The sequence below is a fragment of the Chenopodium album genome, chromosome 13, assembly GCF_948465745.1.
Source record: "Chenopodium album chromosome 13, dcCheAlbu1.1, whole genome shotgun sequence".
Classification (NCBI taxonomy): domain Eukaryota; kingdom Viridiplantae; phylum Streptophyta; class Magnoliopsida; order Caryophyllales; family Amaranthaceae; genus Chenopodium; species Chenopodium album.
This window is the reverse complement of record NC_137846.1, coordinates 41,121,281-41,189,870: the sequence shown is the minus strand read 5'-3', so window position 1 is coordinate 41,189,870 and position 68,590 is coordinate 41,121,281. Positions and strand designations below refer to the sequence as shown.

General features: G+C 36.3%; 2 protein-coding genes and 1 long non-coding RNA gene across 3 annotated transcripts; 2 read left to right on the top strand and 1 right to left on the bottom strand.

The window, feature by feature from the left end:
* Positions 1–9,812: 9,812 nt before the first annotated feature.
* Positions 9,813–26,320, top strand: LOC145574770 (alpha,alpha-trehalose-phosphate synthase [UDP-forming] 1-like). Its single transcript, XM_081632627.1, has 18 exons — positions 9,813–10,109; positions 10,846–11,161; positions 11,280–11,377; positions 11,485–11,873; positions 13,364–13,481; positions 13,610–13,711; positions 14,841–14,991; positions 16,948–17,036; positions 18,671–18,719; positions 19,778–19,878; positions 20,502–20,689; positions 21,509–21,626; positions 22,513–22,692; positions 22,881–23,006; positions 23,125–23,212; positions 23,303–23,433; positions 23,540–23,638; positions 25,701–26,320. Exons 2-18 carry the CDS (start codon positions 10,855–10,857, stop codon positions 26,082–26,084), a joined length of 2,718 nt encoding a protein of 905 aa, XP_081488753.1. The 5' UTR covers positions 9,813–10,109; positions 10,846–10,854; the 3' UTR covers positions 26,085–26,320.
* Positions 26,321–32,755: 6,435 nt separating this feature from the next.
* On the bottom strand, positions 32,756–36,599 carry LOC145576659 (uncharacterized). The gene is made up of 7 exons (XR_014098517.1): positions 35,936–36,599; positions 35,474–35,531; positions 35,187–35,276; positions 34,906–35,042; positions 34,128–34,244; positions 33,942–34,023; positions 32,756–32,962 (listed from the first exon to the last, which is right to left on the bottom strand). It is a non-coding gene; the product is annotated as an uncharacterized LOC145576659 (long non-coding RNA).
* Positions 36,600–41,862: 5,263 nt separating this feature from the next.
* Positions 41,863–43,743, top strand: LOC145575520 (uncharacterized). The gene has a single exon (XM_081633380.1). It carries the CDS (start codon positions 41,863–41,865, stop codon positions 43,741–43,743), a length of 1,881 nt encoding a protein of 626 aa, XP_081489506.1.
* The last annotated feature ends 24,847 nt before the right edge of the window (positions 43,744–68,590 follow it).

The window sequence follows — 68,590 nt, the reverse complement described above, 5'->3', positions numbered from 1 at the left end:
TTCAATCTTTTGATCTTGAGATCCGAGATAAAAAAGGTGCTGAAAATGTTGTTGCGGATCATTTGTCTAGACTTGAAGATTTTCAAGTTCAAGACGATGGGTCTCCTATAGAGGACCGGATGTTGGATGATTCTTTGTATGTTATCAATATGAAGGAGCTCCCTTGGTTTGCCGATTTGGTGAATTTTCTTGCTTGTGGGGAGTTCCCTCTTTCTTTTTCCAACAATCAAAAGAGAAAGCTTAAGAGAGAAGCAAGGCACTATGTATGGGATGAACCAATCTTGTACAAAAGAGGTGTGGATGGATTGTTGCGCCGATGTGTGCCAAATGAGGAAATACCAAATGTTTTGAAGATGTGCCACTCGGATCCTAGTGGTGGTCATATGGGTGTTTCAAGAACGGCCTCTAAGGTGCTTCAATGTGGATTATGGTGGCCTAACCTCTTTAAGAATGCTTGGGAATATGTCAAAAGTTGTGATCAATGCCAAAGGACCGGGAATATTTTGAGGAGGAATGAGATGCCCCAACAACCAATACTTGAATTGGAGATATTTGATGTTTGGGGTATAGATTTTATGGGTCCTTTTCCATCTTCTTATGGGAATCAATATATCCTTGTTGTCGTTGATTATGTGTCAAAGTGGGTGGAAGCCATTGCTTCTCCCACTAATGATCATAAAGTGGTGATGAAATTGTTCAAAAAGATAATATTCCCTAGGTTTGGCATCCCCAAAGCGGTTATAAGTGACAATGGCTCGCATTTTGTGCACTACGCTTTCCGGAAGATGTTGAAGAAGCATGGAGTGAACCAACGATTTGGTCTTCCTTATCATCCTCAAACTAATGGGCAAGTTGAGGTATCTAATCGTCAAATTAAGTTAATTCTTGAGAAGACGGTTGCAAGGAGTAGGAAAGATTGGGCAAATAAGCTTGATGATGCTCTATGGGCATATAGAACGGCTTTCAAAACTCCTATTGGTACCACTCCTTATCGCTTGGTTTATGGGAAATCTTGTCACCTTCCGGTTGAGCTTGAGCACCGCACTCATTGGGCTATTAAAAAGATCAATTTTGATTTGGCTAGTGCGGGTGAGCAACGTTGGTTAGATCTTCATGAGTTGGAAGAGCTTCGGTTGGATGCTTATGATTGTGCTAGCTTGTATAAAGCTAGAACTAAGGAGGTGCATGATAGGCTCATTGAGAAGAAAGAGTTTGTTCCGGGGGATAAGGTGCTTCTTTTCAATTCCAAAATGAGGCTTTTTCCCGGAAAATTGATGTCTCGTTGGACCGGCCCTTTTATTGTTCAAGGGGTGTTTTCAAATGGTTCCATCGAAATTTCTCCCTTGGATTTTTCAAGAACTTTTAAGGTTAACGGACATAGACTAAAGAGGTATTATGATGGAGTGTTCGTGGGGGTCATTCATGACATGACTCTCTATGATCCGCCTTGAAAGAGGTGGAGGATATCTAGCTTAAGACTCTAAATTAAGCGCTTCACGGGAGGCAACCCGTGCTTTCTAACTTTTTCTTTCTTTTTCTTTTGGTTTTTCTTTGGGTTTTGATGATGTTTTTGTGATCTAATTTTGTTGTGTTTGATGTTGTAGGATGGTTTGAGTCGAATTCCAACAATTTTGATGCCAACTTTGAGGTAAACTTGTCCCAATTCTTAAGTTGGAAATGTGGGTAAGAATGGAGAATGGTCAATACTTGTGTTTATTTTCATGATTTCAAGTTTTTCTTTCTCCAATATAAAGTGTAGCTACTGCCTATGTGGTTCCTCATGACCATCATGGGGTGTGCGCACATGATGAGGGAGGAAGAAAATCGGGAAAAAAGAGCCCAGTTTTTGTGCGCCCGCACACCAGCACTGTGCGGCCGCACACGAGCACTGTGCAGGCGCACATCTCTCTTGTGCGGCCGCACATTGCTGGGTGTACGTGGGGTGGTTTTCCCTCCTCTCTTAAGCACGATTTTTCCTTTTCTCTCTCTCCTATTTCATTCTACTTCCTCCTTAAGTCTATTGTGGTTGCTCATAGTTGCTCTCCATTCTCCTCATAATATTTTTCATTTTTCCTCATCAAAATTCTCCATAATTCTCATTACTTTGCTCCCCAAGTCTTCATTCTACATCCTTAAGGTAATTTTCTCACTCCTAGTTTGAAAATTTTGGGTACTTTTTAATTGAAACTTGTTGGTATGATTGTTGGAGATGTTTATGTGTAGTGGTGTTTTTCTTGCTTAATTGTTGTGATTTTCAATCAATTGAAAGTATAATTGCATGTTTTATGTGATAAAGTTTCAATTTTCATATCTCATGAGAATTTAAGCATGACTAGTACTACCCTCTTACTCTCCACCATTAATACCACTTGTTTTTATGATGATGATTATGGAATTGTTGATGATGGTTTTGTGAAATCTAATTATGATGATGATATTACTTGAGCATTTACGAATTTTGGCATGAACCTTGTTGGATTTTCATTTTGTTTAGTTTTAGGGTGTTTTGTTGATGTTGATGGTGATAATGGAGAAAGTGGTTGTTGGTAGTATGGTATATAGTTGCTTTTGTTAATTGTGAATTGGGGTAATACTTGTGTCAATTGTGATGCTTTGATTATGCATTATTCATCTCTATTGAACTTTTGCTTAACTCATGTCATATTGTCCTTTTATTTTTCCCCATGTACATGATTAATTTTTGGCACACCATTCCTACTATTGAAATCATTTTCTTTGTGCTTTATCTTATAGATGGGTGGTTCAAGACAAGCTAAGCGCGCAAAGGTTACAAATTCGAGGAAGACAATTGATCCACCTTCTTCCATCAAAGAAACTTATGGCATCAAGTTCACGGTTCAAGAGCATTGGGATAGATTTGAGAGTCTTTCTTCACGGAAATTGTATTCTACAAGATTCTATGATCGAGACACCACTACTCTTCTTGGGATAGACGCCGATGTGCGGATGTTAGCTCGAAATTTGGGTCTTGAGCTATTCATTGACCTTAATGCTCCCACCTATGCAAGGCTCACCTATGAATTCCTATCTTCGCTCGAAGTGCAAGAAGATGGTGACGATAATGAATGTCCAACACTTACCTTCCAAGTATTCAATGAAGACTATTCTATTCCCCTTTCATTCCTAAACAAGATGTTTAACTTTCCGGAACCTATTGATGGCAAGCCTTTGATCTATCCGGCCTATGAAGCTCTCCATCGCAACCATAGGTATGATGAGAATGATTGGTGGGATGATATTTCTATTGAGGATACTTATTGTGCCCAAACTTCCAAATCGGCCTCTATAGTCCATGGAGCGATGCGCTACTTTAGCCGCATACTTACTTATGCATTTTTCTCCAAGGAATCTCTTGGAGCTATTTCTCAAGAGCAATTAAGTTGGCTATGGTTGGCTCATCGATATAGGGATGATATGTTGGAGGACTTTGATGTAATTGATTTTGCTAGGCATTTGCTCGACCGCTTCATCGATATTCGTGACGGTTTCTTTCTCTCGGGAAGCATTCAAATTGGGGGTATGATCACCCTCATCGTGCTATCACTTAACAAAAAATATGCTTCCATGATTGGAGATCTTGTGGAGATTAAGGATGTGACTGGACTTATGATCCAGCAAACCCTGCTCCTTTCCCTTCCCCTGAGACTGAGGGGAGATGGGGTCGTTCAGGGCCCCCTGTCTTGGATGACTGGTCTGACTATTTTGCTGCTGATGCCCTTAGGAGGTTGGGTAAGGCTAAAGAGAAGGAAGTTGTTTCGTCAGGTGGGGGGAGTACTAATTCTACCCCCTACTTTAGCGCCGAGTGAGCCATTTTGGCTACCCCTCCGTATGCATGCTTTATGATTGTGCTTTGTGTTTGCCCTATGGTTGGGTTTAGCTTGGGGGAGGGGTGGCTCATTTCTAACTTAGGGGAGTTGGTTTAGGTTGGTTATGGTTTGCATGGTTCTCCTCCTTGTTAAGTGGTTTACTTCGCATTTTTCCTTCTTAGCCTCTATGTCCTCTGTCTGCTCTGATGTCTCTGTGATATTTTATCTGCTGTTTCTTTGATGATGACTCGCTCTATTCTTTATCTATCTGCTCTGCTATTACTCTGATGATTCTTGTTGCTGATGATGTTTCCTGATGTTTCACTGTCTCTGATATATATTTTTCATTTCCTGTCGTTATGCTGCCGAATTTTCGGCTGTTTTCATTTGGAAGTTACTAACAATTTTATTTGTATATAGATTCTTTTATTCACTTTTTCTCACTTGGTCTTTGGTCAAAGCTTTTGTTTATGGAATGCAACGAGGTGGCTTCTACTTACTTCGTTTATTTTTGCTAAGCTTGGAGCCGGTGAGATCTTTCTTATTTTTCTCTTTATTTTTCTTGGTTGCATAGAATAGGTTTAGTTTAGGGGATGTTGAATGGTTCGAGGATGAATGCTTGTTAACACGTACTGTGTTTGGGATCGATGACAATGATGTCATTCGATCACTTGTCTGTCGATTGGGATTCTAATGTGTTTAACTTGCATTCTAGTGCTTTCATGTTATCTCTCCTATTTTCCTTTTCTATGTTCCATTACTTCGCTTTTATTTTCTTTTATTTTCTCTTTCTTTTATTTCCTTTCTTTTTCTTTGTGATATAATTTTGAGGCTTTAATTTTCACTTTTCTTTTGAATTGGACCTTGTACATTGGACTTTGTCTTTTGCATGATTTTCTTCCTAGGTTGTAAAGGTATGCACGGTTTGAGACTATGTTTGGTTGACTCTAGGATAGTGTATGCTAAGATAGTTGGTTTGAACTAGAGGGATCATGAAGCCGGATTCTACTTGTTTGTGGCACGTTGGTAGTTGCTTCCCATAGTTGATTCGACACCATTAGTGAGTTTTTGCCACATCCTTGTGAGGTTACTTGTTTTTCTAGCCTTCAACATTCTTTGATTGAGCGGCGTGGATCCTTGACTATGCATACCTAATCTAATAAAGCTTGATGTATGATTCTCAAACACGAGACCGAACTATCTAGGAAGGACAGAGGCACATTTTTCGGGGTGGTATCTTCATTTTTGTTATACTTTGTTACTTTCTCTATTTTTGGGTTTACATTTGCCTTCTTGCAACCATTTGAGCCTTATACCTTCTTTTCAAGCCACATCTTTAGTTCCTTGGATGATTATTAATTCTTTGGCCTTTTGTTTCATTTTTCTTTCTTTTCTTGGTTTTTGGTGAAGCAATTGATCATACTTGATGGAGTTTGTGGTGGAGAAGTTGATATGTTTGGTTCTTATGAAAGCATGTTTGTGTTTTGAATTCTTTGTGAATAATGGCAAATGAGTATGAGTAAAAGCCGTCCTACATTATAAAGGGCATGGACATATAATAAGTGCAAAAGTTGAAAAAGCCGTCCAAGGTTACAAGAGGCGAGGACAATGCACTATCTTTATAAAAAAAAAAGAAAAAGAAAAGTGAAAAAAAATGAAAAATTCGAAAATATTTTGATGTGAGTTTTCTCCCTTTTTGAGCATTGAGGACAATGTTTCATTTAAGCTTGGGGGAAGCGTTCTCACGCTTTTTGTATATATTTTTGTGAGTATAGCTTCGAGTAAGCTTGGGGGTGTTGTTTTTGTTTGGTGACAACTTAGTCTTGGTGTAAAGATATGCGCAATCTTTGCTTCACTATTAGGAAAACCACCAAATTTTTAAATTTTAGTCTACCTTCACCCTTTATGCCTTACGTTACAACCTTGGGGAAAGACCTTTTGACCTAGATAGTTGAGTCACTATTCGAGGGAGGGCATCATGGGTCATTGCCTAAGGAAAGGGGATGCATAGTCAAGATGTCGAGCAGCCTTAAAATACTTCTTTTCCGGTTCCTTCGAGGAATCATTGGGACACTCACTAAAGGGAGATTTGAGACTAGTGGGAAGAACGCAGTAAGATTGTTTGGGATGAAAGTGAATTGTGATAACTAGTTCCTATGCCTAGCATACCCTATGTTTCAATCAACCTTGGATATCTTGAAACGTGCATACCTTAACTACTTGAGAGAGATTGTCATTCATTTGCTTTATAGTCTTTATTTTGATTCATTTCGTAAAGGTTTATTTTTCTTTCTTTTTCTTCTATGGTTTGCCTCATTGATGTTTGGTGAAGAGTTATGGGTCAAACTCTTAGGATACCCTTACGAGACCTCACTCGTCCTCATAGGCGACTTTGGGGTTTAAAGGGCTTGTTGTAGCTAAAAACAACCGTGATTCCTACGACAATGAGTCTTAGTGTACATTCTTTTCTTAAGACTTTCTTTTTCGTTTTCAATAAAATTTTCATCCTCTCTTTTTCTTGCTTTGTTTTGCTCGAGGACGAGCAAAAGTTTAGCTTGGGGGAATTTGAGGAGTGACATTTTTGGCACTCATTTGGTTCCTTTTTTGATGATTTTTATTTCTTTTTATCTTTCTTTTCTTTAGTTTCCCTTAGTTTTATTCTTGTTTTCTTCATTTCATGCTTTTTGTAGTTAGTTTCTCTATTTCGTGCTTTTTCTTGTTTACTTGCTATTTTTCATTTTTACTTGCTTTTTATCCTTTGATTGTAGGTTGTGATTGATTGTCCAAGGATTCCCGGGCTTCCTTTCCATAGTTTTCCATTGATTTTCATGCCTAAAGCTTGTGCAAGAAGTTTCAAGTCAATGAGAGGTTCAAGGAGCATGCTTCAAAGTCTTGTTTATGCCTTCCTCATGGCTCATTTTCTTCAAGAAATTCAAGGAAGTTGCTGCCTACCTTGTCCTCCATCATCATCATCTAGGATGCGTGCACCTCGTGAGCAAGGGCAAAGAAAAAAGGAGGAAGCTGCAGCTATGTGCGGGCGCACTTGAGGAGTGTGCGGCCGCACATCTGTCGTGTGCGGCTGCACATCAGGTGTGTGCGGGCGCACATTCCTGGGTACACTCCTTCGAGCGCCCGCACCAACGTGGGTCTATTTTTGGACGTCTTTCCCAACTTCCTTTTGGGATTGTTAGTTATTTCATTCCTTTTATAGAGAGAAGTTTGGATCTTCATAGGGAGAATTAGATTAGATTAGATTTTAGAGAGAGAAAACATTAGTTCTTAGCATTTTTAGAGAGAGAAAGTGTGGGTTTGATGATTGAAGATTGCTTCATTTGATTTGATTTCTATCAAGTTTGTAAGGATTCTTTACTCTTTAATGCAATTCAAAGTTTGATTTCATTAGTATTGTTGTTTGATTTGATTAATTGATAGTTGATTGATTTTGTTTGTTTCAATTTGATTTCAATTGATGAATTTGGGAATGATGATTAGTTTAGCTTTGATTTTGTTGTTCTTTATGGATTGTGAGTAGTTTATTTGCTAGGGTAGTGGTGAAACATGTATTGATGATGAATTGAGGTTAATTTGGGGGAACATTGATTGAGTTTATGATGTGATTAAATTGGTTGATTGATTACGTGCATGTGTGTGTTTGATTTAGGCTTGATCACCCTAGTTATTCACACTAGATTACATTGTAAGCTTGCTATGATACGGACCATTGATTAGTAAACTTGCAATTTCACGATTGAGGTGCTTTGTGACGTTCCCTAGGTAGTGTTTAGCGTAGTTGACGCTAGTTAGACCTTTAGGTGAACCATCTTAGTATGCTCTTTTGGATACATGATGATTTTCCTTCATATCGCTTGACTTAGTTGGTTTACCCTCCCAAATTACCATTTCCATTATGATTGCATGTGGATCCATTGCTCTAGTGTCTTAGATTGATTTTATACAAGTTTGCATTACCTAGTTTAGCCTTAGCTCTACCTCAAACCCCTTCTTGATTCCGAAATAGCTTGATTTAGACATCGTGCACTTGATATCCATTCTCTTGGGTTCGACCTTGACTTGCCACTACGCTAAATAGGGGTTAGTTAAGCTATAAAATTTTGTTTGATTGGGTGGGGTGGTAGCCCAACGACCTACCGTTCTCCTTCCCATCACTATTCTATAGCAGTCTATTCTCCTCATTATAACAATTTTATGGACTCCTTTTTTCATGTCCTTTGTGGTTGATAATTTATAATGTATTTTACCACTAAGTTAAAGAATCTATCTTTGGAGATGATGTGCCATTATAGACTTATAGGTTAGAGTAGAAGAGTAAAAGAGACCACGTTGTACTCTTATAACTTATAAGTATGGATGCTTTTGGTTGTTAACTATGGTCTTCGATTCCTATTTTATAGTAAAGTTTGAATTTTTACATTGTATAGTTACTCATATTTTTTCGGTCTTTTGTGATATACTTAAAGAAACATACATTCGCACAATATTTTGATTTATTCGGTTCGATATATAACTTTTAATATCCAAGTGTTACAAAAGTTTATTAAGAGAGATAATTAAAAATATCAATACTGCTATACTAAAGTAATTACTGGTATTATCCTCTAATATACGTGTCACTTTCTCAACAAAAATTTTCCAAACCAAAGTTTGTTATTTTTTTTTACATTTTTTTTATTATCTTCTAAAAAAGGTTTGTAACATATTCTTGAACGTAAATATGAAGATTAAATATTGCTTCAAATTGGTAAATATCTCTTAAATTATTAAAAAAAATAAAATACTTTTAATAATTTAAAAATAAAAGGTTTGTTACTATAAACTTTTGATAGGTATATGTGTCACATTAACAACAAAAAAATTTCCGCAAATTATTTTTCTTTTTTTTTTCGTTAAAAAATTACATGATAATAAAAAAGTTACAATAATTTATGAAAAAAAAAATATTAAATTTTTTTTTAAGATAGACATTAAATGAATTTAAATTTCAAAAAAAAAAATGTTATATAACTCATTCCATTTAAACTAACTTTATTTTAATTGACTTTAATTTTATGATTTACAAGTCTTATTACTATATAACCGTGCATGACACGGGGCAAAAACTAGTTAATAGTATATATTGTGTTTTGTGCAAATTTAAAACTTTAAATTGAATATTTTAATGTAAAACTCTAAATTGAAAGATAAGATAATATATCAATGTATTCACTGCTAGAACTCATCATGTGTTTGGTCTAAGGATCCACAAGAGAAATACTATCTCCGTTAAATGTTAAGTGCAATTTTGGGGTATTATTTGTGAGATATAAAATATTCTAAAGTTGCACATAACATTTAATGGGGGTAGTATAAGATACAAAGGAGGATGGAGAGATTTGGAATTATGGTCTATCACATACATAAATCCTCAATCTTAATCATTAGATATGTATATCGCGCATTCATGTTTAATTCAAACTTTGACTTGACATTATAAATAATTAAAATATCTAATAATAATACTTCTATAATAATAAATTAATAAAAAGTGTTGGGTGGAAAGACGTGTCAATTTACTTATTTATTTTGTCTACCGGGTCTTATGTGACATAATCTACCCAATTTAACAAGTATGAATTATATGATGAATTGTGTATTTGTGCATACCCACTGTTTTTTTTTTTTTTCGAGGGTGAGGTTTAAAAAAGGGGACAGAGCACATAAGAGTATAAGACCTTTCACTTAGCTATTTCCCATATTTATGGCAGTATAATTACCAACAATCAACATAGTAGTACAAATTAAGCAAAACAAATTATACTAAAAAAGAAGGTTTTTTTATTGACCTAAAATTAGGATTTTGTTAATCAAAGTTCCTAGAATGGAAAATGTATACGTCACATAACAATAACACACTTTCCAGAAACAATCAATTTTATATTTTTATTCAATTCATTCATATAAAATCTCCATAAATAAAAAAAATAAAAATAAAAATAAAAATAAAATAAAAATAAAAATGGTGGTATCTCATGCATGGCTTCTTTCCATTGGAACCGTATAAAGCTTACACGAGGATCCCATTTTCTCTCATATTATGTTTATGCTCTCTTCTTTTGCTTTTTCTCTGCCACCCCAGATTCTCTCTCTTTTTTTTGAGACCCACTAATTTATATTCGCTTTCCAATTCTTGTATGTTCTTCAATTTTTCTGGGGTTTGATCAATTTTCAACTTTTGTTGAATTGATCAAACTAATTTACAGCAATTTCTGGCGCTTTTACCATAGGGTGAGACCTAAATTAATTAATTTTGGTTGCTTAGTTTTTTTGGCATTGTTAATTTTATATTATATGCATTTTTTTTTTTGAGGTGGGTGTTTGTTGTTTTACTTGAATTTTAATTTTTTTTGGGTTAGAGGTTTATTTTGGATGTTTGTTTAATTGGGTATTGTTTTATAGGTGTTTTTATGTGGTGCGCATTTGTTGTTTTTATTGATCATTGGTTAATTACTTGATTACAGTTAAATTTTCAATTTTTTGTTTTTAAATTTCATGAGTGCTGTGAATTATGTTTTGTTTCAACTGTATGTTTGAGCTTTTTATTGAGAATATTTTGATAGTAATGATTTCTTATAGACTTGTCTAACGGGTGGAGTGGAGAGCATATCGAATTATTTCGGGTTTGGATCATTTTCGGGTTGTTTTAATTTAATAGGAACCCATTTAATTGGTTTTTTTATTTTCTTCTGTCTTTGTATTAAGGTCTTTTTGTACGTGAAAACTGATATTTGTTGAAAGTACAAGAGAGCAAACTTAATTGGGTTTTCAAGGATTTCTTGTGTGCTGTTTTTCATAATTCATTACAGTAGCTAATTCTTATGTAACAATATCTAGTATTATTTGATTGTGTGATGATTTTGGACTAAGATAATATCTGTGAAAGCTGAATGTTCATTGCTTTAGATTATAAATGTAGTAATTATCCTAGGGGTGAATTATATATTAGATTCTTTGTGGGTTACAGATTGAGCATATGCCTGGAAACAAGTATAATGGTAATTCGAATGTACCGTCGAGTAGAATATCCAGGCTACTGGAATTGAGGCAGTTAAAGAGAACAAGCAGGGCTAACAATGAATTTCCGGATAACAATAGCCCCGAGCCTGGTGGTGGGCATGATTTTTCGCATGTTGAAAAATACTTAGCAGATGCTGTGGCTGGAAGTCCTACACAAAGGCTGTTAGTGGTTGCTAACCGTTTACCGGTATCTGCTGTTAGGAGAGGTGAAGACTCTTGGTCATTGGAAATTAGTGCTGGAGGGCTGGTTAGTGCTCTTTTAGGTAATCTTACGCTTTCATTTTGATCAGTGTCAATTCTGGAATTATGTGCATGGAACTATATTGTAGCAAGCTTCCTAAAGTTCAATTATTAAGTAGAATTTTGAATTATATGCAAAAGGTGTAAAGGAATTTGAGGCAAGGTGGATTGGATGGGCTGGTGTTAATGTTCCTGATGAAGTCGGACAAAAAGCTCTCACAAAGGCTCTTGCAGAGAAGGTTTGTTATTTTGACTGATTACTGGATCATATGTACTTTCTTTGCGAGGATTCCTTCTGCATGACATTTAGTATTACTGTGCTATGAGCTTTCTCATGTGATTGCAGAGGTGTATACCTGTTTTTCTAGATGAAGAGATAGTGCATCAATATTATAATGGTTACTGCAACAACATATTGTGGCCTCTTTTTCATTATCTTGGTCTACCTCAAGAGGATAGGCTTGCTACCACAAGAAGTTTTCAATCTCAGTTTGCTGCTTACAAGAAGGCGAATCAGATGTTTGCTGATGTAGTAAATCAGCACTATGAAGAAGGTGATGTTGTTTGGTGTCATGATTATCATCTCATGTTCCTCCCAGAGTGCCTAAAAAAGCATAACAGCAATATGAAAGTTGGATGGTTTCTCCACACCCCATTTCCTTCCTCTGAAATCCATAGAACCTTGCCATCTCGTTCAGAATTGCTCCGTGCAGTTCTTGCTGCTGATTTGGTTGGGTAAGTCATCCTTTATTCACTATGTTTTGTTAATGTTTTACATGCACAAGCTATGGTTTTTATTGGTCCATGTCATATATATCACAACTTCACAAGTTTGAGTCTGATCCTAGTTTTATATCATCTACTTCATCCGTTCTTTTTAGTTGGCTTGTTTTGACTTTTGACACTATTCATAAAATTCTACTTCGACTACCTTTTTTGTGATTTATAGTTATAATTAAACATAGTCACGTGGGATCTTGTTAGAATTGTTTTAATAATATTTTCACTGGTACTCAATGCATGCAATGCGTGCCGATATTTCATATATTTATGTACATTAATCCTTGTAGAGAAGATATAAATAAATCCAAGGTTAACAATGTGTAATTAAAAAGATCAAAGAAAAGTTTTTCAACAAATGAATTATACTCCTTATTCATATGTGCATAAGTAAGTTGTCTAAATATATGTGTCTCGGAACCCCTGTCTTCTGATTGACAAAAGAACTGGGTTCTAATATGTGCTTATGTTATGTAACTGGAGTTTAATAGGATGTAGTGTAATAAATTATTTGATGGATGGCTGCTCTATAAATTATCAACTGCTCATAGTTTGGATTTTTGTGTCGTCAATTTGTCACAACTCATTTCTGTTATTGTGCTGTTACACAACAGTTTATTGGGTTCTTGTTGGTGCTTGCTTCTGTTTGTAAAGCTGTGTAGTTTTAGAATAAGCAAATAAGTAATCACATTGTTGAAATTGTGTTGTGATTATATTTAATTTTTAATTTTTTTTTATTTAATTTTTTTTTTTTTATAATTAAGTATTATCTATTACGCAGCATTGATTCATTATTACAGCACTTTAGTGTATCATAATTTGTGGAATCTAAGTATGGTACAAGTAACATTTGATGGAGGACATAAGCATTTAAGACATGATCTTATGGTTGCTTCATTCACTTGATAGGATTCTTTTGCTTGCTGCATAACTATAGTATAGTAAAAAATCTATCCTGGCTTAGTGCAAAATACTGTATCTTGGTAAAAAGTAAGTGTTTTTAGTAGCATTGCAACAGGTTGATATCTCTAGTTTTCATCATTTTACTAATTTGGGGAGTGTAAATGCTAATTCGAATTTTATTAAATATGTAGTCACAAATTGGTCATTTTGTCAAATAGTGGTTATACATCACTGGTTTTAAGGGAAGTATACGTCCACATATTCAGCAATAGGGGTTGTTACCATGCTAATATTATTAGCTCTGACCTCTGAGTGGGTACAGAAGTTCTACAAATATCTGGTTGTAGATTATATGTTCACAAACTCGTCTTCTGGAGTGGTGCATTATTAAATGTATTTTTTGACGGCAGAAAATTATATCTGGGCATCAACTGGATACTTATGTGTAAATATTGACTGTGATTAAACTGTAAAGATTCAGCATTCAAGTTGCATTACTGTTCAAATTTTGTTAACTCTACTATCAATGTTGTTCCTTGCAGTTTTCATACCTATGATTATGCTAGGCACTTTGTTAGTGCTTGCACTCGTATTCTTGGGCTTGAAGGCACACCTGAAGGTGTAGAGGATGATCAAGGAAGATTGACCCGTGTGGCTGCTGTATGTTCAAGCAATATGTTTTTTTTTTTGTTAGCTTGTTGATTTAGAGTTGGCTGATATCATGCTTTTTTTTATAATGTCTAATTTCATGTTATAATAATTTTCTTGTTTCTGTTGATAATTTCCAGTTTCCTATTGGGATCGATTCTGATCGTTTCATTCGAGCACTTGAAGTTCCTCAAGTTCAAGAGCATATCAAGGAATTAATGGAAAGATTTGCTGGTCGGAAGGTAAGTTGTTGTCTATTTTGAGCTCAGTTCAGTGTCTTCTTGTAAATTTATCATTTATAACATTTTAATTTTTTGGCGACTGCCAACTCCTGTATTTTCTAAATGACTTTGATGAAGTTAATGAATTTGTGTGGAATCACCTCTTTTGTGCAACAAAGAATATTAAGTGCAGCATAAAGATTCAATGAAGTATGTAATAAAGAGTTGTTGTATAACAAGGGTGTTTAACTGTTTACTCACAATATAACTTAAGCTGTTACAGAGTTATAGAAGAGAGCTATGGAGTACAATTTTTTTTAGACAGAGTAGAGTTCAGTAGACAGCCTCATTTCCTAGCATAAGCTGTTATGTAATTTTAGCAGAGAGTTACAATCTGATTGGTTTGATCAGTTGATATCAATGGCATCATATAGGTGTTTCATATCAATGAATAACCAGATTCCACGTTATATGTTGAGATTCAGATGTCTTTGATGTACAAAAAAAGAGGAATTACTTAAATAAATAAGATGATTGGTGAGATTTTGTAGACGGATTTGGGTAAATCCTCCATTTGCTAATTTTGAAGATCTGTTCTGCTTCCACCCGGCTTTTCTTGCTTGAATGCTACTTGCCAACAAAATTGATTGCTTTTTTTGGTGGTAGAGATAATAGTCATTGCCAGAAGTTGGAATTTGTATTGAGGATGCCATTGGATGATAAAACTCAGTATTAATTATACATTCCTATCACAAGGCCAGTGTTACCTGAAACTCTGGAATGCAGTACGTCTGCTGCATAGAATGGGTACAGGAACAACATTCACTGCCCAGTTTAGTTAACTTATTTAAACTTATACTAGTGTGCTGTATTTGGAGCTGAGTGGCAGGGGAATTTGTGAATCAGATAACATCATGCCAGACTGATAATGTCAATTGGTGCTGCAAAGGGCTAATCAATTTTTGGTGCAGTGTTCATCAGTCTGGTTTTTGGTGCATATGTGCTTATCTTGGGATTTGTAGTATATCTATGCCATCCTAGGCTGCTACTGCTTGTTATCTTCTTCCTAATCGTCTATTTGAATTGTGTCAATTTATCACTATGCTACACAAGTTTTCATTCTAGTGGTATATGAATTTCACTGTGGCAGGTAATGCTAGGTGTTGATCGGCTTGATATGATCAAAGGAATTCCACAAAAGATACTCGCCTTTGAAAAATTTCTTGAGGAAAATCCTTACTGGCGGGATAGAGTTGTTCTTCTCCAAATCGCTGTTCCAACAAGAACAGATGTTCCTGAATGTAAGCTCCGCTCTAATAAAACCTCCCCTCCCCTCCCATCCCCTACGTCCCACTTAAAAAAAAGTTTAAATAAGCATATATGTTTGCGGGCACTCACATATACATAACATTACGTGCGTGTATAGCTCTAATAGGAAAATTTGTCACAAACCACCTTATAAGAAACAAACATTGTTATAAATCACCTTGTAAATTTTTTATATTAAAACAAATATGATTTTAAATTTTTTGTCGCCTTTACTCAGATTATGGTCGTTGACCCACTATTCCGGTGTTGACCCCTACATCATAACCCCACCACTGCGACCTGCACCAGCGTTGCTGACCTATCAGCTGCCAACTCGAAACCATCCTTAGCGGCCCAAAACCCTACACTAACCACCCAAAACCACCCACCCAACCAGAAACCACCCCTCACCGGCCAGAAAACCACCCTAGCCACTCGGAAAACCGGCGCTCTCACTCCATGAAGACCACCATACAACCTCCTCTTCCCCTCCCCCACCTATGAAACCTTCTTCCCTATCTTTCTCCTTCTCGCATCTCTTTCAGTGGGGGATGGGGAAGGGGAAGTGGTGGCTGAGGGTTTCGGGGGTGAGGGGAGGGGTGGTGTGGCTGAGGATTTCGCGGGGAGGGGAAGGGGTTTCTAGGGTTTTGGGGGGAAGGGGGTAGGGGTTTTATGGAAGGGGAGGAGTTTTCTAGAGTTTAGTTGGGTAGGGGGGGGGGGGGGGGGTAAGGGGAAGGGCAACTGTGGGGGGGGGGGGGGGGGGTTGGGGCGGCTGGGTGTTTAGGGGGAGGAGAGGGGTGGCAAGTTGGTGCTAGGCTAGCGAGTGGTGGTTTCGGATTGAAAGGGTGGTTAGGGCATCAAAGCTGGTGTAGGTGGGGTGGTGATGTAGGGGTTAACGTTGGAATAATGGGTCAACAGCCATATTCTTGGCTCTTGACAAAAACTTTTTGAAATTAGGTCTGTTTTAACAAAAAAACTACTAGTATTATAAGTTGGATTTTCACAAAATTTGTGTTTTATAAGGTGTTTTTAACAAATTTTTGCATTTAGTAGATAATAGCAATATTGGTACATATATACACCATTGGTCCTCTTTACTATAAATATTTTCTAAGTTCTTATAGGTTCAATGTGGAAATGAAATGTAATTGTATGCATACATTGAATGTTACTGTTGTACATTATGCTGGTTGAGGTTTTGTTCAACATGATGACTGAATAGTTTGTTTGATTGATGTCTGCCATCAAGTTAATTGTACCGTGTGCTTTTATGTAATGTTCAGCTGTGTATCATGTGGCTGGCTTAAATTATCATTATGTATTAAGTTTAGAACCTTCAAGAAGCCATACAAGGGATGCTTTTTTTTTTTTTTTTTTTTTCTAATCTTTAGGAAGTACGGTACACTAATTGATATGATGATAAGCTGAATACTTTCAGCTCAATGGTTAAAAATTGCTGAGGTTGGGGGTGATATCTTCTGGGTAAGTAGTGAAAGGTATCAGTTGTCCTTTACTGTGATCCATCCCCTATTGTCCTATTATAGGTTGGCACATGTAGCTTAGGCTGATGGTGTTATGAAATATGGAGTTTCCGCATGTCAGCTACTTCTGAGTGTTCTGACTCCTGATAAATTTTGTGTTGTTGACATGAGATATACAAAAAGCTACCATGGAAGAGAATCAGTTGTACTTTTATTTATTTATTTATATATCTAATTTATCATTATTATTATTTTTATTGTGATATTTCAAAAGATGATGCAATTTTATAGAGGTAATGCAAGTATATTTGGAACATTTATCATTATCCGATTTGTCCTGTATTTTTACTGTTGTCTGATTGTTATTTGTGCTCCATAAGTTTCTGAAGTTTATGTCTTTTATTGCTCCATGACTACATTCTGGTGTGTATCTTTATCTTTTCTCTTTTTTTTTTAATCTTTTTGCAGATCAAAAACTTACGAGTCAAGTTCATGAAATAGTCGGACGCATTAATGGGAGATTTGGAACTTTATCCCGTGTTCCTATACATCATTTGGTCAGTTTTAAACTCTTAATATGTTTTTTTTTTTTTGGTATGTAGTATCAATAATCCTTGATAAGATGCTTGAGTTGCTATGGGATTTGGGATTTTACCTAATCTATTTCCTTATTTATTATTTTCCAATTTTAGTTCTGAAAAGGCTTTGTCTTTCTGTAAAAATGCAATGTTTGTGGCCTTATCTGGGGTAAAGAAATTATATACACCTGCAATATCTATGTAATATTTATTTTCATTATTTGATATTTCTGTATGATTTATATCATTTGGGGGTACCAGGAACAATGTAATCAATGTTGTACCAAGTATTGAAGCTTTTTGTTGGATTTCCAGTCCTTGATAACCATGTGTTGTTATTGTGTTACGGAGGATAGAAATTTCACATTGCTGGTTTCTCTGAATGAAATTGAATTTATTCCGACTAAATATATTAGAGTGGGACACAAAAATGAAGCTGCTTGTTTCTTAACTTGGTTTGATTCCTTTGATATGCTTTCCCATGATTCATTCTCTGTCTATGCTGTACACCATCAATGTTGAGTAGGTTGTAGTTTCCTTACATTGTCCTATGATTAAGGACCAAAATTGAGAAGTGCTTCTTTCTTAGATTCTGTTGCTGTTACCCAATTGAACAAAGTGACATAAATTGGTTTAATGGATGATACTTGTGAAGGCATCGATGACTAGGTATAACTTTGTAGGGATACTTTGGAACTGCAATGACTATCTTATTAAGTTTAGTAGGTCTAAATCAAAGTGATATGGGTATGACCATCGTAAAAATTATCAGCTACAAAATCAAAGTACTCAAACATACAAGTATATCTCAAATGGACACACCTTGCTTGGTAACACACATGAGCTACCCCTGGCAATCCTCTTGTTAAAATGTGTTTAAGAGGATTTCAGAGAGAAAGAAAAGAGAGTGTTGTGAAAGTGATGTACTGATAATTTCCTTAAATAAAATGTAAGAAAATTTTTGATGTGCCAAATTTTGGTCTATCTACAGGCAACCTTAGGTTTGATATCTCCTAAGTCTTCAAATATTGATTAGCCATTCATATGTTATCACCTGTCATGCTGAGGTTGGTCTTTGCATCTTGGCAAGTGAGGTTGATGCCTTCCCATTTGGTTAAGAAGGATACTACTGACATCTTCTTAAGCCTTAGTTCATCTTTAAATAGGATATGACTTTTTTAATAGAATGTCCATTGACCATTGACCACTGTCCATTGACCACAAACATGTACTAGCTGAAGCTAGAGTAGCAAGCATTGAGTTACTGTGCTCCTGTTTATACCTGGTCAATGTGGCATATAGTTGTGTGCTGGCTAGGGTTGGGTGTTGCAGTAACTCACAACTATGTCCAGATTAATGTTCTGTAATATGCATAAACTTCTCATTGGGGGCGGAAATAATACAATTTATTGGAATTTGGAAATATTTAAAACTTATGTATCCACTCAAGCATACATTTCTGTATTTGTCTCATTTTTTAAAGGGAATTGCTGGGCATGACCCTGTGAATCTCTTTAGCCTAATTTGCTGGATACATCTGTATTTTGTGGCATATAATTATTCCACCTGTAGTTTTTACCCAAAGCTGAAGTAGGTGTATGATCTATTTGCAGGATCGTTCTCTGGACTTCCATGCCCTTTGTGCTCTATATGCAGTGACTGGTACAAGTCTCTTACTGACATCTTAACTCTTAAGTATTTAAATTTTCTTGGGTTTTTAATTTTTTGCTCCAAGTGTTATCCATGTGTTTGTTGAGGTTTTTATATTTTATATTTGGTTGAGAAGCCAGATTTTGTTGCTAAAGTTAATACTTGCTGTACTATCCTGAAACATGGTTTACAGTAATTTGGTTGGCATGGTTGACAATCTTGATATTGGTAGAATCATCTCGCCTTCCTTTATGATGACTGTTCATCTAGGCGTACTTTCTGCCCATTGCATGCATAATGTAGAGCAAGACAAGGAATTCATGTGTATAATGCACCGTTACAAGTGAACAACTGGGACTAATGCAAACAGTCTAGGTTCTGTTTTGAATTCGTTTAACATATTACACTTTTAGGCAGAATTGTTTATTTTATATCAACTGAGGTTTAGCCTATCTTCTACAAAATTAATTATTTCCATAGAACTTTATAGAACACATGGTGCTACGAATGGGTTAATTGAAGATGAAGATCAAGAGAAAGGCATTGTTGATGCAGTTGTTCACATATACCTGATTTTTTATTTTTAGCATATGACTATATGAGAGGATTGAACTCTCTTAATACCAAATAAGATATACTATAAAAATGCAGCCTACCAAATTGCTGGTTACCCTTTCTCAATGTCCTCTATATATCTTCTTTCTTTCTCCCTTAGTGTATTCCTAGCTGTTTGACGGTTTTGTTTGGTCTGGTTAGGACCCTGAACTCACAATAATATACATGTCTACTATGTCTATCTTGCTACTTATATAGGTTAAAATTGAGATCTATATCTGATGCACAACCATGCTACGTACACTTGAACCTCCCACCCAACCCTGAATATCGATCAGAAGTATTTTTTATCTCGTAGGTCTAAGGGAATTACTGCTAAGCTCTTAGCTCACATGGAACTGGGTAGTAAGGAGGATTACTTTTCTGTACAAGCTATATCAAATTTCAGCTACCTTCTAACTGCATGTTTATGTCAAGTTTCAGATACCATCTAACTACAAACCATTTCTTCACAGATGTAGCACTGGTCACTTCATTGAGAGATGGCATGAATCTTGTCAGCTATGAGTTTGTGGCTTGCCAAGATGATAAAAAGGGCGTACTCATTCTTAGTGAGGTAAGTCCTAAGATTTTTATAGATACATAATATATATGCATGCCTCATGTACCAAAATGAACCCTGACATTTCATTTTAATGGAAACAAAGTGGATGGACACTTCTGAGGTTGATTTGACCAATTTAGCAGAAATTATTGTCATATGAAACACATGATAAACTTCCTATTTTCTGAACATTACAATTTGGGTTTTGTGGGACATTCACGGACCGTTTTTGTTTTGTTTGCTAATATTCATTGAATTCCAAGTATATGCTTATGAGGGCTGAAATCTCACATAGTCTAAAATTTAGTCTAGTTCTGAATATTATCAGTAATGAATTTTGCAATTAGCCTCTGAATATGTGCCTCTCTGCTGTGTCACTCATGTGTTGCTTTGCCTTTCTTTCACTATAAATCAAACACTCCAATTTGTTCTGGTACCCTCACATAATGCATGTTCGAGCACTGACACACACACACCTTGGAAGTTTGAATTTATTATTCGCTAAACCGAATGAACCGCCAGTGTAGGCATTATAAGAAAATGCTCCCCTTATTCTTGATAGGCTGTTCCCAAAGATACGTTCCTTTTTCTCGTCCTTAATGGCTGAGTTCAATTTAATTCTTTTATGTGGAAAGTTTGCTGGAGCTGCACAATCTTTAGGAGCTGGAGCTCTTTTGGTAAACCCATGGAATATCACAGAGGTAGCTGCTGCAATTGGTAAAGCCTTAAATATGTCAGATGAAGAGAGAGAGAAAAGGCACCAAATTAACTTTTTACATGTTACAGAGCATACTGCTCAGGAGTGGGCTGAATTTTTTGTAAGGTATGTGTTTATAGATTCATTTATGCTTTTAGTTTATTACTAGTGTTAAATTTCCATGGGCATCAAATTCATTCATTGTACACTTGCAACTTCATCCAATTATTCTAAAGATGAGGTGGTGAAAACTTTGTTGTTTGATAAATGCATATCATTGCCCTGGTAATTGAAATGCTGTTCTGAAACACTGATTCTTTGACATGCTGCATTCCTCCTAACTAATGTGCTCCAAACTGATGCATAACATAAAAAAACTCTTAATGAAGTTTAATGTAGAAAAAAGGAAGAAAAATAGAGAATGTTCAAATGAGATTTCAGTAAAAACAAAGGACCTCTCTATCCATGACAAATTAATGATAGTTTTATTAAGGAATTTTTTATTTTTTATTTTTTATATTATTATTATTATTTTTTATTTTTTCATGGTACAGGCTGTTTCCTGGGCAGAGTGCCCTTGAATCTGCCCATGTCAATGAAATAGGAGAATGGACAGATTTTCTGTGTTGCAGTGCTTTTATGCCAGTTATGTGATGTTTGTGTTTGAAGAAGAAAACTTATTCTTGCTTCCTTGTTTTCTGATTTGCTGTGGGACAAAGTAATATAATTAGTATTGTTATGCGCTAAGACGGCTGGGGCTTTTTACAAGTTACTCGATTAGGAAGATACAATTTTTTTGGTTTAATCTGTAATTTTGGTTTTGTGACTAATTTCTCTGCACTCCATTTTTCCAGCTGTAAAAATGAACAAATAAATTTGGGAATTTGATATTGCTTAAATTTTGGCTCAATTGTTTATCATTTCAACTGTTGCGCTGTTTTGTAGTGAGCTGAATGACACAGTTGTAGAGGCTCAATTGAGGATAACACAAATTCGCCCTGTACTTCCAGTTGACTGTGCTGTAAACAATTTCCTGAATTGTAGCAATCGACTACTCATACTGGTATTATACAGTTTGCATTTTGTTTACACTTTCCTTTTCGCTTGATTTCGCTGCAAGTTTGTTTCAAGCTTGCTAATTGGATCAAATTCTGTATGTAAATGTTATACTCCCTATGTCCCACTATTAAGTACTCATTTTGCATTTTTCACAACTTTTAATGCAAATGGGTAAAGCAAATAGATGTTTGCCAACTCATTAATTTCTATTTATGTGCATAAGTACAAACCTAAAAGGACAAAGTACAGTGCAATAATTACAAAAAGGAATAGCGGGTGGGAATCTTGGGATATACCAAGGGATTAAATTGGGACATAAGGGTAAATTGTCCGAAAAAAAATTCTATAAAAAAAAAAATTGGCACTTAATTTTGGGACACCCGACTAGGAATACTAGCACTTCATAGTGGGACGTTGGGAGTATTATACAAGTAACTGTTCTTATGTTCCTTGCTCTATAAAGGGACACCCCTAGATTCAGCTTTCTGTTCTCTAACTTTTCACTAGAGTTTAATGCAGCCTTTTGTTTTTGATTCCAACCCTGCCACCCACAGAAATGGACTAAATTAATAAAAGTTCACTACTTTTTTCCTAAGTCAATTGGAAGTGCCTCACGTGTCGTGTTTTCAGAATGCTATTCCTTCGTAGTCAATGCTGAAGTAATTAGTCTATAGACCATTTGAGTCATGGGAATCGTTTGCTCTGCATCAAGAAGTTAACTATAGAGTACCTTTTGAGATTTATATTTCAATTATTTTATGATCGTTTTTTAGAGAAGTCCATCTTTTAATAGTCCATCTCTTCCATAACCATTGGATGTAAACAGTTATTTAGAAATTGTATACTGACCTACTACAGCTGACTTTACTGACGTGTCTTCTTTATTTCAGGGATTCAATGCTGCCTTGACTGAAGCAATTGATACTCCTGGTAGAAGGGGTGGAGACCAAGTGAAAGACATGAATTTTAAATTGCATCCAGAGCTGAATGGTCCTCTGAGTGTGCTGTGCAATGATCCAAAATCAACAATCGTGATCCTCAGTGGAAGTCGCAGAATTGATTTAGATAATGTATTAACTTATCCTAAGCTCTTTAATTTTATTTTTTTCCTGCTTCTATGATTGTAGTCTAGCTAGAGTAGAACTTTATTCATTTTGCTAATATTTGAGGAACAAGTTGTCATCATGTTAGGCATGAGATTGGACATGGTTCTTAATCCTAACATGTATATTTTCTGGTTCTAATCTTATTTGTCTAGAATTTTGGGGACTATGACATGTGGTTGGCAGCAGAGCACGGAATGTTCTTACGGCATACAAGAAGAGGAGATTGGATGACGACGATGCCTGAGCATTTGAATCTGGATTGGATTCCCAGTGTATATGTACTACTTCTTGTCCCTGCCTCATGATTGAAAGTTTCACAGAGTCTTCTGAGCTTTATATGTATATATATTATGTCTAATTTCTGTAATTACTCCTGTTTGATTGATTTTTATGTAGCATGTATTTGAGTATTTCAAGGAAAGAACTCCTCGTTCGACTATTGAACTTCGTGATACCTCCCTTGTATGGAATTATAAATATGCTGGTATGTTTCATGCCCTAGTTAGTTTTCAAGCTTGGTAACTTTCGTTTTCTTATATATATATTGATGTATATTATGATTCGGCCTCTGCAGATTTCGAGTTTGGAAGATTGCAAGCAAGAGATATGTTGCAGCATCTTTGGACTGGCCCTATTTCAAATGCATCCGTAGAAGTTGTGCAAGGTAGTAGGTCTGTTGAGGTTCGACCAGTTGGTGTTACAAAGGTGATTTTTCTTTTTTTAAATAATCAATTTATCATTGCTTTAGATATTTATTTGTGGGAAGGCATTTACATATGTAAATTCTTTCCATTTGTGATTCTGAATGCAGGGCTCTGCTATTGATCGCATATTGGGGGAGATAGTGCACAGTAAACCATTGAAATCACCAATTGATTATGTCTTATGCATTGGTCATTTTCTGGAGAAGGTAAAATCCTAATCTTTGATCCCAGCATTTTTCATGGTTGCTGTAACTGGGGAAAAAAAATGCTGTACTGGATTTTTAATTCCTTGGGTCATAACAGCCCCTTCATTAAACCCTCCTGTTCAAGAGATCCTACTTTGTGCTGTTTTATTCTTTATTGCCATTATTGGCTTTCCAGCAGTAAAACAGGATGAGTGTGAAATGATTTCATGTTCAATCTATTAATCTCTACTAAGTAATGATAGCAGGATTGAATCGACTTATATCACATACCTCGTATATGAATCTTTTGGTAAATGGTCATGTATAGTTAGGAAGACTAAAGTAAGTTACACATCAAATGAGCTGTTATACTTGGTGAGTTTAGATGACTAACAGAGGTCACAAGTTGCTCTGTGCCAATTCTATAAGTATATTATTGTATTTGTTGTGTTACTCTTCCCTGGACTATCTTTTAAGTGTGATGATTGATTTGCTTAAAGCCAATGATCAAAGAACTCAAGGGGTGTCACTATCTGAGGTTTGAAGTATTTATGGGAACAAGTTGAGACGATTTTATTTGTGTATCTATTTAAACTACATCACCTTAAAGTCAAAGGCATTGGCTATTGGGTAAGAATCATGCAACCTCATCATAAATGTTCTTAGTCTCATGTAAGCTTATTTAAAGAATGATAAATTGACCTGTTTGCCCTTTCAAGCTTGGTGAATAAGGTTAAGGTTAAAAACTTAAAATGCCCTTATTTAATACATAGAAGTCTATCAGCAAACCAAAGCTTTAAAACCCCAGACCCCAGTTAGGAACAGGCTGATGGTGCATAGAAGTTAGATGCGTTATGTAGAAGTTAGGGTTTCAACATGCACAGGCAACAGAAAGGTCATTGTATCTGTGATTGCATATAGACAAAACAAGGTGTCATAAATACTTCAGAAGAGGGAAGAAATAGAAATACTAAAAAGAATCAAGTTATATTAAGAAGTCCTATTTTTGAGGCCATTGCCACCGACTTGTTCTCTGATTTCACAAATTTTTCCTATAATTAGTTTTGATAATTCCTTTCACATCACTCTTTCTTGATGAGGACATCTATGCCTCACTTTTCCACCTCCTTTCAATTTTTTTGGAAAGCACCAAAATTGAACTTGTGAGCACTCATGTTCATTGTTTTTTTAGCCATCCATTCTCTCGCATACGTTTATATAGCTTACCATATTCTTTCATGCAACAAAGTATGATGGGGACTACATGAGTAGTTTATGGTTGAAATTCCTTGCCCATTTACTAAGGAACTTCACTCCTTATTCCTCACCTATTAGTGTTATAGAACCACTTCATTTTCTTTTTATATATTTCTTCCCAAAACTCCTTTTATTAATTAGATCTGAAATAATTACTGCTAGCATGATTGCTTCTCATCTCAGCGAAATTGTTTTGCCAACGGATATATGTTTCAGTGTACTAAATGTCACATCCAAGTCATTCATGTTGACTCAGTACCAACCCAACAGAGAAGCCAAAAATATCACAACTCAAGTAAATCTAGTAACTGTTCATTTTAGCATTAAACCTTTCAGTTATAATCTGTTTTAGGTCTAATTTCCTTTCTGTAATGTTCTTTCACTTGCTCTTTATTTCCCCATCCAATAGGCTACCATGTTTCATATATTGTCAGTTTCCTCGATACATTTACGCTGAAGACTAAAAATGCAGTTGTGGGCAACTTGTTATCCATACTATGAAACAACTATTTTTTTTTTTTTTTTTTTTTTTTTTTTTTTTGAAGAAAACTATGAAACAACTAATGATTCCATGCAACTGGCTGATGAATGATTTGCGCAGAATTAGTCTGCGTCTGACATTGTTTAGAGTCTTCTCTTGCGTGTTACTTGATGGAACCCTGTGCGCATATATTTTGCGCTTTATTTTTATTGAATTTGACATTTAGCTTCAAACTATGCTGGAAAATGATAGAAAGCATGTTCAATCTGTTTCAGGGCTCCCCAGCCTTCAGACAATAACATCATTTACTGGAATTAATGTGGTGTTTTTTTTTATTTTGTCCAGGACGAAGATGTGTACACTTTTTTTGAGCCAGAGCTTCCCTCTGACAATGGGAATCACCCAAGAACGAAAGCATTTGATACTTCAAAGTTTCCTGAAAGACCACCACCAAAGCCTCCAGCCAATAGAGGTGGATCAAAAGCATCGCATGGAAAGACCCAACGTTCAACCCCAAACTCAGAGAAGATGTCAAATCATAACGGTGGGGTCTCACGGAAGCAATCATCAGAGAAGACCTCCTGGAACGTGCTGGACCTTAAGAAAGATGACTATTTCTCCTGTGCTGTCGGGAGAACTCGGACCAGTGCTCGTTACACAATAGGATCTTCAGATGACGTTGTCTCATTTTTAACAAGATTAGCTGAAGCATCTTTGTCCGTATCATGAACTTCAAAATCCTGACCTTATACCCTAGTCTCAATTCTTTTAGCGCTGTTGATTCTTGCTACCTATAGGGATATTGAATAATTAGAATGATTGTAGAGCCTAGTACAAGGCATGTCTGACAGTTAAAGAGTTGCTAACTGATTCTAATAGTCATGAATTTCGATTATCATCTTGTATCATGACGACTATAACTCACACTATTTGATCAATCTATATTAGAGAAGCACTTACCCCTATTAAAGATGTTTATATACGGTGTGCCTACAAAAAAGGATACGAAATATTAAGTATCAATTTTGAAGGAGAGAATATGGAAGAAGCTGAATGGTTTAAGGAGAAACTACTATCAAAGCCGGGCAAAGAAGTACTCATCCAGGTGGTGTCACAGGCAATTCCTACATACGTATTCATGCTTTACTGTGTTGCTTTTGGTGGGGGTCAAGCTCGGATGGCCAAGGGTGGTCTCAGATTTATGGACCAGTACTTCAATCAAGTTTTACTAGCAATACAGGTGTGGCGAATATACAATGGAGGTGACTTGTTGCTGCATAAAATATATTGATACGAGTTGGTCGAAAAGCAATAAGCATTAAGGAAAATCAGAAGCCAAAAAGGATTAAGATACTTGGAATATCATAAACTAAGGTCTAAGTGAATCAAAGATGCAAATATCATAGACCTAACATAGTTCCATTCTATATTTTTGACATGATCCAATTAATACTAATTAACTTAATATATTGGAAGATAGTGAACACTGATGTTCTCATCATAAGGGTTCATGTTCAATGTATCATCAGCATGGCTAAGTACCTTGGTAACAACCTCCTTAAGCTCGTCTCTTGGATAGTCTGTATTATTCAGGCAAGCCATGATAAGATTGTCAACTTTGATACTGTTATCATGAGTGACCAACATCGCCGTGATACTGAAACCAAAGCCATATATCTTTGATTCTTAGGATGGAACCGGAAGAGTTCAATTCCAACTCCATAGGCAAATAACAAAACTTGGAACGATATTCAAACTAAGCATCCATTTCATGATTAGGATTGTCTTCTTTATGTAACGTCAGCCTCCCGTTATTACCTATGTCTTTACACAATTGTCTTCAACATTTGCTGAGGATTTCTGTGTTTTGGACGATGAATTGAAATAACTATTGGTAATTACGGTAGCATGGACAGAGATAATGTAAAGAAGTAATCTAGTTCTGGGCTTAAAAGTTACTTGGGAATCCCATCTAAACTAGGAGTCATGGGTGGTGAGGAAATCTGCAGCCACATTTGGAGGCAGGAGTTCCATAGCTATAGACTCGAGCCGTGAAAATTTAGTCTAAACTGATGTATCCTATATCTATACCAACAAGCCTTTAGCATTTGATGGAACAAAGAGTCAATGATGGCTTCTACAAAGAGACTAGGAGGTTTGCGAATGCTTAGACTGTTTCAGAAGTCATCAGAAAGGACACGCGGAAGCCCCTTGGTGAAAATGTTAGCAATTTGTTATCGGGGATGAACATGAAGCACCCGTACTTCATCACGTTGACCTTTACATGAACAAAGTGAATGTCCATCTCAATGTGTTTGGTGCGTTGATGTAGCACCAGATTACCCGAAAAATAAATCGCACTTACATTATCACAATAAACCTAAGTTGCCTTAGAGATAAGACAATGTAGCTCAAGTAATACATTACGAACCCAACATGATTTGGAGACAACTTTTGCAACACGTCTATACTCAGCCTCAACACTAGACTTACATAAATTATAAGATAATGTAGCTCAAGTAATAAATTACGAACCCAACATGATTCGGAGACAACTTTTGCAACACCTCTATACTCAACCTCAGCACTAGACTTAGATAAAGTAGGTTCATTGGCGCTTAGACAACCATGAGACCAAGTTGTAACCAAGAAAAACACAATAGCTAGATGTGGAACGACGGTTGTCCAGGCAACAACCCCAGTTGGCATCCGTATATGAGAAGAGAGATTTAAGCGAAGACTTACAGAGATGCATACCAAAATCAATCGTACTTTGAATAATATACCGAAGGATGCGTTTCAAAGCTTCCATGTGCCTGACTCGGGGAGCATGCATAAACAAACAAACTTGTTGAACCGCAAATGAAATAACATGCCGAGTAAAAGTCAAGTATTGCAATGCAGCTGCTAGACAACGATACTCAAATGGATCATCATAGAGAGCTCCATAGTCGGCGTCCAGTTAATTTCCTTTTGTGTCAACAGGTGTATAGCACAACTTACAAGTAGCCACGCTCACACGCGCAAGAATCTTTGCAGCATAATTCCTTTGGGATAAGAAAACACCGTCTTTATTGCGAGAGACGATAATATATACCCAAAAAATAGCTCAAATGTCCCAAGTCCTTCATAACAAACTCATAGTTAAGAAGGGACATGATAGAACAACGCAAAGCATCTGAAGAGGCCGTAAGAACAATGTCATCCACATACAAAAGAATATAATTAAGCAATGTCGGCACAACGATGATAAATGAAAGAATTATAAAATTTACTATGTAATAGATAAACCAATGGAACCCACGTAATCAGGTAGCCTATCATTGATATTAAGCTCAGGGTGCTTGTTTCAAGCCATAAAGAGAGTTACGCAAAAGACAAACATGATCCAGATGAAATGGATCCCAGAACCCCATCGGTTGATACATATACACTGTTTCATTTAAATTCCCATTCATAAATGCATTTTTAACATCCAGATGGTGAATGGGACAAGAGTGAGACTATGCAATGCTAAGAACCACCTGAATAATCGCCGGCTTTACAATCGAACTAAAAGTCTCATCATAATCAATGCCTTCCTATTGAGTTTTTCCATCACCTACAAGACGGGCTTTATGCCTCTCAAAAGGACCATCATAATTCATTTTATGCTTAAAAATCCACAATGACCGAATAATATGCTGGCGGTGTACGTGTGTGATTGGGTGTCTGGTTTTCGGTAGGGATAGAGATTCTAGAAAAGTGTTGTGGCTGGTGGAGGAGAGGGTGGTCGTGAGTGGGGTTAGGTTTATTTTATTTTTAAAAAATATTTTAAGTTTTTTTTTTCTAATTTTTAAATTTTTTTTAGTTTTTTCCCAACCCATTACGTGATGACATGTGTCACCTTAATCTGTCATAACAAGTTAGGTGACTGGTTAGAACCATTGAGCGAATGACCCTAAAGTTCGGATTATTTATAAATAATCCAAAGTTGGGATTATTTTGAGCGAACAACTTAAAGTTGGAATTATTTTTATTAATTTTTCCTAAATTAATAGGCAAATTAAATTTATCTAATAAAAAGAAATTTATCTTTGTACTTCCGGCCATAAATTGCCTACCATTTTAGGTTTCCCTGTTTTCAAATTAGAACGTTAGCCGACCATTGAGGCGACATTTTTGAGAGTTTAGCCTGTCCATATAGGCGGCTTAAAATGCAAAAAATGCCCTCCATAAAGGTGGCTAATTTTTTTAAAGTGGCCTATTAGTTGCCTAGGTGACGTTTACTAGTAGCAATGGTGGCGGTATCTTTATCATCTCTTTCTCTCTTATTAGTATCTGGAGCAGGGGCTTTGGTTTCAGCTGGCGGGACTGGGAGATTTTCATTGAGGTTAGGGACAACTTGTGGAATTTCGACGGCTTCAACGGGGTTAGTGTTTCGGGCTTGATTTGTACTAACTCGGGCTGGTTGTATTGTACCACAAGGTATGTCATTACGCTCTACTACGAAATATATATGTGAAAATGACACATTACTCAAAAATGTATTAACGCCATTATATTAGTGTTCCATTTTTGAGTAATGAATAATTTGATAGTTGAATTTAAATTTAAAATTTGAAAAAGCAAAACTGCCTTTTGAGTAATTTGAGCAAATTGGTGCTGATAATGTGTTTTACACAAAGGATTTCAAAGAGATTAAAAGAAAGCTTTTAAATACTACGATAATTGTTGTGTATTTTTTCCTCTATTTATGCGGGGATTTATAGTACCCCTACATGAGCAGTGTTTGCTCGATATATTAAACATGTAGTGAAATGTCTAATCGAGCATGAGGTTATGAGCAGCAAAATTTATATCTTGCATGGGAAGCTAAGCGGTGATATTTGGCAGTATTCTTCATCTGTTCATATTACGCATACGATGCATTTTACAACAACTTTTTCCCTTTTTTTTATCTCAACAAGTAGCAATACGAAAGAGGGTTTACATAATTGAGAGACTCTTTACAAAAAGCCCTGGCCCAAAATGAACCGCGATCCATACTTAGCCCGTTTTCAAGTTTAGGTCCAACTAATTTCAAAAATAAAAACATTTCTAATTTCTCGCAATACCCCATCCACCCCTTCCAAGTTTAATTTGTCTCTCTCTATAAAAGAGAGACATGCACACATTAACTTAGAACATACCACGCTTGTTAGCTTAGCTTTGCTTGAAATAAGTTTCAGTCTCTCATCCTACATTAATTTCTTGTTGTTGATACTTTGAAGTTTGAAACTATGAAGACAATCGAGACTGTTGGGTTAATCTCCCCAAATCACAATTAGTTAGGTAGTATTATTATTAGTAGTAGTAATAATAATAATGGTGTAGAAATAAAGGAAAAAAAAAAGTGAATGCATGCATGTAGTTGGACGGTGGAGTTGTAGTAACTTAGTGGACTTAAAAGTCCAACTTGGCAGAGAGCTTCTTTATGAGCTCATTGACTTTGCTTCTTAGCATTTACTCCCAAGTAGGTGGAATTGCTTGAAGCTTGCTAAGGAAGTTGATTTGGCTTTTGCTATATATGTTGTAGCATATTGCCATGTGAAGTGAGGTGTGTAGCAAGAGAAGTAGAAGCATACTAGCAAAAGAAGTAGCACATAGCTATAGTAGTAAGGGAGGAAGTGACGGAGAGATGAATACAATATTAGTGTGAGGGGTATTTTAGGATTAGTATAAGTACCAACGTTGAAGGGTACTTAGTGTAGACTATTCTAAAATACATTGTGTCTAATATTGTAATTGTAGTAGTGGTCATTGTACTCCCAATATTATTGCTATTAAAGTTGTTTTCGTCCGTGGAGATCCGGACCGTGGTTTTTCCCCTTATTGAGGAGGGGTTTTCCACGTAAAAATCTTGTGTGTTGTTTTATTGTTGTTTAGTATCTTATTATTCTTACCGATATTGTGTTTATCTATTGCTCCGGTCCCCAACAACTGGTATCAGAGCCGAGGTTAGAAGATCTGTCGTAGGGGGAAAAGCAACGCGTAGCGGAAGAACTGATAAAGTACGATGGGCACGAGTGGACCAAAATTTGAAATTCCCTTATTCGATGGGAAAATCAATTTTATGGTATGGAAGAGCACCATTGAAGACTTGTTGGTGCAACAGAATTTGGATGAAGCTTTAGAGAAGGAGAAACCCGCAAACTTGGACGATGTCGCGTGAACATCCAAGAAGAAGAAGGCGGTGAGTACGATCCGGTTGGCGATTGCTTCGGAGATTAAGTATAATTTTCTAACTGAGAAAGATCCAAAGGTCTTGTTAGAAAAGTTGCAGAGCATTTATGCTTCAAAGTCGTTAACCAACCGATTGTGTTTACGGTGGGAGTTGTACTAGTTAAAGATGGAGAACGGTACAAATTTGCAAAACCACATCAACAGTTTCACTCAGTTAGTGTGCCAATTGTAGAATGCCGATGAGAAAATTCCGGATCAAGAGCAAGCCCTCTTATTATTGGCCTCACTACCGAAATCCTACAGGTCGATTGTGTAGACATTGCTTGCAGGAAGGGAGAAGATTACTCTAAATGAAGCAATAACAATTGTGAGGGAGAACGGGGGTATGATGACACAAATTGATGGAAGTGTCTCATACAACCATGATCAAGCACTAGGTGTGGAAGGTTCCGAGAGAGGGAGGAACAAGTCAAGGAGAGATGACCAAAGGAGTAGATCAAAATCTCAGCCGAGAGATTATAGCAATGTTGAGTGCTATTATTGTCATGAGAAGGGTCATCTACAATTTAATTGTCCAAAGGTGAAGGAAGATTTGAAGACCTTGAGGCAGTCTCAAAGAAAGATGGGCAAAATGAAGGTGGATGATGAAGGTGGTTCCTCTAATGTTGTATGTGGTGACTATGATGATGAGTTCACTACCAAAAAAAGGCCATCCTTAATGGGCAAAAACTGCCCATCCGTAACGAGCAACGGCCATTACGTATGCGGCCGTTACGGATGGATTTTTTTTATTTGTAACGGGCATCGTACGTTACGAATAATAGGTTATTCGTAACGGTCTTTTCAGGTGCCCGTTACTAATAACCCATTATTCGTAACGGGCACTTTTTTGCCAGTTACAAATAAATAAGTGTTGTATTTAAATATGTACTTATTTGTAACGGGAAATGCAAGACATATGCCCGTTACAAATAAGTACTTATTCGTAACGGGCAACACTAATGCCCATTACGAATAAGTACTTATTTGTAACGGGCAATTCTCCCGCCCGTTACAAATAGTCTGTAAATTAATTTTTTTTTAATTAAATTTTGGTAGCATTTATTTGTATTTATAATTAATATATATTAACCTGTGATAATAAACCTGTTCATGTACATATATACCTGTAAATAAACAATTATACCGAAAAAACATACGTTGAAATTAATATTTATAAAAATATAAATAATACATTACAAATAAAAACTTGTTTAAGTTTATCCAACACATACAACAACACTAATAATATTACATTGTTCTACCTAATAGTTACGCATTCAATAAATATTTAGATCTAAAGTATTGCGCCCATTGTTCTCGAACCACCGCATTCAACTTGGGGCTTGTCTTGGACAAAAATCCTTAAAAAAAAAAAAAAAAAAAAGAAAGAACAGATGAATGAGGTTACAAAATAAAAATTATAGAAATAAAACTCATAACATCCATAATAAACTTGTTGGACCAAATTATAGAAATAAAACTCATAACATCCATAATTAACTTGTTTTTTGGTTTCTATGAATCGAAATTAATAAAATAAGACCATTTTCTCACTTTTGAGAGCATATAGAGCCAAAAATGCTTCAAAATTGCCTAAGGGACTTCTATCTTTCCCATCTTTCATGTGTTGGTCCAAATTATAGAAATAAAACTCATAACATCCATAATTAACTTATTTTTGGTTTCTATGAATTGAAATCAATGAAATATGACCATTTACTCACTTTTGAGAGCATTTAGAGCCAAAAATGCTTCAAAATTGCCTAAGGGACTTCTATCTTTCCCATCTTTCATGTGTTGGTCCAAATTATAGAAATAAAACTTATAACATTTATAATAAACTTATAATTTGGTTTTTATGAATTGAAATCAATAAAATATGACCATTTACTCACTTTTGGAAGCATTTAGAGCAAAAAATGCTTCAAAATTGCCTAAGGGACTTCTATCTTTCCCATCTTTCATGTGTTGGTCCAAATTATAGAAATAAAACTCATAACATCCATAATTAACTTAGTTTTTGGTTTCTATGAATTAAAATCAATGAAATATGACCATTTACTCACTTTTGAGAGCATTTAGAGCAAAAAAAAGGCTTCAAAATTGCCAAAAAAGCTACTAACCTCCTCTAAGATCTACAATTAGGTTTTTTGGCAATTTTGAAGCCTTTTTTTGGCACTCCAAGTGAGAAGTAACAATCTCATACATATATCTCATAATGTAGTAGCCACACTCAATGCCTCCTTATTGTTGAGCACACTAGCATATATAACAAATAGTTAAACATTTTGCTTTCAAAGTGAACAATGTATATCAATATGGGGTGAGTATTGTATTTACCTCCATTTGTATGAATTGCAATTTTTGTCTATGTGATTTCAATTAATTCCCTGTGAGATTCGCCCGATATACTTTATAAGCCCTACAAAAATGATATATATTCTAACACTTAGAACAAAATAGTGTACAACACCACATACAATATGAAAATAGAAACTAGGGCACAATTTCAAGTTTGTGGCTCACGTCATCATGATTTCGGCAATTCTCATTTGTCATGGTTTTTCTTTAGGTAGCTTCATAGAGTCAAACTCATATGCTAAACCTAATTGTAGATCTACCACCACAAGAACCCAATGACCACTACATCATTTAAGAGGAAAACACAAGTTAGAGTATTGGAAAATTAGTGAAAAACATATCATTGATATAAATAAGTTTAGTGGAAGTATAAAAAAACATAGTTCGAACCTTGCTACATATGGGGCCACTATGAATTTGCAACGTTTACTAGTCTCTCTTACTTCATGCAAAAATGTATTTTTCACACATGGGGCCACTATGAATTTTCCTATGGTTCTCCAATTCAAGTACACTATGTAATTTATTTCTTAATTACATATGTACCCAGAGAACACATTAGGGAATGCTGACACGAAATTACCTTTACTACCGAAAAACAAGCAACCATTTACATCCTAAGTGAGAATACAATTCCAAGAACACTCACAAACGGGGAATATTCAAGATTTACTCCTAATGAGTAAATCTTGAACGGGTATCTAGGCCGCATATGAAGATATAATGCATAATAAATATTTACACATTCAAGATCAATCATGTCAAATAAAAGTAACCAAACACATAAACATGAGTTATTTACCTAACAAAGAATATTTGATATTTGATTCAAATAAATTATGCGCAAACAGTAAAATAGACCAACCAATGAAACTATACACTAAAAATATCCAAATAAAGTACAACATACTTCAAAATTTCCAAATACGAGAAAAATATTCACCTCTGCCTCTAATTCTTAGGAATTCCTCATATAAATTGCTTTCAACTTTCTTTAGCTTCTTGAGGCTTTAGTTTGGCTTTTAAAGCCCCCTTGTTCTATATTTTCTCACACTAATAGCCTGCTCAAATGCCTCTTTTCTTTAAACATAAAACCCAAAAATAAAAAATTACTACAATTTTCACCAAAAAAAAAAACACAAACAAAAAGGTAAAGGTAGTGAAAAAAACATAGAGCTTGCTGAATCAATCATAAAAATGGAAGAGATTTTAAAAATTACTAACAATTTTCATGAATTGAACATAACTCAGAACCATAGAGAGAAGACCGAGCTTCAACTGAACTGCGCTTGAATTACGCTTCCATTGACCGAGCTTCAACACAATTTTCATGAATTGAACAAACAAATTAATTAAAATTACTTAAGATTGAAAATTAAAGAACAACAATTAAAATTAAAATCTTAACCGGTATAATTTCATAAAATAATTCCAATTTAATAAAAAGATAACCAAACACTTAGATCTGATGCAATTTGACACATAGCAAATGAGAGAGTGAGAAAGAAAACCTTGTGGTAAGAATGTCCACACTGCAATTTTTTACTCTATACGTTCTACAATATCATCCTGAAATGAAATAGGGCAAAATACAGATGAATACAATGGAAAGTCCAAGATAAGGATATATGCAAATTGCCATTACAATGCAAGACCACCCTTTTGAAGATTCAAAACTATCTCATTTAAATATCAGTTCCTATCCTCTTACATAGTAACACTCATTCTTCATTTAACACGCCCAATTAACACACTCATTCTTCATCATCACTTGTTTTTCAAACAAAATGTTGCCCGGGATTCAAAATTTCAATGCTAATCACATAATCTAACGCACAATCAATCTTAGTTTCATATCAAGTTCAGAATCAGCTAAACAAATTGTCGTTAAAAGTTTAAGACTTCAACGAAATCAATTAACAAAATACACCACACCACAACAAAAATGCCAAAAATTGAGAGTAAAATCAGACCTTGGCCTTGCTGATAAAGGCGCCTGAGCTTGTCCTGACCTCACTAAACTGGCTATCCCAGACTCACTATCTGCCATAGCTGACCTCTTTAGTTCCTTTTTCTCCTACTCGAAATCAAAATCAAAATCAAAACAATTAAAGTAAAAATCAAAACAGCAGTAATACTAAAAGTAAAAAAAAAATGAACAGAAAAAATCAAAACAGTAGTAAATGGTCTAAAATAAATCAAATTAAGACTTACAATTGATATCAAATTATCACATTCTTCATCAGTCAGAAATTTCTCATATACAAATGCCCTAAATTCAAACAAAAATGATAAACCCACATCAAAAAATTAAAAGAAAAAAAAATGAACAGAATTGTTCTTCACCTGGCTAATAAAAAAATTAATTAAAATTACTTAAATTAAGGCTAACAAACTTAATAGATTTTATTTTTCTAAAAATTAAGGCTAACAAAAAAATTAAACTTATTACCTTGAGTAAATTAATCAAACGTTCTTGTTCTTCACCTGGCCGCAGGAAATAACCACGAGAAATCTTCACCGGAGTTGCGAGGGAGACCCGTCGAACTTGCAAGGGAGAAACGAGGGAGCTTGCGAGGGAGAAAGGGTAGTGCACCGGAGCTTGCAAGGGAGAAAGAGATGGAGAAACTGCGAGAGAAGGGAGGACCGACGATGAAGAAAGAGAGGTTCGACGACGGAGAAACAGAGGACCGACGACGACGAGAAAAGAGAGGACCACCGATACCGGAGAAGAGATTGTGCTTCAATGGGGAGCTCAGAGAGCAGAGAGCGAGTGTGAGGGGACGAATTGAAAAAAGGGGATTTAAAAGATTCTAGGGTTTAATTTTGAACATTTACTCGTAACGGACACTTTAAGTCCGATACAAATAAGTTGGTCAACCTTGTTTTGACTTTACTTTTTGTATCGGACAGAAAATGTGCGTTACAAATAACGTAGTATTTGTAACCGGTAGTTATTGCCCGTTACAAATAAATATTTATTCGTAACAGGCCCCTTTTTGTCCGTTACAAATAAGTATTTATTTGTAACGGGCACCTTTCTGCCCGTTACAATTACTACTTTTTCTACGCAGGTTCATACTTTTTTGTAACGGACCTTAATTTTGCCCGTTACAAATGATGTTATTGTAACGGTCAACAACATGCCCGTTACAATTAAGCCGTTACAAATAGACTTTTTTCCACTAGTGATTGTTGTTGACTCATTGTGATAAGGAAAGTGTGAGTCATGATAAGTGGGTACTAGATTTGGCCGCTTCGATACATGTGTGTCGAGACAAGGCGATGTTTGACACCTTACAACAAGAAAGTGAGTTTGGGAACATCAACATGGGACATAACCTCAAAGTTGAAGGCATGGGTAGTGTGCGGTTGAGGTTCCATGATGGTGTTGTTCGGACCATTCAAAATGTGAGGTTTGTACCTAGTGCACGTGCCAACTTGATATCATTGGGAGAGTTGACAAAGCACGGGCATAGGTACGTTGGTAGTGGAAGGTGGTGTAAGGTGTACCGAAGCAACCACTTGGTGTTGCAAGGTAAGAAGGCCAATAACAATATTTGTTATTTGAAGGGCCGAGTAGTTCAAGACCACAAAAACAAGACCGTGACAAATTTCGAAAAGAAGGTCCGTTTTTGTGATGCAGTAGAACTGTTTGGTGATTTGGGTCGAGGGAGGAATTTGTTGGGTTAGTCTCCCCAAATCACAATTAGTTAGGTGGTAGTATTATTATTAGTAGTAATAATAATAATGGTGTAAGAAAAAAAAAAAAAAAAAAAAGGTGAATGCATGCATGTAGTTGGACGGTGGAGTTGTAGTAACTTTGTGGCACTACTACAAAATTGGCCAAAGAGACCCAATATAAAAGACCTGTTAACTAGATAACGGCTCTCTTTGTTCCAAGAGACCGTTTATTATTAATAACGGGTCTCTAATTTCATTTGTTTGAGGGTAAAAATATTAGAAAGAACGGTTATCTAAGATAATGGGTCTCTTGCATTTTTTTAAATATCTTTTTTGGAATAAAAATAGTTAGAGACCCTTTATCATAGTAAACCAGTCTCTCTTTTTTTCTAAAAAGAAAAAAAAAATTAAAATTATTAGGAGAGACCTGTTATGCCACTTAACAGGTTTCCTTAGTCACAAAATAAAAAAAGAAACCCTAGCCGATTCAGCTCTCTTCATTCCGCCTCCATCTCCTTCCTCTTCCTCCTCTCCCTCTCTCTCCTCCCTTCTTTCCTTTCCTATCATTCCAATTTTCATTCTTTAAAACCGATTAGAATAATAACATTGAACACATACGCATACCACCATCACACTCTTGTATCTGTTCTTCTCTCTTTCCCCCCAAAATTTCTAGGGTTTCTGAATTATTTGATTTCCCGCTCATCGATTTTATTCCGAAGATCTTGCAATTTTTGTAGTTTTTTTTTTCGGTTGTCTTGGCTCGAGATCCAGACAAGTACCGAAATGGAGGAATTTGATTTTTAGGAGTTGGATTTCAATCAGTTTTGCTTGAGGTTTTATAGTTTTTTTATGCTGCTACAATAATTTTCAGGTAATTTTTTTTGGTCTTATCGTCATTATTACTATTTTTGATTGATTAATTTTTTTTTTTTTAATGTTATGTGTTTGGAATTATTTATGTATATACAATTTGAAAAAAGTGTGATTCTTTTTTTTTATTGGTCAAATTGCCAATAGTGTTCTGTTGGATACGGTCAATGAGGAAAGATACTATGGTTTATTCTCAATTTCTCCGATATTCGTAATATGCTGCATATTTTGATGTCACAAATGTATTATTAGTGTTGCAATTTGTTAGGAATTCAATATCTGACTATGTCTGTGAGGAGATGGTTCATGGTTGTAATTTGAGCTTTTTTTGTTTTACTACAGTTGGTCTTGATGTTGATGACGAGAGGATTGAGCTATTCATAACCCAAGTGAACAACAAGGATATTAACAAGCTTGCTGGTGGTGGTGGTGTTGCGTCGTCTTGACTAAGTGGTGTTAGAAGCATGCCTATTCCATCTTACCCAGTGTATTTAGGATTTATTATTAGTTGTAACAATGGTGATTTAGTGAAACAAATTAAATAAAAGAATGTTGGATTTATCAATGTTATTTTTGTTTAATGTTGAAGCTAATGGTAATTTACCACCAATTTGATATATAGCATATAATAATATAATTTTTTTTTAATTTATAATAAAACCAGAGAGACCCGTTAAGCTAAAAAAGTGGTCTCAGTTTTATGAAAAAAGAGACTGCCTATCTTAAATAAAGCAATCTATTTGCCAAAGAGACCGCTTAGCTAGAGACCGCCTCTAAGGCAGTCTCTTTGGCCTTTTTGAACGGGTCTCTTTGGGCTTTTTTGTAGTAGTGTGGACTTAAAAGTCCAACTTGGCATAGAGTTTCTTTATGAGCTCATTGACTTTGCTTCTTAGCATTTACTCCCAAGTAGGTGGGAATTGCTTGAAGCTTGCTAAGGAAGTTGATTTGGCTTTTGCTATATATGTTGTAGCATATTGCCGTGTGAAGTGAGGTGTGTAGCAAGAAAAGTAGAAGCATACTAGCAAAAGAAGTAGCACATAGCTATAGTAGTGAGGGAGGAAGTGACGAAGAGACAAATACAATATTAGTGTCAAGGGTATTTTATGATTAGTATAAGTACCAACGTTAAAGGGTACTTAGTGTAGACTATTCTAAAATACATTGTGTCTAATATTGTAATTATAGTAGTGGTCATTGTATTCCCAATATTATTGCTAGTAAAGTTGTTTTCGTTCGTGGAGATCCGGACCGTGGTTTTTCCCCTTATTGAGGAGGGGTTTTTCACGTAAAAATCTTGTGTGTTGTTTTCTTGTTGTTCCTTATCTTATTTATTCTTACCGATATTGTGTTTATCTGTTGCTCTGGTCCCCAATAGAGACTCCACAGAAACTCCAAACACTATTGCCTATCCGAAATCAAAATTGGAGTACTCTAAAATGTCGACTGACAAGAATGACAACATCAAGATTGAGTAGATCGCTTACGATAGTGAGAACACATCCATCGATGCGCTAGAAAATGCTGGGGCTGGCGTGGTATGAGTTTATTTTTGTTGTTCATTATTACACAATTCGGTAACATTCCTAAAACTTACACAATTTCGATATCTATTTTATTTGGTCAGAAATCAAAGAGTCTTCCACTTCCCCTGCATTAGATAATCTTAACTGATAAAAACATACTCCAAAAAACAACGTTGCATTTCAGAAAAGCAAGTTTAAATATCCGAGCATGTCAATTGATGGTGGTTCATCTTCAAACATAAAAACAAAAAGGGTCGTTTACAAACTTGAGAATTCATCAATGAAAGCACACAAATATGGTATTTACGATGGTATAAACATTTTTTTTGGGTAATTTCTAATGCAATTTTAACAATCTTTTGTAAAATCATAAATCAAACAATTTTTCACTAACTTCTACGTCACCAAGGATAAAAGATTGATATTACTCATACTAATGAGAATAATGAGAAGAAGCAAGAAGCTGAATTTTACCATTAATTAGTATTGTACAATATTAAAGATCTACAATTATATAGTGAATCTTATATTTTCAATGAATATTTTCAAAATCAGAAATTTTCTTCAGCCTCAATGCAGATTTTTGGGATAAGGTTTTTAAGATTTCTAATCAAGAATGATGGTGGGGATGGATATACAAATCAGAAAGAAATGATAAAGGAAACAAAAAGGGTATTTATAACTATAGTTTATTAAAGTATTCATTTTCTTGTAGAATCAGTATATAATATTTTCTAAAACTACATTTATTTTTTTTTTCCAGAAATCTGCCTGTCAACAACCCTCTCTATTCACCTGAAACTCCAAACCATAGCAGTGTTTTTGTTAGGTATAAGAGTGTAGCATAAACGTATGTAAATGGAGAAAATAGATAGAGAAATGCAAGATAACCAATAAGCTAGAAGGGACACACGAGCAATGAAATAAAATTCCACTATATTTACATATTTAAAAATATATGTACAAAAGACAATAATTGTTAGGGTGTATGATTACGAGATTACTCTCACAATAATAAATACTCATAAGGGAGTATTAGAAGGGTAGTGTGTACGGGATAATACCGGTAGTAACATCTAATTAGCCGATAATGTCTTCTAATACCAATAAAACAACTGATTAGTAAGAAAGCTCAAATATTCATAACGGCCTTTCTAAACGGCCACGTGGAGAGCTGCTTGAGACCACGTAGGCACCTGCTGCCTACGAGGTCGGTTTGCCACCTATCGTTATAGGTGGCACCAGCTTGGTTATTTCCTTATATATATCCAAGCAAATGTTCACCCAAAGGTACAATCTTTTTCTCTCCCTCTACACATCTAAAACACTTTCTCTCTCTCTTCACTCTTTCTTCTTATCGGATTGCTAACTTTAGCATCAGAGAGGTTATTCCCGGATAACCCCCGGGTTAGCTTGCCTGTGTTGACTGTGTAGGTGCGTAATTGGACGGTAAACCTTTACCAACCCACGAAGATTATCTGTATCGGAGAACACCCGGAACAGTTGGCGCTAGAAGGAGGGGATAGTAATAACTTCTATCGTCCAAATAACCTTCGCCAGTCATGGAAGAAAACCAGGAACACATAACACCGATAGTAGAAGCTGAAAACCGTTAGTATGATAGTAACACTCTGAATGTCAATGCGAACAAAACTGTCAATGCAGTACCCGAGATTGAAGTGGAGGATGAAACTCATCTTCTCCACAAGAATACCGTGAACACATTGGTAACACCTGAACGAAGTCCCGCACGGATACCGGACCTCCTGGAGGAATTTACCCCTGAGGAGTTAGAGGTAACGGCAAGGGTAATGAAAGCGATGTCCCGGAAAAGAAAGGAGGCTGAAGCTGCAGCCAATAGGGGACAAGTTGATACACCGGCCATTCCCGTGATTGTGAATCTGGCGAGCCAGTTCAACCAGGCAGACGAGCAACCGCCGCCACAGCCCCAGAATCGGGGAATAATTGTTCCAATTGAGTGTCAGCCAACTCATGGAACGCAGATAGAGGACTCAGGGTCCCGGCAGCAAGAGATCAATAACGGGCCGCTAGGACGTACAACCAGAGCCATAGTCAAGCCGAGAGTATCACCTTTCACCCAGGAGGTACTGGATCAGCAAATGGAAAGGATAAAAATGCCAGCATGTACCTTTGATGGCAAAGGAGATCCCAAGCGATACGTAACGGCGTTTGAAAGCCATATGTTGCTTTATACCGACACCGACGCGGTGTGGTGCAAGGTGTTTCCGACAACGCTTACGGGGCCAGCCTCGGATTGGTTTTCTAATTTGGAGAATGGATCGATTGATTGCTTCGATACCTTGGTCGAACTGTTTACCGGTCAGTATATTAGCAATAGTGCAAGGCAGAGAACTTCTGGAGAGCTTATGTCGGTCAGACAGAGAAGGGATGAGTCCCTTAGGGATTTCATAAGAAGATTTAACAGTGAGGCTAATACGATACCAAAATTACAGCAAGAAATAGCTGTAATGGCTTTAATGAATGGTCTGGGGGATAATGATTTCAAAAAATACATGGCAAGGAAGTCGTTCCCAAATTTAGGCGTGGCCTTTGGCAAGGCCTATGAATACATAAAAAGTGAGGAGTTGTTGAAAACTAGTAATCAGATAGCGGCATCAGAGCCCTCTCGAAGACAGAATGATGGCATTGCGCCTAATACTTATGCCGGTGGAATGAACAGACAACAACAACAACAACCAAGCCAGCCAAGAACCGGTAGGCCACCCAGAGGTCTTGGCCGGTACAGCAGTTACACGCAACTGAACACACCTAGGGCCGCAATATATTCAATAAATCAGCATAGAGAGGAATGGACACGACCGGCACCAATGATAACCAAAGGTCGAGACACGAAAAAATATTGCATGTTTCATAGGGATATTGGCCATTATACGGAAGAATGTACTCAGCTTAAAGAGAATATTGAAGACCACATTAGAAAGGGCCACCTGTCCCAGTACCGAGCTCAAGCAGGTGCCTACGGGCCAAGCCGGCAGCAAGCCCCGCAACCCAGGCAAAGTGAATATCGAAGGCAGGGTGACTCGTCCATGCAAGACGACACCTACCGGCGCAATTTCAGCGGAGAATACCGTCAAGGGAATAGTGCGGCAGGTCACAAGATTACAATAGAGGTTATTACCGGTGGTCCGGTGCATGGGGGATCAGTTAGCGGGGTGAAAAAGAGTTTGTCTGAGCACCGGCACACAGTGAATGCACTGGGTGTGGATGAACGACCAAGGCCTGCGTCTATGCCGTCAGTATCCTTATTGGAGGCAGACACCAAGGGTTTGGTATTTCCTTACGATGATCCATTGGTTTTAATTCTGACGGTCAATGGAGCTAACATCAAGCGAGTGTTGGTCGATGGAGGGAGCTCCGCTAACATCCTGTTTGCAGAAGCATTTGATGCAATGAGAATAGGCCGGAAGTACCTTACTCCGGTATCGTATCCTGTTATTGGTTTCAACGGATCCACAGTTAGGCCGGAAGGAAGCATAGCCTTGCAAGTTAGAATTGGCGAAGGCATGGCGGCCAGAGATGTTATGACGGAATTTTTAATAATTGATGTGCCCTCAGCGTATAACGCTATTGTCGGTAGACCCCTAATCCATGATGTGCAGGGGGTAGTTTCGACATATCATCTGACGATGGTATATGTTTCAAATTTGGGGAAGACATAACGTGTCAGAGGAGGCCAGATAATGGCCAGGGAGTGCTATGTGACAGCTCTAAAACAGCCTAACCGACAACCCCAGGCTAATCAGGAAGCGCAGAAAAGGGGGCGAGCCGCATCCACACATGACTTAGCAATGGAGAATTTCGATACACGCCCGGCAGCAGTTCCCCGCCCTTCGCCGGGAGGGGAGACGGTAGAAATTGAGTTGCAACCTGGGGTATCGGGAAGAACCGTACGAGTTGGGTCCGACATGGATATGGATACCCGTTGTCATTTGGTGGAACTTTTATGGGAGAACGCTGACGTGTTTGCTTTCTCGGCAGATGAAATGCCAGGGATTCACCCAGATGTTATAGTACATAAGCTGAATGTGGATAGAAATGCCAGGCCGGTTAGGCAGAAAAAACGAAACTTCTCGACAGAAAAGATAGAAGCAATACAAGCAGAAGTAAACAAGTTGCTAGCGGCGGGGTTTATTGAGCCTTGCACGTACCCTGAATGGTTAGCAAATGTGGTCATGGTAAGGAAACCGTCAGGAAAATGGAGGATGTGCGTGGACTTTACAGACCTGAATAAAGCCTGCCCAAAGGACTGCTATCCACTGCCCCGAATAGATAGGTTGGTAGACTCCACTTCCGGCCACGCTCTGCTCAGTTTTATGGATGCTTTCTCGGGATATCATCAGGTCAGCCTGTATGCACCAGATAGAATGAAAGCGGCGTTTATTACTGATGCCGGAGTATTTTGTTACAAGGCAATGCCATTTGGGTTACGAAACGCCGGGGCAACATATCAGAAACTGGTAGACAAAGTCTTTGCAAATCAGAAAGGAAGAAACGTAGAAGTATATGTTGACGACTCCATCGTAAAAAGCCGGTTAGCCACTGACCACGTTGCAGATTTAAGGGAGACATTTGAAACTTTGCGTCAGTACCGAATGAAGCTCAATCCGGAAAAATGCGTCTTTGGAGTTCGTTCGGGGAAATTCTTGGGGTTTATGGTTAGTGAAAGGGGGATAGATGCAAATCCCGACAAAATAGAAGCTATACTTAGCCTGCCGCAGCCCAAGTCAATAAAAGACATACAGAAGCTTACTGGACGCATGGCACCGCTGACGAGGTTTATTAGCAAATCGGCTGATAAGGCCTTACCATTCTTTGTAGTCCTCCGGTAGAATAAAAAATTCGTTTGGGGGGAAGAGCAAGCAAAGGCATTAGAGGTGGTCAAAAACCATCTAAGGTCCCTTCCGACCATAGCACGACCGGAACAGGGAGAGAGCCTGCAATTATACATCTCGGCATCTCCAAAGACGGTTGCGGCGGTGCTGATAGTAGAACGAAAGAAAGCACAAATGCCAATTTATTTTGTGAGCCATGTCCTGAACGCGGCAGAAAGAAGATACCCTCTGATAGAGAAGATGGCATATGCAGTGGTTATAGCGGCAAGAAAACTTCGGCCATATTTTGATGCACATACCATTGAAGTGTTGACAAATCAGCCGTTAGAGAAGTCTCTGCAGAAAATGGAGACGTCAGGTAGATTGCTCAAATGGGCGGTAGAGTTGTCGGAGTATGTTATAATTTACAAGCCACGAGTGTCGATAAAGGCTCAGGCATTATCTGATTTCATTGTGGAAACGTCCTACACCGAGGAAGAAGAGGTCAATGGAGTGTGGAAGGTTTCTGTTGACGGCTCCTCAGCATCAACAGGCTTCGGAGCCGGCATTGTCATAATGTCACCGCAAGGGGACATATTCGAGTATGCTATTAAATTCAAGTTCAAAGCCTCAAACAATGAAGCTGAGTATGAGGCAGCAGTTGCAGGAGTGCAGTTATGCATTGCGGCTGAGGCAAAGCGGATAGAACTCACGACTGACTCACAATTGGTAGCAAGTCAGTTTGACGGCACTTATGAGGCAAAAGAACAGACGATGATGGCCTACCTGGCCAAGTTGAAAGCAATAACCGCTAACTTGGAAACGTTTGAAATACAATTAGTGCCGAGAGCAAAAAACACACAGGCAGACGCCTTGGCAAAACTGGCAAGTTCAAGCTTCAATGATCAGGAACGTACTGTAATGGTGGAACTTCTGGAACGCAAAAGTATTGACCCCGACAACACTCCAAAAGAAGTGAATTGCGTGATTGATGGCCAAGAATGGTATGATGGCGTGCTAGCCTACAAGGTGCATAACGTCTTACCGACAGACAAAACAGAAGCACAGAAGATAAAGAAGGATAGCATCTGGTTTGTCATGTTCAAGGGAATGCTGTATAAAAGGGGATTCTCGCTACCGTTGCGAAGGTGTATATCGGCCTATGAGTCAGCTAGGCTGATAGAGGAAATCCATGAGGGGGATTGCGGAAATCATGCCGGAGGCCGGTCAATGTCCTTGGAAGCAATGAAAAGAGGGTATTACTGGCCGACAATGAATGCTGATACTTTAGCGTACGCGAAAAAGTGCGATAAATGTCAAAAATATGGGCCGGCAATCAACCAGCCGCCAAACGATCTGACACCAATTTTAAATCCGATACCGTTCGCACAATGGGGAATGGACATTATTGGACCTTTTACATCAGCAACAGGGAGCAGAAAATTCCTGATAGTAGGGATTGACTACTTCACCAAGTGGATAGAGGCTGAACCGGTAGCAAAAATAACAGCGAGTGAGGTTAAGAAGTTCATCTGGAAGAGTATATTCACCCGATTTGGCCTACCGGTTGCAATGGTGTTTGATCACGGCTCCCAATTTGATTGCAACCCAGTTAAGAACTTCCTCAGCATATACAAAGTAAAATTCGCATATGCGGCAGTCTGTCATCCCCAGTCAAACGGCCAGGCGGAGGCCGCAAATAAGCAGATACTAACGGCACTGAAAAAGAAGGTAGAAGATGCGAAGGGTTTGTGGGCAGATCTAATCCCAGAAATTCTATGGGCGAATAGAACAACAACAAGGGAAACTACTGGGGAATCACCATTCAACCTTTCTTTCGGCTCAAAAGCCGTTATTCCGGCTGAAGTAGGACTCCCTACATTTCGTGTTCAACATTTTTGTGAAGATCAGAATGACTTGCTCCTAAGACAGCAATTAGACTTCTTACCTGAAACTCGGCTTACGGCTGCCATCAGGTCATCAGCATATAAAAGTCGTATGAGTCAAGCATATAACAAGAGAGTCAATTATCGGCATATGGAAGATGGAGACTTGGTCCTTCGTCGAACGGCCGCAACAGGTAGAGGGAACGCAGATGGCAAGCTCACCACAAACTGGGAAGGCCCCTATCAAGTGTATGAAACGGTTCTCCAGGGATCGTATCGGTTGATGACTCTAGAAGGAGTACCATTAAAAACTGTTTGGAATACGAGTGTCCTCAAGAAATACTATGTTTAGAATGTGTTTTAATTTCTCATGTGTAGTACCGGCATGACATGTGGTCATGGTTTAGCTTTTTCTTGTTAAGTTCTTATTTTGTAGGCAAGCTCCATGCCTGTAGTTTGTTTTGACGATTTAGGCCTAGGCCGTGAATAAGAAAAGTATGTAATATAACATATGGAGCCATCCCCTACTTTCGATATGATCTGACAAACACCCTAGCTAGCTGTCTCTTTCATTCAAGTAAGGAGGAAGGTTGGATAACTATTGCGCCTCAAGGCAAGTTGAAATTGACGGTCTGATCCACTGTCAAATACTTGGCCTGCTAAAGGCTGCATACACGGGAAAATACCGGCAATAACAGAATGATAAGGAATTCCGAAATCAATTTCTACGGAAATTAATTGCGGAACTCGGGGGCATATGCCTAAGGTGTTAATGTGTTGGAATCAATTTCTATGGATAATTTGTTAGAACTAGAAATAGTTTAAGTAGCAGAACGCTATAAAATTTTGCGCGCAAATAAACAAACGAATATGCAATTATAATACAATTACAACCCACTTATAATACGGTTATAGAAATCGCAGACAAGCATATTAGTATTTACGACATTAGAATGAACACAGTAAAGAAAACGTGTAAGTTTCTTTGAAACAAAATCAACGGCAAAATCATTCGGAATTCAAGTACAACGGAGAAACCGTTTAGTTCAGTGCAGTTCAAATATACAGGTTCCCAAGTTCAAATATTGCAGATACGTGGTTAAGTTAACAGAAAATAAAAATTGTTATAGCATACACATGTGAAATCGACAGCCATCACCCAAAAAAGACAAGGGTCAGATCGGCCAATATACAAGTTTTAAAAAAAAAAAAATTCTTCAACAAAAACAAACATATGTTGCTCAACAGTGAGCCTTAGAAATTACAGACAAAGAGGACCCGCATGATTCCGGTGATGACTGCCCGCCCCATTAATCTTTCTTTGTTTCAGGCTCCTTTTGGGGGGCAGGTTCAGAGGTGCCGACAGCATTGTCCTCTTTGACAGGACTAGCAATAAGGGCATCAGCAAACTCCTCTTCCGGCAAATCGCGCGGATCCAGATTCTTCAGCACTTCGATTGGAGGGGGGTTGTCAAAGTAATCTCCTTCGTAGCTGGTAGGAGAGAGATGCATGTCTTCACTGTAAGCAGCCTCAGCTGCCTGCCATTTCTCCGCATCCCAGTTCTCGGCTTTGCAGACACAACGGTGAGCGGCTACCCACCCACCAGTATATCGGTCCACCAGCAAATTCCGGTAGTGGTCGGACTGCAGGAACCGGTTGACTGCTCGGCGCCTGATACCTGGATTCTCCTCCTCGGCTTTTTTCAAAGCTCCCTCCAACTTCGCCAGCTTTGTGTTCTCCATGGTCTTGATAGTGGCCTTGTGTTTCTCCTTCTCGTTAACAGCAGCTTGTCAGGCGTCATCACATTTTTTGAATTTCGTTTCGGCCTGATCATGACAGCGCTGGTAATAACGGTACATATGTACCACCTCGACCGCCGAATTAACAGTCTACATATAAAAAAAAAGAGAATAGAAAAGAAGAACAGGTAAGCATCAAATACACATAACAAAATAGTAACATAAAAAAAAATGATAATAATAGACAAGGGTCATGACAGCAGTTTTGTCTTACCCGGAGCATATCATTCATCATCTGACCACAAGGAGCTACCAGCTTGTCGACGGGTCGGTCTGCCGGCGTGGCTAAATCTTTCAGCATTCTCCATCCCATGCTGCCTCCGGTGTTGGGATCGTCACAGATAATAGACTCTCCCCGATTCACGTTGATGCGCGGATGCCACGGCTCGCCAGCACTGCCGCTAGGAACCAAGAACTCCTCAGCAACCTTGGTAGGAACCTTCACATGGGGAACCTCGATATAGTCCCCTGTCATCACAGGTATAAAGGCGTTCTTGCTGCTAGCAGACTTGCCCGACAACCGATTTTGTCAGTCCCTCAGAAAAGATTCTTCTGCCGGTACCAGCTTATCAGTCGTAACAACTTTCTCTGCAGCAACCACACTTGCCTTAGTAGGCTTGCGCAGAGTAATATTCAATCTTTTGGTACCGGTAGGAGCGTCATCCTCCAAATTCACGACGTTCACATTCTCAGTAGGCTTCTGCTGATTTTTAGCGGCCTCGTCTTGTTTATGCCTTTTGTTCTGCTCACAGCTTGAAAGGTCGCTGGATCTTTTCTAGGCATTTGATCCACCTCTTCTGACCGGAAGAGTGCGTGGAATTCTGGTCCTGCGTTGCTCGTTGGAAGTCATATCTTGTCGTCTTCTTTTCTTCCCCTTAAGAGCACGTGTGCAGTAGACGGGTAATGTATCGTAACCGTGCTTCGGGTTTGGAGGGCACTGAAATTTCACACTACCGTCAGGATGTAAACCCAAATTGGCAAAATCTAACTTGTTAATACCTGCAAGGCAACAAACGTGCAAGGAATAAATACAAATAACGAGAATGAGGAATGTTAAGTACTCTGAATGTAAAAATGCCGGTAGTCCATGGTTTTAAAGTAACTGATTTTGGGCATGCCAAATCTTTAAATCCATAGTTCAAAAAAAAAAAAAAAAAAAAAAAAAAAAAAAAAAGAGAAAAGTGAAAGAGTGAAGAATGAAACAAAGCTGTTAATTGGAGTAGAACCATACCAAATTTGTCAGTCCAGCAGAGACCGACATGAGACAAAGGGGCGTTACCCAAGATATAATTACAGTTGGGTAGCCACACCCCCGGTACAGCTTTGTTCTTACTACCAGCCTTTACATATGTACAGTCAAAAAACTTACTAGCATACTTCTCTATATCACCTAATCTTCTACGCCTAATGGTATCAAACATACTATGGGGGGGATAGAAACATCTGCGAACTTTGTAGTCCTCAGGAACGCTAAGAAAGTAGAAATTCTCCATCCAGCCTTTGCAACTGGTCAATTTCGGCCATACTGTACATTTACCCGGGGCCGTGAACAACGACCAGTACCCCGGTGACTGACTGTCTCTCTTTAGCCAGTTAAGAGTGCGAAACAGGTTCAGTGTGAGAGGGAAATCCATGAATATCATGACCCACACCAATGAGATAAGGTTCCGAATAGCTATGGGTGTTAACTGCGCCACGCAAACATTCCATGCTCTGAAAATTTTCTCGATAAAAGGGTGCAGCGAAAACCGTAAACCATACTCAAGATGCTTCGCATAAACTACAATATGGCCGTCAGGGTAATCAAGAGCAGTCTGATCCTCTTTAGGCAATTTGAGATCATAGCCGTCAGGAAGGTTGTAAAAGTGAGCACCAATGCGGCAGTACTCTTTATCGATAGCTTTCTGGAGCCATTCAGGGTCAACTTTTGTTGACACAACTTTGTACTCGGGCTTTACTACAAGGGGTTCTCGGTACTTTGGGTCGTCATTCTCAGAATCATACCCTTCATCAACACTTTCTTCTTTCAAAACGGCATCACTTCTCTCGGCAGCCTCACCCTCCCTCACTCTTACCGCCTGCTCACTCACCTCGGTATCCCGACTGCCACCTTCACTATCGGCTTCACCAGATTCCTCACCACCACTCCCATCTACGCCCTCATCTTGGCTGTTGCCCACACTCTACTCACCCATGTCCTCCAAGGATCTCTCTACAGACTGTACATGCTCTTCACCGACATCAGAGGTTTCCTCAATCACAGGTTCTTTACCGGCATGGCGTTCAGAGGTTTCACCCTCCCCGGGTTGGTAACTAATTCTTTTGGTTCTCGGCATCGCCCTTGCTTTACGACCTATCTTGCCTAAGTTTGACCCGTATTGAATAATCTCGAAAGTAGACTCCAACTGAGGACAAATGCTTATTGGGGAAACTGAGGTGATCTCAACGTCTTCTAAAATATTAGACCAGGTAGGCTGATAAGAGTTTTTAACTTCTTTCACTGGAGCTGGGGACAAGGGTGCAAACGGGTCAGCCTCGCCGGCCTTACCCGAAGTCGAGTTGTGAACAAATTCAGACATAAACTTAACAAACACAACCACAGACATGACACTAAGGCGAAACAGGCAATTGACACTCTAAATTACCAAAATAAATGAAAAGTTAGGGCTTTTTACCTCGTTGAATCGATTAAACTTCGCAGAACAGAACTAACAATAACACTGAAGTGAGAAAGTCGAGAAAGTTATATCTTCAACTAAGCAACTGAAATTATTCTCCCCTTGATGATGCGAATTGATCGACGAAACCCTAAGTGTGTTCACGGAAAAATACTTCGAAGAAATTTTTTGGAAATCAAGAGCAAATGAGGAAAATCCCTCTTTTTCGAGGCTTAAATACCCCCATGAACAGTGGCAATTGAAGTGACAGTTTGTGCATGCAATCCAACGGCTGGGGAAAAACGCCTTTTCATGAACTGAGACGCAGGATGAACGACACGTGCCCCACTCAATTTTTAAGTTTTCCCGCCCAGGCCAATTTTGAAAATTTTAAATTTTTTCATCAAAAATAATAATGCCTAAAAGCACTATCGGTACTTTGCTCACTTAGGGGGCAAATCGGAGATTTTTAAATCTCAGTTAATTTTTAAGTGATCAAAGCACTATCGGTACTTTGCTCACTTAGGGGGCAAATCGGAGATTTTTAAGTCTCAGTTAATTTTTAAGTGATCAAAGCACTATCGGTACTTTGCTCAATTGGGGGGAAAATCGGAGATTTTTAAATCTCAGTTAATTTTTAAGTGATCAAAGCACTATTGGTACTTTGCTCACTTGGGGGGCAAATGAGAGATTTTCAAATTCCAGAACGAGCTTTCCTTCCTTAACTTCCTCTCATAATTACAAGTGAGAACACCGGTTTTACCACCGTCCTCACTTGGGGGGCTAGTTGTACGGGATAATATTGGTAGTAACATCTAATCAGCCGGTAATGTCTTCTAATACCAATAAAACAACTGATTAGTAAGAAAGTTCAAATATTCATAACGGCCTTTCTAAACGGCCACGTGGAGAGCTGCTTGAGACCACGTAGGCACCTGCTGCCTACGAGGTCGGTTTGCCACCTATCGTTATAGGTGGCACCAGCTTGGTTATTTCCTTATATATATCCAAGCAAATGTTCACCCAAAGGTACAATCTTTTTCTCTCTCTCTACACATCTAAAACACTTTCTCTCTCTCTTCACTCTTTCTTCTTATCGGATTGCTAACTTTAGCATCGGAGAGGTTATTCCCGGATAACCCCCGGGTTAGCTTACCTGTGTTGACTGTGCAGGTGCGTAATTGGACGGTAAACCTTTACCAACCCACGAAGATTATCTGTATCGGAGAACACCCGGAACATAGTGGATTATATTACAAAGAGGAAGTTTGAGTATAATAAAGGAAATTTTGTGAAAAACTACCTATTATAGTCCAGAATTTGCGAGAAACTACCTATTAAAAGAAATGTTGTAATTAACTACCTAATTTTGAAAAATGTTGTAATTTACTACCTTAGGCCGGAATATGAAGTGATACCAAATTTCTCCGGTGTTGACTTGGTCATGTGACCATCACGTAACACTTAATGACCCCTTTCTTTCCCAAATCAACGTGTCCAATTCAACGTTGGACAATTTTGGTCAAACTTCATATTCCGGCCTAAGGTAGTAAATTATAACATTTTTCAAAAATTAGGTAGTTCAACGTTTTTTTTAATAGGTAGTTTCTCGCAAATTTTGGACTATAATAGGTAGTTTTTCACAAAATTTCCTATAATAAAACTAATAAGGTGAAAAGGTTGTTAAGTGTAGTTGAAGTTTTAACACTTTTTAGTACATATGGATCATTCAAATGATGGCCACACCATCATATATTTATAGGAGTACATAGGTCGATGATCAAAATAAATATCAGCAATTTTTCAATGGAAATTTTCTACCAAATTCCTTGGCTTCACCGACCTTAGTGGAGTTCTCTAGGTAATTCCTTTGACTATCGACACTAGGTGAAAGCTAGATTAAGTGCTAGAACTTTCTAGCAAATTTTGTATAATGCTCCTTTAATAAGCTTGTAAGAATTTGGGCCAAATTTAACAGTTTTGATTGAATTGATTGATGAATCTGAAAGCTCTGAAGGTGAAAGCTTGGAACAAAAAGGAAAGAACAATGAAAACACCACGGTAAATGTGTTATATTTATTCTCTGGTATTTTTTGTATATACATATAATACATGAGAAACTGATTTCTAATAACCTCTACAGCATTGGAAAATGTGCGATTAGAAGGGAAAAGGACTTTTTTACAACTTACTCCCTCCATTTTTAAATACTTGTTCCATTTCTCCATGTGCGGAGTTTTAGGAGAAATTGGAAAAAGTAATATAATATAGAGATAGTGGGGTTAATAGAAGGTAAATTGGAAGAGAGAGAATCTAAAAGTAATAAAATTTGGGCTCACTAGGTGAGAGAAATGAATTAAATAATATAAAAGCTTTCCAAATAAAAAAATGGAGCAAGACGACCGCAAAAGAAAAGTAGAGCAAGTATTTAAAAACGGAGGGAATACTTTGCAAAATGTCAAACAAAGAAGTAGTATGTGGTGGTGCAAAAATGCAATTACATAGTTCTTAGTTTCTCACGCTGCATTTTTTACTTTTTGTTTTTATCTTGCTTTTCGTCTTTTTAGTTTTTTCTAATTATATTTTTTAACTTGCTAAAGGCCCGTGCCATGCACGGTAAGTCTAATTTTTGTAAGAATATCTAACAAATAAAATTTGACAAAACATACACATTAAATATATAAATTATAATGTCGTAATCTAGATTAATAGGCAAGCAAAATATTCATCAAAATGGAAATGTGGGCTACCTACACCCGAAATTTTTTTCAGGCGGGGCTTGGTTTCATCAAAAAGGAATGGGAGTTTTGGAGGGAAAAAATAGCCCCAAGATGTGACACGTGTCACTTACGGTGTCTGTTTTAGTATTAAGTTATTGATGCTTTAAATACTATTGGGTTTCATTAGTTTTATGATTATCATTGTTTTCTAAATTCTTGTTCTTATTTTGAATATGTTATATTTAAGGAAAATTTGATATTAATGATCTAAATTTGCTCCATTTTTTTTTAATAATCCCAATTTTGAATTTTTCTAGAATATTTTGAACTTTGGGAGGTGTTTTCTTTCTTCAATCTCAGACTGGTCAACAAAAGTCAATGACTCGTTATAATAAGTTATGTGACACGTATCAAGTTGTTATTGGTCCAAAAAAATAACAAAAAATTATAGAAATTAAAAAATAAAGAAACCTCCGCCCAACCACCCCCCCCTCTGCACCAGAACCCAAACCCCACACGTCCCAATCCCCTTTCCTATATCGAAAAACCTACCCCCCTCATCTCGCTGGCCAATCGCTCCCTCCTCCCATCTCATCGCCCCTCTCACTTCCCCTTGAACCACCACCACTACCCCCATTCCCTGTAACCCCCTTTCCTCCCCTTGAAACACCCACGAAACCCCTCTCCCATTCAACTTAGTGTATTGGGATCTAAAGTGATGTAAAGTGGGAGAAAAGACGCGTTACGCTTCTTCTCCCTTAACTATAGTTTTGTCCCACCTGTGTTTTTCTGGTGATGAGGTTTTTAACAAGGTAGTTAGCATCTCGAGTGTGTTATAAAGAATGATGTCCTCTTTTACCTTCATTAGGTTTTTATCCCATAGGGTTTTTCCTAGCAAGGTTTTAACAGGGCACAATCTTCAATAATGGACATCCGAGGGATTGTGTTATGAAAGATAGTTATGTATGTCCATTAAGCCTTTGTTACTCTCCTTACACTTATTACTTTCGTTGTCACCCTTATGCATGTACTTCCTTTGTAACCCTCTTATTTAAATTTACTTCCCTAACTCTTCATAAAATTATGTCTTTACATTTTATATATATATAAACATATAAACATATATATATATATAAACATATATATATATATATATATATATTTATATATATATATAGGAAGGCTCATGTAAGAACCCTCCTCTATATAAGAACTCATTATATATAAGAATTAATCTGGTCCGTTGATTTGTTTTGATCGAACCGTTAATTTTCGCCCTTCAGTAATGGCATTTTCGTAGTTTTTGCAGCTCTCGTTTTCTTTTCCCTTATGTTTCCCGCATCAGTAAATCACATTTTTTCCCAAAAATTCAAAGCAGTTACTTGTTTCTCTCTCTTCCCAGTTTATTAGGGCGGAAATCGTCAATTGCATACTGGTAAGTTTGTCAATTTCATCCTCAAATTCTTCACGTTAATCGACTGTTTTAATATATAATGTTCGGTTCTTTTAATTTATTTTCAGTTTTTTGGTTCAACTCTTTAAATTATTGTTCGATTTTTTTGACTCAATTTTTTTTTCAATTTTTGTTTGATTTTTTCGGCATTATTTCTTAAATTGTGTTAGCTTTTCTGCTTAATTGTCAGTTTTTGTTGAATTATTTCGGCTTAAGTTTATTAGTTTGTGTTTGATTTTTTCAATTTCTTCATCAAAATTTCTGAAAATTTTAATGTTCGATTCTTTTGTCGTACATACTTCGTATTTTGTGAAGATGTCGAATTGTTTTAAACTGTCTACAACTTGATTAGTTAACCTTCCCTTGACATAATCTTTTTTATTTACTGGTGTTTGTACATGATTTACTGCTTATGCAAGCTTTTATGAAGTATGCTCACAAAAGAGGGGACTGTGTCTTCATCACTACAGCTTTGGGAGGAGTTGGGCATATTGTTGGGTAACTTGCTAAATTACATGGTTGCTGTTGCATACATTTTATGTATGATTGTATGAACTTAAATAAGAGCCATATTAGTTACTGAACTTTAATTATTTGCTATGATTTGATGTGCTAGTTTGGTAAGCATTGGTTGTAATGTGTGGTTTAGTTAGTGATGATCGTTTAACTTACTCTTCTGGTAAGAGTGTGTATATGTACTTGCTCTTAGTTTCTGTCGTTCCAGAGAATGGTAAAAATAATGTTGTTTTGGTCTACTCGTTAACTCTACCTTTTATGTTCTAAAGTTTATCCTTTTATGTTCTAAAGTTTTTTCTATATGTTCTAAAGTTTATTCTATGTTTTAAAGTTAAGCCAAGGTTTCTCGAAAAAGTTTAAGCCCTTATGTTTGTAGTCATTGGCATAGAATCACTATTATCATATCCACTTAGAACTTATTACTTTGATGTTCCTGATTGTAACTTGTAAGTTGATATGATATTATGATGGATAAGAACATTATACTTCAAGAGAGTAGTGCACATGGCAATTGGTTGGTTTAATTAGGCTAAGAATAATTCAAGTGGGCTATAATAATTAGTGATTAGGTTCTATGTAACTTGGGATTGAGCTGAGGCGAATGTAATTTTAAATAAGTATTATTCTTCAATTGTGTCGATGAGTTAGTTTAGTCTAGTGTAAGTAAAAGTTTGGGTTTAAATGTTTATATACATTAGCCTTCTACCTCAATAGGTAGAGCATTGTGCAAAAGCACAAAAGATGTGGGTTCAAATCTCACGCAAGTTCATGTATAACTAAGAAAAATTTAAATGTAGGACAAAAATTTTGAATATAAGAAAAAGTTTAGAACATAAGATGAAAAATAATTTAGAACATAAGCAGAAAAATTTAGAACATAAGATGGAAAAAAATTTAGAATATAGGGAATCATTTAGAAAATAAGTAAAATAAAAAAAAATTACATTAGCCTACTAGCTCAAAAGGTAGAGCATTGTGCAAAAGAATTAAAGATGTGAGTTCGAATCCCACGTAGGTTATTTGTAGAACTAAGAAAAATTTAAACATAGGACAATAATTTTGAACATATGAAAAAATTTAGAGCATAAGATAAAAACAATTTAGAACAAGGAATAATTTAGAACATAAGTAGAAAAATTATACAACATAAGCAGAAAAATTTAGAATATAGGGAATAATTTAGAAAATAAGTAAAAAAAAAATATTACATTAGCCTACTAGCTCAATGGGTAGAGAGCATTGTGCAAAAGCACACAAAATGTGGGTTCGAATCCCACGTAGGTTCATTTGTAGAACTAAGAAAAATTTATAACGTAGAAAATATTTTGAACATAAGAATGAAAAAATTTAGAACATAAGCCGAAAATTTTAGAACATAAACAGAAAAATTTAGAATATAAGATGGAAAAAAATTTAGAACATATGGAATAATTTAGAACATAACGTAGGAAAAAAATTTAGAACATAAGCAGAAAAAGTTTAGAACATAAGTAGAAAAAATTTAGAACATAAGATGAAAAAAAAAATTTAGAACATAGAGAATAATTTAGAACATAACGTAGGAAAAAAATTTAGAACATAAATTTAAAATTTAGAACATAAGCAGAAAAAGTTTAGAACATAAGTAGAAAAAATTTAGAACATAAGATGAAAAAAAATTTAGAACATAGAGAATAATTTAGAACATAAATACACTAGTTTTAGAACATAAGCCGAAAAATTAAAACATAAGATGAAAAATGAATTATAATATAAGGTATTAAAAAAGTTAGAACATAAGAAAAATAATTTAGAACATAAGTTGAAAAAAAAATAATCGTAGCATAGGTAAAAATTAATAACATAATTTAAAAAAAAAAAAAAATTAGAACATAGAAAATATTTAGAACATAAGCTGAAAAAATAATTTAGAACATAGGAACAAATTTAGAACATAATCTAAAAATAATTTAGAACATTAAAAATAATTTGGAACATAAGTACAAAAAATTTAGAATATAGGAAAAACTTTAGAACATAAGCTGAAAAAATAATTTAGAACATAGAAAAAAAAAGTTTAGAACATAAGCTGAAAAAAATAATTTAGAACATAGAAACAAATTTAGAACATAATCTAAAAAACAATTTAGAACATTGGAAAAATTTTGGAACATAAGTAAGAAAATTTTTCGAATATAGGAAAAACTTTAGAATATAAGTTGAAAAAAATTTAGAACATAGGAAAAAGTTTAGAACATAATTAGGGTTCTTACATAAGAAAGGGTTCTTATATAAGGTGGGGTTCTTACCGGATCCCTCCCCTATATATATATATATATATATATATATATATATATATATATATTTATATATATATATATATATGTATGTATAATATATCCTAATGAAAGTAAAAACGTGGACAAATTACCTCTACATTGATATTCTCTCATCACCTTTCTATTTTTTTCGTTCATTCCTCTAATTTATAACACCAATCAAATAATTATTGAAGACCTAGCCCTTATTATAATTTTACATTTGTATAATTATTTATTTAGTTATTTATTTATTTATTTTTGAATCAAACAGGGGAGGGCTTATTATTATTGCAAATTATAGTCCACCAAAGTTAGCATTTTCTTATAGTAATTTCTACTCCATCCGTTCCCTTTTGTTTTTACGTTTCATTTAAGGTATTCCTCCTTTTTTAGCCATAAATTTTGGACAATATTACCCTTGCCCTACCATTTAATACTCAAATGTCCTTACTTTTTCATGTGCAATATAATTGTACCTTTATTATTATTTTAGTGGTTTTTCAATACCAATTATTACTTTCTCTCTCCTCTCTTTATGCTTTCTTTACCCCCGGCCCACATGTACAATATTTTTTTTAAGATAGAATTGTACTTTCAATCATTGAATTATTCCAATTTATTTACATCTGCTTTACACAATTTCTTAATAATCGCGTATAATTCCAAACGTCAAAAACTATTGAGAATAGTGAGAGTATTATTAAGTGAAGGGGAAGGTTGTGATGTGCACACTTAAAAAGATCACAACGCCTCACTTCCTTTAAAAAAAGTCAATTAATTAGCAAAGAAAAAAATAATCAATTAACCAAGAATTATATATACGAAGTAATAAAAATCAATTACTTGAATTAATTCCATAAATAAATAAATTACTTTATTTATGGCTATACAAGTATACAACCAATCATACAATTCATAGTTCTAAATTATCAATCAATTCATTAATTATAAATTCATTAATTATACAATTAAAATCATCTTCTAAATATCAAATCTATTATTTTAAAACAGGAAACTTAAAAGAAAGTATAGAGTGCCACATCACCTATTTTTTCCTAAGTTTCTTTTTTTTTTGAAAGGTTTTTTGGTTTATCCTTCTATTTTCCTTCCAAACAACGCTTCATTCAAATCCCGTCAAAATTACCAAACGACGTTATTCCCCTTAACTATTTTAGTATTTTTGTAATCAATTGATTCCTAATTAGGCACTGTTATTTGAGCAATTTTCTTTCTCTCTCTTTTAGATAATCTCTTTAATTTTTCAAGGTTAGTTGTAATTTGTTCCCTTCTTAATTAATTCTCACATTTTTAGTAAATTTTAATTTTTATGTCTAAATTTTGACTGAAATTTTCAATTCCTTCATGTGTCTTTAAACTCTGATGTTGAGGTTGATGGACGAACCTAATTTACACTTTTAATGTAATAATCTATATATACTAATTTTACCACTTTTTCATTAATATCACGATGTTGAAAGTGCGTTTCTCTGTAATTTTTTGTAATGATTTTTTCGTATCGGTTATACAATTATATTTTATTTTGATGAATTTATTTATTTTAAAATTTTAAAAATGTGGACTCCGTATTACTCTACAATTTAAAATGTTTGTTGCTTTGTTTTGTTATGGAATTCGATTTATTGTATCTGTTTTTCATAATGTCAGAGGATGCAATAATTATATATAATTCAGTTTATGAGACAGTACATACTTTGAATCAAATATATGAACTTTGAAGTAAAAAGCAAGTAATTGATTATTGTAGAATTGTGGATCTTATTTGTGGGTAATAACATTGTCATGTTGAAGAACTTTGTAGATTGCTTTTCTGTCCCAAAACTAAATTAATTTAAAGGTGATGTTTTTTATTTCTATCTTTAAAAAAATCCGTTCTTTGTTTGCTTTAATGTTTTGTTATTTTGTGTCTTCAAAAAAAATGTTTTGTTATTTTGTTATGCTTATTATATTTGGTATTTAGTACTCCCTCCGTGTTTTTTTAAGGGTTATACTTATTAAATCCGGCCGTGTTTTAATAAGTGTTACATTTTCTTTTTTGGTAAAAAGCTACATTAAACTATTATATCTCTCTCCTCTCATGGTCCCCACCCAAACCCACTACTTTTTTTTATTATATCACTCCTCTCACATTCATCACTTTTCATTAAACTATTAACCCCACTATTTTTCTTTTATAATTTTTTAATACTTCAACTACCCCAGTAACCTCTTATTTTATTTAAGTCAATTAAATTGCCTAAAACTATATATCGGTCAAATTGTAACACTTAAAAAAACACGGATGGAGTATATTTTATCTCCTTCTTTTACTGGGTATTTTATAAGAATTTTTTTAGAATTTATCTTTCTTCCGTTTTTAGTATTTTGTACGGGTTCCACTTTGATAGTTGGGTTAATGACCCTTTAAAAAAAGGTTTTTTTCACTAGCATATTTAGGAATGGAATATTGAATTTTTGCTTTATGGTTTAATTATTTTTTAAAAAATATTGTATTTTTGATATTTGAAAATCCATATAGAAGATATGGTATAAATTTAATTTTATTGGCAATTGATTTTTGTACAATATAAAGAATATTGTGTTTAGTTAAACTAAATTGACTACTAATTGATTTTTGATACATTTGCTATAGTAATTAGATTTTGTTTGATGGGGGTATTGTCACTTTTTATGTGTTTATTATAGTTGAGTGCGTGGAGAGGAGGTTTGATTGGGTTTAGATATAAGTTTGAGTAAGAAAATATGCATGAATTCTTAATCTTAAATTTTTAGTTTGAGGAAATTTAATCCCAATGCCAAGAAAAAGCAGGTGAATCATGTCCAAAGAACACGTTGACAATTCAACTACATGGCTAATGAGTAGAATGTGCTAAGTGCTAACTCATTGATGAAATGGGTTGGGAGTTTAATGCTAGAGATATAATGGAAATAAAGGAGTAAATGAGTATGCTACTGGTCATGAGTTTAGGAGTTCATGAACATATCGTAAATTTTATACTCTGCCTTAATAATTGTCTTAGTAATGCTTATATTGATTTTAGGAGTTCGTTGGGGGAAATAGTAGTCAATAGATAATGGGTTATATAGCTTGCTGCTAAAAATGTTTATTGCTTGCTGTAGACACCCAAATGTGTCTCCCCAAAACCAAACCCAATGATGAGTACCTTTCACGTCATTTGATTATCGAACGTAGTGAAAGTGTGAAAAGTCTAGTGATGTGAATGTTTTTTTATTTAAATATCTATCTTTCTGTTTTTGAAAACATTTCTTTTCATACTCTAGCTATGAAAATACCTAGTCCAATTTAGTTTGGTTTATGATAAGATCCCAATAATAGTGTAGTTGGATTGGGCTCGAAAAGAGCTTTCCAACGATATATTATAAGCACAATTCCGATGAATAATGAGGAGGCTATGGATTATACTAAATTGGGCTCGAAATGAATTTTATATGCGGCCCAATGATCTAGAGGAGGGCTTATTAATTATTATTCCTAAAGTTGTTAGGATTGATTTTAATCTTCTAGAATATTTAGAAGGTTCTTTTTAATTCTAATAGTATTAGCATTGATAATTATATTTTAAGGAGTTTTATTTGGAATAAAATAGGTGTTTTATGATAAACCTGATTTTAATTTGATAAACATGGAATTTGCTGCTTAATCATATTAAGAAGAGGATTCCGCGTATAAACGTGTTTTATCTTTTAATTAGCACCAAACGACAATGTCTGTCGTCGGGCGCTAATGTCTGTCGCCCGACGCTGATCCTATCGCCGGGCGCTGATGTATGTCGCCCGGCGACAGATGCCAGTTTTATTCCAAATAGAACTTGATTTGTTTCCGGATTATTTTTCTATAAATAGGGGTCGTATCTCCCCGTTTTCCAGGATCAAGAATTAACAATTCACAATCATCTCTATTCTCTCTCTAAACCAACATAGACTAAGCAGGTTTAGGGTTAACCTAATGATTGTATGTTAGTCAGAAAGCGCACATGAATACGAGAAGAATAAAGTAGAGGCTTATTTTTAGGGCAGGTTCAATCTCTTTTAGGTTGGATTTGTACCTTCATCCCCGAACTGCCAGTCATGGTTCCAGACCACTATGGAGTTAGCGATATCCTGGATCGTTAAGGGGTATAACCTTCACCCTGTGAACGGTTTACAAGTTCCTAAAACTTGTTGGCGAATCTTTTACTCTAGCTTCCTTCCCTTTGGACGCCACCATGCTTAAGTGTATGATCACAGTGGGGATCAAGTGTGGGATACTTGAAATATTCTCTACACTTGCGTAGGAAATGTAAGCTGCCAAGTTGCTGAAAGGAATGGTGTCCTTCGAACAAGTGTATTATTCTGATAGAGGGTTCGTAATCAATTACGGAGTTAATTATCCAGTGAAGTCAAGTGATCGAAAAGTTGGGCTAGAGGCCATCTCCGATCAGTGGGATTAATTATTTTAATCTCACAGCTTTACCTAACTGAACCCTTCGGGTCACACCTAAGCGTGCAACCAAACTAAGGTGACGAATTATGCCGGAGGCCTTAATACGTCAAACAAGAGGAAATTCATTCCGATGTCGGATTCCGAGCTTAGAGCGTTGAAATCGAATCTCAAAAGTCGAGTCAAAATTTGGGAATTGGCGAGACGGGAAAGTCCTTCAAGTAACAAGTAAAAACCCTAGCCTTACAATGGCTGGGTTTACCGGCTTAATTAAGATGGATGCGGAATTTAGTGGGAGCTTCAATTATTAATTGCACTAAATTACATAATCGGTTAAACAACTTTGACTTGTTTTAATTAGGCGTGTTAATCGGATTAACCACCTAGATTAGTTACTAGTTTTCGCGTATTTATGCATTGTTACTTGTTTATCGTTGTAAAATGCATGGGCCATTCACAAATAGTGAATGGATGAATGGAATGTATATTCTCTCACAGGTTTTATGAAATAGCAACTAGTGGGGCCCGATTAGGATAGCAAATACGGAGTACGTTCCGTGATGTATTTTTGTAAATCTAAAAACGGTCTACGAACCGTTGAGTATTTTTGTACCTTAATATTTTGATTACTCCTAATCGTAGATACTAGTAGTTGCATAAATTTTGATCAAGTCTTGAAGACGGAGGTTCTTGGAAGATGAAGCCATAAAGTTGCAAAAGAAGACCTTTTGAAGACTTGAAAACTCAAGGGGTCATGCTAGTTGCCAAATGCATCACTTACTTATGCTTTATATATTTATGCTTGTGCTTATATATGAATGATAGTTTGATGCATCTTTAGGATTTCATTATGTTGCTATGATTAATTAAGTTCACTTAAATCAACCAACATAGAAACCCTAGGTCCCTAAGAATATTGAGTAAAACTTGCCTTTCCAAAACAACACTTACCGACCGAACGAAGGTGGTGATGGGCTACGCCAAAGCGAGGCATCACCATCTCTCCAAGGAATGCAAGACACACCGGGTGTGCATGTTGGTCTTAGTTGAACTCATCGGTATGAGTGAGGAGTCCTCACATATCGTGGCAAAAGTGATACATCGTCAAAAGAACGCATTAGATGCGACGATTATCTAACCAAGAATATCTTGGAGCCATTAGCAAGGTATTGCTTACCTTGGGGTAACAAGTATTAGGACAAGCCAAAGCATGCCTAATTACTTGTTGATCCCTTGGATCTTGGAATCGCCTTATTTTCACAAAATAAGGGACAAATTTTATATGTGTAAATAAGATGTTAAATAAGTTTGAAATTTGCATGAATTAAATTCAATCTTATTTAAAGTATTATGAATGGTTTTTATTTCAAATTCTTTCAATTGTAGAATCATGTCTTCAACTAATGACAACGACCTAATGCACCCAGAACTTCCCGAAAAGTTGCCAATTTCTTTGAACTTGGTAAGCTTTAAAGAGTGGGAAGAGGAATTCCAAAAGACCCTCCGAAATTGCTACTTAGAGCACATCTTGGACACTCTAATCCCAAGTTTCTACTCAAAGGGGATTATGAGTGATGAGGCACATGAGGAATGGAGTGTGGATTGCAAAAGAGTCTCGAGACTCATGGCAAACTCCATCCCGGTACAATAGAAGGGGAAATTCTCCAACTATTTTCCGGACATGATGCTCAAAGCTCTTGAGGATGTAGTCAATTTGAGGGTCACCAAGAGTGCCAGAGGCAACTATGATGGCCTTGTGGAAGATGTGATTAGGTCACTCTCGAATATGAGGATCAAGCCACCGCAAGATGGGTGTCTCACGAGAGAGAGGCAAAAAGTGTGGGCTAAAGTCTATAATACAAGACTTAGACCCGGGATGCCACTTCAAGCTCATGTGCTCAACATGATAAGGCTATTCACCCACCTAGAGCTAATTGGAAAACCATTGGAGGATGAGCAAGTGGCTCACATGCTACTAAGCTCACTCTACTCGGGGTATGTGGCACTAAAGATACGACTCACCGCCAATTGGAACAGACTGTCCTTGAGGAAGTTATCCAAAAGCTCCAGAAAATATATTCTTGTAAGAAGGCTAAGGTTGCTCTAAGACCAAAGAAGAAGGAGTTCAAGAACAAGGCGAAGATGCGCTGCTTCTATTGTAGTAAGCCCGGACACTACAAAAGAGAATGTAGCATGTATCTGGAAAATGAGGCGAAGGGAAAAGTAGACTCAACCTTAGGTATCATCTTTACACTTGAATATAAGCAATTTCTGAGGTATTAGTTACCGGAAAATTGACTCACTATGTGCTCCTGTTTTCATGAACCAAGTGAGTGGTGCTTCTCAAGTGGATATGAGTACACAAGTGGAAGATGAAGATGATCTATCCAAGAAGCTTTGTAATCTCATATTTTTGTCTAGAATTAAAACTTGTTTAGTTTTATTCACCATACTTTGATTTCTGGCGTTGGACGTCGTTTATATCATTAAGACTTTTTGTTTTATGTCTTGAATATATGGAATGACACGTTTTATGTGTGTTTAGACAAAATGTTTATAATGATACCAAAGCTAAGAATCTAGTCGAACTTACTTGTGGCACCATTATCTTGGCCACTTTAACATCAAACGCATCAAGAAGCTTCTACAAGAAGGCATTCTTGACTCATTTGATTTGGAATCCTTTGAGAATTGCGAATATTTACTAGGCAAGATGATAAAGCAACCATTCTCCAAGTTGGGAGAAAGGGCCAGTGACTTATTGGGCCTAATACATACCGATGTATGCGCACCAATGAGTACACCCGCAAGGAATGGTTATCGATATTTTATCACCTTCATAGACGACTATAGTAGATATGGATATGTCTACCTAATGTCGCACAAATCTGAATCGTTTTATAAATTCAAAGAATTTCAGAGTGAAGTTGAAAATCAACTAGGCAAGAAAATCAAAGCGCTTCGATCGGATCGAGGTGGCGAATATTTGAGCCATGAATACGATGACCATCTGAAAGAACATGGTTTACTTTCAAAACTGACACTTCTCGGAACTCCTCAGTGGAACGGAGTATCCGAAAGGAGAAATCGAACCTTATTAGACATGGTACTATCGACTATGGGTCTTAGCGATCTTCCAATCTCTTTCTGGGGACATGCAATTTTAACCGCGACACTAACACTGAACCGTGCTCCGTCAAAAGCTGTGGAAAAGATTCCATATGAATTATTGACGAAGAAACCTCCAAGGTTGTCTTTTCTCAAGATTTGGGGTTGCGAAGCATATGTCAAGAAATTAATTTCTGACAAACTTCAACCAAAATCTGACAAGTGTTTCTTTGTGGGGTATCCAAAGGAAACCAAGGGGTATTACTTCTACAACCAATCCGAGAACAAAGTGTTTGTTGCTCGTGATGGTGTCTTTTTGGAGAAGAGTAAAATATTTTAATGCCTCTAAAATAATTGATAAACACCTATTAACTGTTGTGGTATTATTGTTACTTTATTAGTATATGAGATCACACATGAAACATATTTTCTGGTATATTAGCAAAAACATATGATCAAATTTTGGAGTAGAGCATATCACCTTAAAGATAGAGAATATATATTTCTAAATTTTCTATTCCAAGTTCATCAATGAGAACCGATAGGCGATAGATTAATGTAGTGCATATAAAACGATTTTAGGACCCTACATTAAGATACCTTTATACAATTAACTAGTGAATTAGCCAAGATGGTGTGAAACTACCTAATTGCCCTAATTAAGCTAAACAATAGTTTATTCGTAGTGTAGTAGAGTTCATATAAGGTATTGATAGATATAGATAGAATTTTATATCATAGTCAGAGTTTATAAAGGTTTTTAATACCACACCTCCAAACTTAACCAAAAAAGTTACTCTTTGATATTCATGTAGTATAAAATAGGGCAATTGAATAATTTGATACTCATTGCCAAAAAAGGAGTAATTTGATAGTACTAGTTGTTAAATTGGACTCGTACATTATTGATAATTCAACTAGTGTGTTGCCTAGGCGATGCCACAAATAGATACATTGAATATCATATTATTTAGCTCGATTTTTTTTTATTTCATAAATGATTATCTTCAAAGCCATTTTTTTATTTTAATTTGACTAGTGTGTATTGTATTTTTTCTAAGTATTTATTTGAAATCATAAAGGTAACTTTTAGGGTTACGATTTGTTATGTCTTGCAATTAATTTCAAGCGATAATTAGTAATTAACATAAGAACAATTGAAAAAAATAGTACAAAATAATTATCCACTTATTCCAAGTTAAATATATATATATGTGTGTGTGTGGATTTAGAAAGTATAAGTAATATTTAGCAAAGATGGTAAGACTTCTATTTAAATTCTTGTTGGTCTCATGTTCAAACCTTATTGAAATGATTTTTTATTGTCAATAGTAGACTTGTAGTACATTTTTTGATGAGTAGATGACATGACATGTTCAAGAGATAAAAGAGGAAACACATGGCACATATACTTTTTTAGGAATGCTTTTTAATACAATAGTATAGAGTACATTTTTTGATGAGTAGATGACATGACATGTTCAAGAGATAAAAGAGGTGACACGTGACACATATACTTTTTTAGGAATGCTTTTTAATATAATAGTATAGATTCGTATTCCAATTCAAGCCAAAATTTGAACTTTTTACAATTGGAGAAACCCCTCGGTAGAAGTAGACATCCCCATCATCAATTGTTATCTTCCAAATTCCAAGTTTTCAGCAAAAACAACGTTACGTCTAATAATAAGGCTTAATTTTTTTAGGCGAGCACAATGAGTCTGTCAGGTTAATTAGGGCTCAAAGCTTAAGCCTCATTCATTGATTGATCATCCAATATATAGAGTACATAGTTTCCTAAAGTCTAGCAAATAATATCTTCAAGATATATCTTGAGCCTATAAACTAGGAAACTAAGTATACGATAATAATCACAAAGATATGATAAGAATTCCTAATAATATCCTAACACCCCCCCCCTCTCAAGTTGGAGCAGGTGGAGTGAAGATGCCCAACTTGCCAAGTAATAGATCAAATTGAGATTTGCCAAGAGCTTTGGTAAAGATGTCGGCCAGTTGTTCATGTGTAGGAACATAGGATGGATCAATCAAACCTTCTGTAATAGCATCTCGGACGAAGTGACAATCGACTTTAATATGCTTCGTCCGTTCATGGAAAATCGGATTCTTTGCAATGTGCAAAGCGGATTGACTATCACAAAATAATTTGATAGCCTTAGGATGTTGCAATCCCAAGCTCAAAAGTAGTCGTTTTAACCACTTCAACCCCATTGTGGTAGCGCAGATACAACGATATTTGGCTTCCGAAGAACTTGTAGAGACAGTCTTCTGCTTTTTGGTTTTCCAAGAGAGATAGGTGACTTACCAAGGAATATTAGCCACCCTGTCAAATATCTGCGTGTCAAGGGACACGCGGCCCAATCCGAATCACACCAACCCTACAAGGTTAATTCACTGACTGATCGTAGCAAAATACATTGACCCGGAGTTCCTTTCAAATATTTGACAACTCGTAAAGCTGCCTCCCAATGTTCAGTTCTTGGAGCATGCATGAGCTGGGACAAAATATGAACCGAATAGGCGAAATCGGGCCTAGTGACTGCAAGATATATCAACCTACCAACAAGTCTGCGATACGGTTCCGGCCAAGAAGAGGACCACTTGCTAAGCCAAGTTTGTGATTCTGCTCCATAAGAAAGTCGGTTGGCTTTGATCCCAATAATCCTGCTTCTGAAATGACGTCAAGAGTATATTTTCTCTGGCATAGGAACAAGCTCGAAGAACTACGAGCCACTTCAATTCCCAAAAAATATTTTAGAGTACCAAGATCTTTCATA

Coding starts and splice junctions, on each gene's coding strand:
- LOC145575520 (XM_081633380.1), top strand. CDS start 41,863: ATGTCCCGGAAAAGAAAGGAGGCTGAAGCTGCAGCCAATAGGGGACAA.
- LOC145574770 (XM_081632627.1), top strand. CDS start 10,855: ATGCCTGGAAACAAGTATAATGGTAATTCGAATGTACCGTCGAGTAGA. Junction 21,627..22,512: donor GCAATCGACTACTCATACTG/GTATTATACAGT, acceptor TCTTTATTTCAG/GGATTCAATGCTGCCTTGAC. Junction 23,639..25,700: donor TTGGTCATTTTCTGGAGAAG/GTAAAATCCTAA, acceptor TATTTTGTCCAG/GACGAAGATGTGTACACTTT.